Below are 72,089 nucleotides of genomic sequence, written 5' to 3'. Positions count from 1 at the left end.
TGACTCATTGTTTTTCTTCATCTTCCTCCCTCCAACACTTGTCGTCCTCATCTACGTTCTCTCCAAAACCAAGGATTTAGCCCAAAGATCATTCTCCCTTCACATCTCCACCTCAAATCACCTCTTGAGAAAGGAGCTTTTCGCATCTTTCTCCCTTGATTGAAGCGGTTGGAGCGTGCCCTAGCTTCCACCGTTCTTCTCTAGATCATCTTTCCTCTCAGCCAAAATCCCTTTCCACTCTCTAGTAACCTTCCTTCTCCTCACCCATTTGATCTTCCAAATCTCTCTGTCGGCTCTTGTGGTGAAGAATGGCCCCAAAGATGAAACTCCCTCAAAGAAGAAAATCAGTCCGTGCACTGGAAGAAGGCATCCGCAGAAAAAAGGCAAGCTTCTCAGAACTCCTCTGCTCCTGTTCCAGCTTCAGCGTCTGCACCAGCGTCTGCACCAGGTCTCTCTCAGTCTCCCCTTAGCCCTAGCAAAATCCCTCTCTCTGACAGAAAGGTAGAAACCGGTAAGAATGTGGATTTTAGATTCTTTGAAAAAGAAGGTTTCTCCTTTGGGACAAAGATCAAAAACCAAGGTTGGGGATTTTACTGTTCTCTCAAGGAAGTTACTTATGTAGACTTGGTTAGAGAGTTTTATCAAAATCTGCACTATGGCAATGGAACAGTAACTTCTACTGTTAAGGGAATTGAGATATGCTTAGATCCTATTATTTTGGGAGAGATTCTACATTTGCCCTGTGAGGGATATTCTTACATGGAACTCCCAATGAAAGAAGAGGGGATCAATGTAATTCTAGGAGGAACCTACTCGGGAAGTCTGAATAAATTAGAAGCCAAAATCTTGTCAATTGAAATGAGAATCCTACATCAATTAGTGACAAAGCTTTTCTTCTCGAGGAGTGGTAGGCATGACCTCCTTTCTGGCCGAGATATTTGTATAATATTTCATGTGATCACTCAAACCCCCTTAAACCTCCCTGCTTTAATGATTGAGGCCATGAGAGAAACACTGAACAGATCCAAGGCACATCTGCCTTTTGGTATGGCCCTCACACTGGTTTTCAGGAGATTTGGAGTCAGTTTTGAGGGGGAGGCATCTGCTAAGCTTTCTCACGCAGACACCATCAACCAACACACTCTACACCGCATGGGATTCACTAAGATTGATGGTGGTTGGATCAAGGGTACAGAAGAAAGAGCTGAGGAGAGAGCTGAGGACAGAGTTGAGGATAGAGCGGAGGGAGAAGGTCCCTCATCACCTCTCCATGACTTCAGGGCAGCATCTCCAGATATCCAGTTTGTTTCAGATTCAGATGCTGGCCCTTCAGAGTCCACCAGGAGGTACACACCAGTTCAGCAGTCAGATAGCAGAGGACCTCCTTCAGAGTTCAGATTGGCCGAGGATCAGATCGAGTAGATTTCTCAGCATATGGCTTCCTTGCTTTCTCGTCAGTGGAGCACTTCTGCATTTGCACCGGGATCCACATCATTGGATACATCTGATCAGACCTTGATTCCTCATATCTCCACTGTATTTCAGTTGATCTCAGATCAGTCTGTTCAGATTCAGCAGCTCGAGGATTGCATTTTGAGACTGACTGGGAGAGTTCTTGACTTGCAGGGGCAAGTCTTAGCTTTGGCCCATCCTCAGCCATAGGAGAGCACTATTGAGGTCACAGACCTTACTGCGGAGGCTGGCAGGCTCAGAGGTGCATTGGAGGGTGGTTATGAGTTCTTGAGGAGAGAGATCAGAGGCTCGAGTGAGCATGCATCTACACAGTTCACTGCTCTACTTCAGTCTGTTTCGAGAGCACTGAACGTTCTTGATTCCATCAGGCTCACTCTTACTGTCCAGTCTTTGGCCTCTGAACGTTCTCAGCCTTCATCATCTCGCCCACCTACTCGTGCCAGCACCTTCACTCGTGGCAGAGGCAGACGGGGTAGAGGACGAGCTCTTGGTCGTGATCTATCATCTCCCCACCCCATCTCTGATACATCTGATTCTGATCCTTAGAGTCTTGAGCTCTTCTAGATCCGTGTTGTTAGTCATGTCTGTTGTTCTTTTTAGGATCTGTCTCTTGGGCCATGTAATGATATTAACTAGTTGACTTTTATATTATGGATTATGTATTGAAACAACTATGGTTTTAATTATCTTTTAATTATATATCTACTCTTTACAATGGTATTAATCATCTTTTGCTTATATATCTTCTCTTTGTTGCTAATTCGTATCTATGGTACTCTATGGCATTTTTTGTTTTATGATTGCTGTATTCAGGGGGAGTAAACCTTAATGATTAGCACAAGAAGTTTGAAGACACTCTAAAGAGAAAATGTATTCAAAAAAAGGGAGGGAGAGTTAACAATGTTTGATGATGTCAAAAAGGGGGAGAAATTAAAGAAAAATTGCTAAGCAATGATTATTAAAAGACTTAAAAATAAAATGAGTGAATTGGGAGAAATTAAAATATCAAAAATAAGATTGCTAACAAAATGGATGAATTGCTAAGCACAAAGCAAATGAGCAACCTTTAAAATTACTTCTTAAGATATGCTCTAATATACTTTAAAATTAGACATACTCTGATATACTTTACAATAAATTCTTAGATATGCATTGATACACTTAATTGTTAAACTTGCTCTGATACTAAAACTAAATAATCAAATAAGAATGAGCAAATGTTCAAAATACAACTTGCTCTGATACTAAAAGTAAATAATCAAATGAGAATGAGAAAATTTTCAAGATGCTAAGGAATTTGAAAAACAAGCAAATGAGCAAATGAGATATTTTCAAACACGTATTTCTCAAATCATAAGGTAAATTTTTCTTTGCCCTGATAACAAAAATAAATTTTCTACTCTGATACCAAAATCACATAATCTAATGAGCAAATTTTCAAATCATTAAGCAATGGGCAAATTATTTATGCAAATGGGCACATGTATCACATGCCAAAAGAATCAATCTTCTTTTCAAGCAAATGCACTTATAAGTTGGTAGTAAATTTTCTATTTATCTTCAAAACCACCTATAATGCATTTCATTCCTTTGAAATTCATGATCATTGTTTCATATATATGCTTTTGTTCAAGTATTTTGTCATCATCAAAAAGGGAGAGATTGTTGCTCCTTAGATTGATTTTGATGATTACAAAGCATTTGAAGGGATACTAATAATTTTTGCTTGAAAAAGACTTATTGCTTTTCAAAGATAAAATCATAATTTTATCAAAACTTTGATTTGATAGTATCAAATGATAGAACAAAAGATTTGTGATCCAATGATAAAAATTTTATTATTTTTGGACTTGTATTTTGAAAGATATGCATGTTTGAAAATCATGAGTCGACTCATGAGTCGACTCATAGCACATGAGATGACTGGCACACTGAAAATCCTGACCGGCACTGTCTTGGCACTCCTTGTGAGTCGACTCAATGAGTCGACCCCCAAGGCATGAGTCGACTCATGAGTCGACCTCTGTGGGTCTTTTTGCCAGTTTTATAGAACCTCGGATCCTGCTCGATTCTGTGATGTTTTCCACAGAGGTCGACCCATGAGTCGACCCCCAGGCATGAGTCGACTCATGAGTCGACCCCTGTGACGGAATTCTTCTGCAACGGCTAGTTTTTTACCCATTTTAAATGCTCTTAATGCTCATTTAATGCAGTCTAACGGCTCTTTTTCAGTCTAGAATGATTTCCTCTATCTCTTAAAGCTATAAAAAGGAACAAAAAGGTGGGAATCAACAGTGCATCCAAGGAGAGAGATTTTGAAAAAGGGGTTTTTCAAGCCAACTTTTCTGCCCTAAGCAAGAGCTCATTCAAAGCTTTGAAGAAGCCTTTAATCCAAGCTCACCAACTCTTCAAGTGCACATTCAAGACTCCAACCACCTTGAGGAAATCCAAAAGGATCTTCTTCTCTTGAGTAAAGTATATTTAAAGTTATATTCGCTCATTGAGGGAGCTTTCTTTGTACTTATTTGTGCTATAAATTGTTATACTCAGTTTGTGTGATTGTTTTTGTTTTGGAGGGGTTCCAAAACAAGGGAAGGTTGATCCGAACCTAGAATCGGAGTGTATTGGGTTGGCTTGTACCCGTGAAATAAGTGATCTAGCTTGGGATAGCTAGAGTCGGAGTTTCCGACGTTTGTATTCGGTTGAATACAAGATTAGTGGATTGAAATTCTCAAGTAGGAGCTTGGAGAGTGGACGTAGGTGCAAGGTTGGCACCGAACCACTATAAATCTTTTTATTTGATGTGTGTCTAATTGCTCTTCTTTATCTCTTTATTATTCTCTTGTATCCTTGCTCTTGCTATTAGTCTTGAATTGATTCTTCTCACTCTATCTATTAAGCCTTGTCAAACTTTTCTCACAAGTCATAAGTTGAGCTTAAAATTTTTAGAAACCCAATTCACCCCCCCTCCTCTTGGGTTGCATAGTTGGGCAACACTACCACAGCTTTTTGGGGTTGCTGCAGAACTTTGAGAAGGATCACTAGCTCCATAAGGAGTCGGTGAATGTTGTGGGAGGGTCTTCTTCTGGTCGTCGATCCTTTAAGAAAGGGAAGAAGAAGAACAAGAAGAAGAAGAATAAGAAGGTGCAGCTGCATGCTGGGACGTCTGCACAGGGTCAGACCCAGAAGCGCAAGCCCGACCAGAGCCAGACGGAGTGCTTCTTTTGCAAGAAGCAGGGGCACTGGAAGAGGAACTGTCCTCTATACATTGCTTCCCTGGATCCGAACAAGCTGAAGAAGAAGCAAGGTACTTATATGATAACACCTTGCAACTTTTTCATTTGTGATACTACTGCCTGGGTATTGGATACCGAAAGCCCTTATCATATTTGCAATTCGATGCAGGGTCTACAGGTCAGTAGGAGATTTGATGAAGGTGAGAGATTCCTGAATGTTGGAGATGGAAGCAAAGTTTCAGTTCTAGCATTAGAAATCATGAACCTTGTAATCAATTCTCGAAATATAATTCTGAGTGAATGTCACTATTGTCCAAACTTTTTTATTAAATATTATTTCTGTAGGTCTTTTGGCCATGAACGGTTGTCAATTTTTAATAAAAGAAAATGTTTGTAATATCATTTTGAATGGTGTTATAATGTTTGTTGGATAACTTAATAATGGAATTTACTTTCTATCACAACCTGTTAATATGGTTCAAACCTCCGGTAACTGCCCTAGAATAGATAATGTGTTAGAAGTCTACCTTTGGCACTGTAGGCTAGGTCATATCAATAAGAACAGGATAAACAGGTTGGCTCAAGAAGGAATTCTTGAAGTAGGTGATTGTGAATCACTTCCAACCTGTGAGTCCTGTCTTTTTGGTAAAATGACCAAATCACCTTTTACTAAAAAAGGTGAGCGAGCTAGTGAACTCTTGGGTTTGGTACATTCTGATGTATGTGGACCCATGAGCTCAAGTGCAAGAGGTGGATATTTCTACTTCATAACCTTCACAGACGACCTATCGAGGTATGGGTATGTCTATTTAATGAAGCATAAATCGGAGTCGTTTGAAATGTTCAAACTATTCCAAAATGAGGTAGAAAAATAAACTAAAAAGTGTATTAAAACTCTTCGATCTGAACGAGGAGGTGAATACCTTTCTAATGATTTTCTGACATATCTTGGGGAGAATGGGATTCTCTCTCAGTGGACTCTTCCTGGAACACCACAACATAATGATGTATCTGAAAGGAGGAATCGGACCTTGTTGGACATGGTTCGATCCATAATGGGGTTTGCTGGTCTGCTGATCTCCCTCTGGGGATATGCACTCGAATCGACTTGTTACCTTCTAAATAGAGTTCCGAGTAAGTCTGTAACCAAAATGCCATATGAGATATGGATAGGACGTAAGCCAGTACTCTCGCACCTTAGGGTTTGGAGGTGTCCGGCTTATGTTAAATGTTTAATTACAGACAAGTTTGGACCTAGGTTTGACAAGTGTAATTTTATAGGGTACCTAAAAGAGATCGAAGGGTATTATTTCTACCTAGCTGATGAGCAAAAAGTGTTTGTCAGCCTTAAAGCAATCTTTTTGGAAAAGGAGTTCCTTGGTGAAGGGACTGTTGCCTCTAAGGTCGAACTTGACGAAGTTCGACAGGTGAAAAAACTGACACAAGTTGCTAAACCTGAACCGGATTTGGTTAGATCAAATTCGAAGCCCATTATTCAAGCACCCTTAAGGCGATCTGGTAGAGTACCATGTCAACCGAACAAATACTATAGTTTCTTGGTCCGAGATGGTGATCCTATCAAACTTGATGTAAACGATGAGGATCCGATCACCTACATGGATGCAATACAGAGATCCAACTCTAAGAAATGGCTGGAGGCCATGAAATCTGAAATGGAGTCCATGAAGGTCAACGATATGTGGACATTGGTTGACCCACCCGAAGGAGTAAAATCCATAGGGTGTAAGTGGGTCTTCAAGAGGAAGAGAGGCGTAGACGGAAAGGTGAAAACCTATAAAGCCCGTCTGGTTGCCAAGGGATATCGTCAACGTTATGGTATAGACTATGACGAGACATTTTCTCCTGTGGCAATGCTCAAATCCATTTGGATTATGCTTGCGATAGCTGCCCATCTGGACTATGAAATCTGGTAGATGGATGTGAAGACAGCTTTCCTAAATGGACAGCTGGATGAAGAGGTGTATATGATATAACCTGAAGGATTCACATCCACAGATGAGTCTAAGGTGTGCAGGCTACAGAGGTCCATTTATGGACTTAAGCAGGCATCACGGAGTTGGAACATACATTTTGATAAGACGATCAAGACGTATGACTTCGTTAAGAACGGAGAAGAGCCATGCATTTATAAGTGGGCTAATGGTCTAGTAGTAGTATTTCTTGTATTGTATGTGGATGACATTCTCTTAATCGAGAATGATGTCCCTGCATTACAGGGATAAAGATTTGGCTGTCGTCACAGTTCTCCATGAAGGATCTGGGAGAAGCTTCCTACATCCTAGGGATAAGGATCTATAAGGATAGATCTAAAAAGTTGCTTGGTTTATCTCAGTCCACGTACATTGATACTATGCTGAAGAGGTTCAGTATAGAGAATTTCAAGAAAGGCTATCTTCCGAAAGACCATGGAATTTCTCTCTCAAAGAGGGATTGTCCGTCAATACCTCAAGAGAAAGAGCGTATGGGTAAGATTTCATATGCTTCGGCAGTGGGATCTATCATGTACGCCAGGATATGTACATGACCAGATGTGGCATACTTACTAGGGGTAGTGAGTAGATACCAATCTGATCCAGGGGAGAATCACTGGAAAGGTTGTTAAAACCATCCTGAAGTATTTAAGAAATACTAAGGACCAGTGGCTTGTTTATGGTGAATCGGACTTGAGACTTATAGGGTTTACAGACTCTAGTTTCCAGTCTGATCACGATGATAGCAAAAGTATGTTGGGATTTATTTTTATCCTTAATGGTGGGGCTATCTGCTGGAAAAGTTCTAAGTAGCACACAGTGGCTGATTCAGTTCGCGAGGCAGAGTATGTCGCTGCATCAGATGCTGCTAAAGAAGCGGTGTGGCTGAGAAAATTCATCACTGAGCCCGGAGTAGCACCCTCCCTTGTTGGTCCAGTTCTGCTCTACTGTGACAGCTCAGAGCCATTGCTCAGGCGAAGGAACCAAAGGCACACCAGCGGACGAAGCATATTCTGTGCCGCTACCATATCATCCGAGAAATTATGGATCGAGATGACGTCGATCTTCAGAAGATCGATGGAAAGAAGAACCTGGCTGACCCATTCACTAAAGCCATTGCGGTGAAGGAGTTCGACAACTACAAGTCGAAAATGGGTATTAGATACTGTACCAATTGGCTTTAGGCCAAGTGGGAGATTGTTGGGAATAGTGTCCCAAAGTCAATCGTCAGTCTGTTGACGGTTGTGCTCATTTTTATATATGTACATAAATTATAAATTAATAAAAATTATTTTGGTATTTTTCATCACAAAATATTTCATCTTCTAATGAACTCCTATGTTGTGATGAAGTCCTTAGGACTATTTAGACTCGACAAAGGAGGATTTGTTGTTTAGTCCTTAAATCTGTTCACGACCAAATGATATGTTGTTACCAAGGATGACAATGTTTACTAAGCATAGGTTGTTGTGTGCCATATAGGTTGGTTGTCCTCTTAACCAATGAGTGTGAAAATACTAGTATGGCATACAGGTGAGATGTAAGGATACATCTGCACTGAACGTGACCGACTCTGGAGCTATTTCTGCTCTCAAGATTTGCTACCGATGGAATATGGGTATAAATATCCCTCCGATCTGAGACCGTCATGGTGACTTGCAAGCAACTCACTGCACTTAGGCACTGGACTATCTGAATTTTTAATTCAGTGATGGAAGGCTGCTGGGTGTAGTCAAGTACTTGACTTATCGGTGCGTGTGTCAAGATGGGATTGACCACTCCAGTTTAGGAGCTGTGTATAGCGTGTTTCAATTTAGCAAAATCTTGGCCAGGGTAGTCCTTGTGAAAAGTCACAGGACTGTTTTGAGTTGAGCATGATTCGGATGATCTGATCAGGGTTGACAATTTAACCCTGAGTCGTCCTAAACACAGGGGTCAAAAAGATGAATTATACAGTAACCATATTCATGTAAGTTCTGAGTATTGCGATTGCGACTCTTCGACCTATCCGGACGTCGGGTACCATTGCTAGATGGTCACTTCAATTAGTACAGAAATTGGTTCCTGTGCTACCGGCTTAGGTTCGAACCTGCGGGGTCACACACATTAGAGGTTCCTATCTGATCTGATGGCTGGTGTAGAATCCTACATGTTTGAAGCTCAGTGATCGAGAGTCAGAATTCTCTGATCACGAGTTCCACACATTATGGGTACCGGAGTCAAGAGTCCCACTGGTTGGGACTTTTCGATCGGGGTTACATATCGATGAATTCTGATGCCCGATTGCCCATCGGATTTGGACTCAGTATTTATGAGAGATTTAATTAGTGATTTGATCACTAATTAACTCAATTTGATTGAGTAATTATTTTTGGATCAAGTCCAATTGAATTAGATTCAGTTGGGTTTGACCCGATTAGGTTAAGAGTTGATCTAATCGTCGAGATGGTTTGGTCCCTGATTTGATCAGGGGTTGGGCTTAGTCAATCTCTGATTTGATTAGGATTTTATTGAGCCTAATTAAGCCTAATTAAGTTGGGTTTAAATTAGTCTAATTGGACCTAACTTATTTGGTTTAGGTTGGTTTAAATAATTAAACCACCTTGACCCAATCTCCATGCGCCACCTCACTTCCATTTCACCCATTTGAATTCATGAGAAGGAACTTCTCATAAATTTTTTTTTCATGCCAAGCCCTCTCCACGCCCCACTTTAATGTGCCAAATGAATGAATAAGGATGATTGGTTGGCAATTCAAATTTAAAATAAAGTTTAAATTTGAATGGGCAATCAATCTTTGCACCTTATCCCTTTTTTTACGCCCCATTTATTACATGAGAAAATATTTCTCATGAAATCACTCCATGCATAATTTAAGCCACGCCTCACGCCTTTAGTGGATAAGGGATGAGTTGGTGTCCATTTGAATTCAAAATTTGATTTGAATTCAAATGTGCAATTACTCATTTTTATCCTTTCTTTTGGATAAGATGTTTGACGTTGTTATAAAAAGAGGAGAAGAGTGGGGCATGTAAGAAGAGATTTTTGGAGAAAAATTCTGGGGCGTGAGAAGTCTTGTGCGTGAGAAGAAAGTCCATATCCTTCCAAGAGAAAAAGAAAGAAAAGAAAGAAAAGTGGGTGCAAGGTTTCCGGTGAGTTCCCTAGAGTTTTAGCTTGAGGTTCGGAAAGTGAGAAAGTGAGCTACGAGTGTCGTGAGCCCACAAAATCTCAAAAAGATCTTCAACATCTTCTCAAGCATGTCTGTTGATGATCCGGAGTATCTGAAGAATCGACAGACATCGATCAAAGGAGTTCGATCAGCATCGGCCGTCAAAAGGGCTCTACAACGAGCTAGCACTCTGAAGAGTCGATCAGATCGGGAGCTTCGTGTGGACTATCTGCAGAGGCCAGATATGCTGTGTGACTGCATCGTGATGATCAGACTCTCTCGACGGTGATCAGATTGCGGCGATCTACTACCCGCACAAAGGTATTGTGTTCTGAACACACTACAATAAAATATTTATTGTTCAAATTCGAATTTCAAATTTAAATGCATGTATGCTATATATCATATTTAGATCCTAGTGTAGGGTAAATTCATGTTAATTAATTAGATTAATTAATATTTTTTCGCTGTAAAATTATGATTTTGAAAAAATTTTAAAATTATCATTTTACCCCTGCACTGAATTTCCCCACATGACAGATGCCGACATTCGGCAGCGTGCGGTGAGGAAGAGACCGACGCCCGGGGTCGGACCTTCACAGCCCCCAAAGAGGCCTCAGACATCATCTCTGACCGACATTGCGACGGCGGCAGCGCAGCCTGACACCGAACGAGCGTCGGGCTTTGAACCGATCATCGCCCTGTCGGCGTTGGTGGTGCCACCCGAGGCACCGTCCGAGGAAGGGGCGGCAGAGGGGGCAGCCGAAGGAGCATCGGTGCCCCCGCATGTGGAAGAGGTTCGAGTCGAAGCACGTGGGCCCGAACGTCCTACGGTAGCTCCCGTCGCACCCTCAGGAGGAACTCAGTCGAGTTCAAGTTTTTCATCCTTCTCCGATCTTCGGGCCTGGGCGACTGATCGGGGGAAGGCTCCGATGGCGCCGGCGGACGACACAAGGTCGGTGGACCGCATCGCATCGTCCGACGTTCGTGTTCCCAAGGGAGAGTCAGCCCTGGCCAACCATAATTTGGCCAGGAGGTTGTGTCAGGCAACCATTCTCCCGATCGATCGAGAGCTCTTGAAGTGTCGGCCGGTGATCGAGATGCTCTCTTCCTTTTACCCGACCATGATCCAGGTGAGCTCTTCTTCTTTTTCTTTCTTCTTCATTATTATTTTCTTGACGATCGGCCTTCTACTTGCAGCTGATCTACAACATGTCCGAGCTGGAGGCCGGATACCGGAGGTTCGACGATGTCCGGGCGGCCTGGAGGAATAGGGTCGAAGTCGAGAAGGCGACACTGGTGGACCAGCTGAAGCTGTCGGTCGACTGCGAGGCCAGGCTCGAGGAGGAGATATTCCGACTCACCAACGGCCTAGCTACCTCGGAGGCCGAACTTCAGTCGGCCCGCGAGCAGGTCAAGCACAAGACCTGTTCCGTTCATCGACTGCGGTGTGAGCGGGACGACTGCATCAGAGAGTTCGAGGTTGAGCGTGAACAACTTCGGGTTAGCCTAGAGAATCTGGCTAAGGCCGAGGAGAACCTGTCCTCCGTCCAAGCCGACGTCGACATAGCGAAAGTCGAGGCAGAGTCGGCTAAAGAGGCATTGAGCCGGGCGGTGGAGGACTTCCATGGCTCGGACGAGTACCGGAAGGAGCTTCTCGAGAGCGGCTTCTCCTCCTACCAGATGGGGTACGAGGATGCCCGAGATACGATTCAGAGTCTGCACCCGGAGCTCGACCTGAGCAGCGTCGTCCCTTCGGGATCGGAGGATCAAGCCGCAGAGGGGGATGCCGACCCAATGTCGGAGGATCCGACGGCTGCGGAGGAGGCCGACCCTGGGCCGGTGGAACGAGCTGCCGAAGGTGAGGTGGCCCCAACCTTCGCTCCCACTCTGACCTGAGCGGGTACATCGATTGCCTCCAAACTATTCCCGATGCAGGAAGTCGATTCCAACGAATAGTCGAAGTGTCTGCTCCGTTGTTTTTGTATTCTTTTGTTTGTTTGTTTATTTTTTTTTTTTGCCTTTGATACTTGTAATCGGGCTTTGGCCCAATTTTGTAAGTCTAATTTCAACTAAATGAAATCAAAGACTTTTCAAACTTTTTTCCGCATGCGGTTCAAAGTGTATGTCTTGCCGAGCCATCCCCGAGAGTATAGGTCGTAGCTCCGACATACCTCGTTAGGATGTTCGGTAGCATCCAACGTAGTCGATCAAAGTAGTCAATAGCGTGCGCCATGCTAAGGGCAGAGAAAACCCTGATCGCAGGTCGACGTCCCAACTGTCATACAGATAGCATAGGATCCGATGGTCGAGAGCCATCCCGACTGTAGTTCGAGCATCCGTCACCCGGACCTTGGTCAGGCGTGCACGTTGGGCCGAGTATCGGCCAATCTCTGAATGTAGCTCATTGATATGATCATTTCATAGAATCTGATAGTCGAGTGGTGTCTGACATATTCGGTTAGGATAACAATGACAAGTCAAATATCCATTGTCCGGTCCTTGGTCGGGCGTATACGTCGTGATGTATGATAGACGGTGGCAAGCCGAATATTCTTCGATCGATCATGATCGAGTCGAGTCTGATAGTCGAGTGGTGTCCGACGTATCTGGTTAGGATAACGATGATAAGTCGAATATCCATTATCCGACCCTTGGTCGGGCATATACGTCGTGATGTATGATAGACGGTGGCAAACCGAATATCCTTCGACCGATCGTGACCAAGTCGGGTCTAATAGTCAAGTGGTGTCTGACATTCGATTAGGATAACGATGGCAAGTCGAATATTCATTGTCCGGTCCTTGGTCGAACGTATACGTCGCGATGTATGATAGACGGTGGCAAGCTGAATATCCTTCGACTGATCGTGATCAAGTCGGTATGTCACGAGTGCAACTGCGGTCATCTTGGCATTTTGTTCTTCTTAGCCGAAGCTAAGTCGACAAGTTAGCCAGCCACGTTAATCGAGAGTCGACTGTGGAAGGAGCGCGGCTTCAACTTAGAGAGGTTTCATCGCCAGCGCTGGCCTTCCGTTAGAGTAGACAGAACGGTTCTCGTAAGAGTCCGATATGCCATCGATGATCGAGCTGTAGATTCGGTGATCGAGCCGTAGATTCGACGATCGAGCCATAGATTCGACGATCGAGATGTAGATTCGACGATCGAGCTGTAGGTTCCCAATGAGACGTTGGGTCCAAGTCAAGGCGTCGAGGCTCGTACTTCTGACAAGGGCTGACCCACGGTGGAGAGCCAAACTTTGTAGACTTTGGGGTTTTGAAATTGAGTTGTATTCCGAACAAGGGCATACAGAATTTATTGATGGTACAATTTTAGGTTGTCGGCATTCCAAGTCTGGGGAATGGCCGTCCCTTCCAGGGTCTCAAGTCGGTAGGCGCCCGACCTGCAGGTGTCTGCTATCTTGTAGGGTCTTTTCCAGTTCGGAGATAGTTTCCCTTGATCCTGAGGCTTCGAGACTTCTGCCTTCCTTAAAACCAGGTCTCCAGGTCTGAAAGACTTTTGCTTAACTCTAGCATTGTAGTATCGGGCCACTCTTTGTCGGTAGCAAGCCATGCGGAGTTGAGCCTCGCGTCGGAGCTTGAGTAGGAGGTCCAAGTCAGCTCTCCAACACTCGGAGTTGCCCGGTTCACAGTATTGCTCAACTCTAGTGGATGGCAGTCCGATTTCGAGTGGGACATTGCCTCCATCCCATAGGTCAAACTGAAAGAAGATTCTTCGGTCGGAACATGGGGTGTCGTTCGGTACGTCCACAAGACTGAGTGCAACTCCTCGACCCAGAGGCCTCTGGCTTCGTTCAGTCGAGTCTTCAACCCATGCAGAATGGTCCGGTTGGTTACTTCGACTTTTCCGTTGGACTGTGGATGTCCGACCGAGGTCAACTTGTGTGTGATATGAAATCTCGCACAGAACTCTCTGAAGTCATGGTTGTCGAACTGTCGCCCATTATCGGTGATGATAGTGTGTGGCAGCCCGAATCTGAAGATGATGGACTTATGGATAAAGTCTTCCATCTTATGCTTGGTGATTTGCGTCATGAGTTCGACCTCCACCCACTTGGTGAAGTAGTCGATCACGACGACTATGAACTTTCTTTGTTCAGACGTCGGAGGGAAAGGATCGAGTATGTCGATTCTCCATTGGGTGAAGGGCCACGGGGCGACAATGAAAGTCAGCTGGTTGGTGGACTGGTGTTATAAGTTGGTGTACTTTTGACATGGCTCACACCTCTGAACCAAGTCAGCCACATCTTTCTTCATGGTGGGTTAGTAGTAACCCTGCCGTAGGACTTTGTAGGCCAAAGATTTGCCCCCCAGGTGACTTCTACAGATCTCTTCATGCACCTCTCTGAGTGCGTAGTCCGCATCCATCGGTCTGAGGTACTTTAGCAAGGGAAGAGAGAACGACCTTTTGTAGAGTCGTCCGTCCATCATTACATATTGGGAGACCATCCATCGGAGTCGCTTGGCTTCTGTGGGGTCTTCAGGGCTGATTCCGTCAGTCAGATACTGAACAATCGGGTCCATCCAGCTTGGCTCGATCATCAGTTGTAGCACCTCCTCAGCCCTGTCGATGTTCGATTGCTCGAGACTCTCCATGAGTGTCCGACCCAAAGCATCGTAGGTGGATGTCGCGAGCCTGGAGAGTGCGTCGGCCCAAGCATTTTTCATTCCGGAAATGTGGGAGATCTCAAAATACTTGAGGTGTGCTATGAGATCTCTCACCTTCTAGAAATATTTTGTCATGGTCAGATCCCGCACTTCGAATTCGCCTTTGACTTGCCCCACAATCAGCTGGGAGTCGGAGAAGACTCTGAGGCTGTCGATCTCGAGCTCCTTCACCACTTCAAACCAGCGAGAAGCGCTTCATACTTGACTTGATTATTGGAAGCTTTGAAGTTGAATCGGAGGGCGTACTCGGTAACTACTCCCTTCGAGTTGGTGAGCAGGAACCCGGCCCCGCTCCCTTGAGCATTGGAAGCTCCGTCTATGTGTAACACCCAGGTTGACCCAGGGTTATATTCAGAGGTCGCAGCTTCTTTGGAGCTCCTGTCTTCTGATATTTGGTCGGCTGTCGGGCATTCCGCAATGAAGTCGGCCAGGACCTGGGTTTTCAAAGCAGATCGCGGTCGGTACTGGATGTCGAACTCGCTCAGCTTCACCGCCCATTTCGCCAGTCGTCCTAATGTGTCAGGACGATGGAGGATCGCCCTCAGAGGCTGGTCGGTGAGGACCACGATGGCGTGTGCTTAAAAATACGGATGGAATCGTTGCACTGATATGACCAAGGCAAATATCATCTTCTCTGCCCTTGAGTATCGGATTTTGGCTTCATGGAGTACTTTGCTAGTATAATATATGGGCTGGTGAGTTTGGCTCTCATTCTCCCGGACAAGTACCGAACTAACCGCCTCTGGGGTGGTAGCCAAGTAAAGGCACAATGTTTCTCTGACCTCTGGCTTTACAAGCAGGGGTGGAGAAGTCAGGTACTTTTTCAAATCTTCGAAGGCTTGCCGGCACTCATTCGGCCAAGAGAAGTCCTTTGTTTGCCTCAGGGTTTTAAAGAACGGGAGGCATCTCTCAGCCAACCAAAAAATGAATCGGCTGAGTGCGATGATCCTTCCATTGAGCTGCTGCACTTTCTTTTTGGTGTTCGGATGCTGCATGTCGATGATCGCCTTTATCTTCTTGGGGTTGGCCTCAATTCCACACTGAGAAATGAGGAACCCGAGGAACTTCTCCAAAGTTATCCCGAAGGTGCACTTAGTCGGATTTAGCTTCATCCGATGTTGTCGAAGAGTGCGAAAGGTTTCTTCCAAGTCTTGGACATGATCTGAAGCCTGTGCGCTCTTCACCAGCATGTCATCCATGTACATCTCCATGTTACGCCCGATTTGAGCTTTGAAGATCTTATTGACGAGGCGTTGGTAGGTGGCTCCGGCATTCTTCAGACCGAAGGGCATCACTCTGTAGCAGTAAAGGCTCTTGACGATCATGAAGGCCGTATTCTCTTTGTCCTCGGATGCCATCCGGATCTGATTGTATCTGACGAAGGCATCCATGAAGCTGAACAGTCAATGACCGGACGTCGCATCCACCAGTTGATCGATCTTCGACAGTGGGAAGCTGTCTTTCGGGCAGGCTCGATTCAGGTCAGTGTAGTCGATACAGATCTTCCATTTTTCGTTGGCTTTCTTCACCATGACTACTTTGGCGAGCCAGTCGGGATATGTGGTTTCTCTGATGAAGCCCGCCTCGAGTAGCTTGTCTACTTCCTCGTTGATGGCCCTTTGTCTTTCGGGGGTGAAAGACCATTTCTTCTGTCTCACCGGCTTCATGCCAGGGGCGATGTTGAGTCGGTGAGTCATTATTTTCGGAGGTATGTCGGACATATCCACTGCCGACCAAGCGAATATGTCGGCGTTGGCTTTCAACAGCTCTATCAGCTGCTGTCGCTTCGGGTAGGACAACTGCGGCCCGACCCAGACGACCTGCTCAGGATTCTTTGTCATCGGGATGGAAATCAGCTGTTCAGCCGGTTCACCCCGCTCCTCCTCTTCCTGTTGGTCCAGCTTGTCGATCGGTAGGGAGTCCTTTGATTTATTATTTTGAGTAGAGATTTGGAAGCATCGCCGAGCGAGCTGTTGATCCCTGCGCATTTCTCCAGTTCCATTTTTAGTTAGAAACCAGACCAGCAAGTGATATGTCGAGACTATCGCTTTGAGGGCATTTAGTCCGGGTCTTTCAAGTATGACATTGTAGGCCGAAGGTACTTGGACGACCATGAAGGTCATGTAGACGGTGCTTTGTCGTGGTTTGGCCTTAGCTATCACGAAAAGAGTAATTTCTTCTTTCATTGCGATGGCCTCCCTGATGAAACCCACTAGGGGCGTAGAGACTCTCCTGAGTCGGTCGGTCGACAGTCACATTCGGGAGAAAGTTGAGTAAAACAAAATGTTAGTCGAGCTTTCATTATCAACAAGAATCTTTTTTACATCATAATTCACTATTGTCGTCGAGACAACAATAGCGTCATCATGGGGAGTTTGGATTCTCCGAGTATCTTCATCTGAAAAAATGATTACATCATCCTGATGCGGCCTCTTCGTCGACTCCCCTTCAGTAGTCGTTCCTCGATCTAGTCGTCTAGAGATTATGTTGATGACTCCAGCAGTAGGCTGATTGTTCGCTGCCTCTTCTGTCGGTTGGGATCGTTGGTCGAGAAGGGATCGAGCCGGCGGGTCCCTTCGATACCTTTCGAGATACCCTCATCGTATGAGGACCTCTATTTCATCCTTGAGTTGGATGCATTGCTCGGTGTTGTGACCGTGGCTCCGATGGAATTGGCAGTATTTTTTTCGATCGAGGCCCTTTGCCTTTAGAGGCGGAGGCCGTTGCAGATATTTCGCCCCTTCGATCTCCATCAGGATCTGTGCACGAGGAGCAGAGAGAGGGGTGTAGGAGTCATACCTGCGATGCGTTGGTCTCGGACTCCGCCGTCAGGGCGATCTCAGACTCTGTCATCGGGGTGAGACCCGTTTATCAGTCGGGGGTCTGCTGGGTTCAGCAAGAGCCTAATTTTTCTTCCATTTCTCCTTCTGGCTCTTGCCCTCGATCAGAAGCCGATCGGAAGCTCCTTCATCTGCATGCATGTATTTGTATGCGCACTCCAGCAATTCGGCATACGTCCGGAGGAGGGTCTTGTCCAAGAAATATATGAATCGGGATCCCCTTAGCCCTCTTTTCATGGCCGAGATAGCCATGTCTTCGTTGAGGTCCCGGACCTCGAGAGTGGCCGCGTTGAATCGGGCCACAAAGTATCGGAGTGTCTCATTTTCTCTCTGCTTGAGGAAGAAAAGACTGTCCGAGGTTCGTGACAGTTTCCGGCTGGTGCTGAAATGGGCCACAAAAGAATGCTCGAGCTGCCTGAAGGAGTGGATATTCCCTGAGCGGAGGTCGGAGTATCAAGCCCTGGCAGCTTTACGAAGTGTGGCGGGGAAGCCAATATAGAGGAGGGCATCGGTTGTCCCTTGAATTGTCATGAGAGCTTTGTAGCTCTCCAGATGGTCAACTGGATCGGTGGAGCCGTCATAAGGCTCCACATGAGGCATCTTGAATCGACTAGGGATCGGTTCGTCGAAGATAAATCGGGAGAGAGATTGGGTGGTCCGGAAGTCGACGTCATTCGAAGATTTCTGACCATTTGTCTGGAGCTGGGCAAGCCGACGATCGATTTCTTCGAACTTACGTTCGTAGTCGTCCAACCGTCGGTGTTGAGAAATCCCAGGGGTCGAACCTCCCGATGAATTTGAGAGTGAGACGGATGGTGTCTGCAGCCGCTTCTCCTTCCTCGCTCGCTCCAGCTGGGAAGGAGAGGGACGCCGAGACCGGTGGGTGTCGCACCATGGCCGCCCCCCTTCTCCGTGGGAGTGCTGAAACGGCTGCTCTTGAGGAGGAGATGAAAGTTGACGCGGGCATCGACGGCTGCTTCTGGACGGCATAGGGTGCGCCGTCGGTTGTTCCGTTGGTGGTTGCAGCAACTGAGTTGGTTGTTGCTGGAGGTTTTTGACCACGTCCATCAGAACGGTCATTTATCGCACGATTGCCGCGATCTGTGCCTCCATGGTCACCACCGGGTGTGGAGAGCTGGGTTCCACCATGGAGGGTAAAGGAGGGGCCTCTTCCCGATGGGAAGAGTGCCTCGCCGATCCGGTAGCTCTCGATTGCTGAGCTCTGGTTTTCGTCATCTCAAGAGATTTTTCAAGCTCTATGGAGCTCGCTGTCTTATCTCCGTCGAATGCCCCTTCCTGACGTGCCAAATCTGTTGTGGCCAATCTTCTCGTCGTCCGATCGTCGGGGTCGCACACCTGCAAGAAAAGTCCTCACTGACCGAAGATGCCTCCGACGGAAACCCTCCGACGGTCAAGGTAGAGAGGAGACTAGGCAACAGTGAAAAATCAGGGGCTCAGCGGGGGAGAGAGAGCTTGAGAGCTTTTCCAGAACTTTTTTTGAGAGCTTACCAAAACTGTTGCCTTACCCCATTTTATAGTAGAATGCGGTATGGTCCCACCATTAATGGTGCAGACAACTGGGGAGTTGTCAAATCGCGGAGGCTGTCAAATCGTCGTGGGTTGTCAAGTCACTGGAATTAATCCATGTCCTTGGCAAGACAATGCCCCAGGACGGCCGTACCACATGTCCTCGACAGGACAACAGTCCATAGTGGTTGTACGGCGTTTGGGCGGGTTGGCCGACTATATATCGGTATTCGGCTGTCGGGACATCGGGCGATGACTCGAAAATACCGTCGGCTGATCTGGTGCCTCGTGGGAGTCGGACGTTGGCTGCCACCCCCGACAGTAGGTCGATGATATGGGTTCGGTTGTTCGGTCATTCGACCGGTTGGAAACAGTATTGATCTGTTTGGTCGGCATATCTTTGGCCAGATATTATCGGCAGTCATTGTCGGAGTCGTCTATCTGTCCGGTGGATAGAGTCGAACGTCGGTCGGACCGTTTCGAGGATAAGTCGACGTATAGGAGTCAGTCGGTATATCTTAATAATATTTTAAAAAAATATTGATATTATCATAACATGTCTAATCCATGTCGTTGTATATATAATATAGATAATTACTTTAATAATTCAAGTATCCAAAGAGTATTGCTTTGGATCATCCACCGGATCACTACTCAGTTCACATAGCTAATGTGGTACTCAAAAATTGGTGTGGTACATGTGGAGGTCACTTGTATTAGTCGAGCCTTATCGCTTTGCCAATCACCGATTTCCATGTCGGACCGATTGTCCAATCGGTCATCTAGCAGGTGATCATTAACATTTTCCATATTCAAATAATGTACATATTTACATTCCAATCGTCAATTAATGGTGGATATGAGCTCCACTTCCAATTTCCAGATGATATCCTGCCCACTAGAAGTGGATATATGATTATTTTTAACCGAAGCCGAAGCTAGGCCCGGCACTTGATCCCCAGATTGTATTATCCAAGGTATGGTATGGTGAACATTTGAGAGCTCCAGAGAAGCGCGCACCGCTCACTCTGGAAAGTGCTCGTATCCCATCTCCTCTATTCTTCCAATGGATCTCTCTGCCCTGTCGTACCAAAAATTCGTGCACATCGCGCTGGAAGAGACCCAACGCCGCACCATTCTCACTCCCCTCCCTTCCCAGGTCTCCTCCCCCCTCACCAACTCCTAAACCCTTCTCTCTATTCTTTATTAATTATTATTATTTTTTTCATTTGTTCTTCCTCCTGTGAACTTTAGTGTAGCTCTTTGTGATTGTAGTTTCGTTTCTGGTGGTTATTGCTTCGTATGGTTGCTACAAAGTGTCGAGTATTATCCTGTTTGGTGCCATTCTCTTTTTTTTTTTAAAAAAAAAAAATATACCACGAGAATTTGGGTCAGGGACAGGATTGTATCTTTCACGCGAAAAAATAGGCTTGTCACTAGGGGCTAAATTAGGGCTTTTCTTTTTTGTTCTGGGATTTCTAATTTTGGAATTCTGTTGGGCATTTTGTTGTCCAGTTTAGATGGAAACGGTGGCTCTGATTTCTTTACCATTCTTTTTGTTGTGTTCTGGCCGATAATTTTTGTTTTTTTCTTCTCTCTTGCTTGCTTGTTTGGCTGGTATTTCATGGCAACATACAGTGTTAACAAACCTTTGAAAATCAAAAGCTGTTTTGTGCATCGATTTGCAGATTTTTGCAGCTGCTATGACGCTTTTTCTTTCTTCCCACGCAAATATAATTTGCAGACAGTTTTCCAATACAGAACTTTGACAATTTGTAGAAGTAGGATTTCCAGTTTCAAATAGAGGATCTTTGAAGTGAATATGTGGTTAGGCTAAGAGATTAAATTGTTTGCCAGTGTCATCCATAATATTGACATACATTTTATCAAACTATAACTCCGGAGTGTGCATTTGTTTGTCTCTGTGCTTCGACCTCTCTGCTTCTGTCTATCCTGCTGCTTACTGTGCTTCATCTAATGACCATCCATCTAATACATTGGTTTGATATCACACGATAATTCTCTCTCTCTCTCTCTCTCTCTCTCTCTATGCTTTAGTGCAACATGTATTTTTTTTCTTTTGTTTGATTTTGAACAACATTTGATGTAGATTCTTTTTTTAAACTTTTTCTCCATCATATGGCTCCATGTATCTCTATTTGCTGATTTCGAATATAAAATAGTTGCAATGAGGAGGGGCACCCTCGAATTCAGATTGAAAGTTAAGTGATGACATAATGCGATGGAAGGTAGAAGAATGAATAGGAGGTAGTTAACTTATCAGAGACAGAGAATCGGCTTTAGATAAAACAAATTAGATGCATCAAGTTGCTATTGAGATTCATTGCCAAGTCCTAATTCAATTAGGATTTCCATTTTAGTTGGTCATTAATTTTGATGATTTTAGGATTCTATTCTTAGTATTACTCTATTTAATTATTTTCTTCTAAAAATTGATAGAGTTTGTGTATTAGTGTGTTTTCAATTTTTGAGTTAAGGTAGGAATCAAACTCCCACGTGGTGCTCTATTTAAAGGAACCTTTGGTGTCTCCTTTATATATGAAAAACCATGTGTAAGATGGTGTAAAATCATGTGGAAGATTGTGGTGGGAAAAGAAAGAGAGGAGAGAATATTTATACATGTGAAGACTCTTTCACGAGGCATCTTTGTAAAATTTTGGTCTTTATTCTTCTTTGAATAAATTTGTTTTTCTCTTCCAATTATTTCTTCCACAATTATTTTTTTCTCTCATGATTCTCTATAAATATTTTTTTTTGATTTTTATTTTGGATCTTGGACTGACATGGTCGATCTACTCCATATAGCTTGCCATTTTACATGGTATCAAAGCTAAAATTTTGATATTGGTGGTCCATGTATCTGTGGCTCTACATGGTATCAGAGTGAAGGTTTTGATATTTACGGCTCTAAGTCATATAGAGCCATAAGCTTAGAGAGTGGTTGAGCGGTTTGCGGCTTGCGGCCTCGATCAGATTTATTCAGAGCATGATTTTTTTAGAGTGGCAACTTGATTATTGGTGGTTCCTGTGTTTATAGCTCGGCATGGTTGAAGAGTTTCTAGTACTTCGTTGTGCAACAGTGCAAGCATATGGATGAATCATCATTGTCGATGCTATTACTGTCTTTATGAATGGGTTTAATTATGAGATGCTTGATCTTACCAACATCAATAAGATATTTTTTTTTTTTACTACCACCACTTCTCTTCGTAAGTTGAACAACACCTATCATGCATATTGGAAGGCTCCTATGAGGTCATATTTTAAAGACAAGATTTATGAGATATTTTGGATGAGTTAAAGACTATGCTAACAGGTGAGATTACGAGAATAAAAAATCTGAAATCCAAAAAGATAATGTAGATTCTTTAAAATTTAGTTGATAAAAAAATTTATCTTCGTATTCAAGATGTAAAGGAGTCAAAGGATGCATGGAATATTCTTGCGGTTGTCTATTCAAATTCTGATATTGTGAGAAATCACAAACAAAAATTATCTTAAGAGTGGATTTCGATTTCAGACTTTTCCAAAGATCTAAAAGGAGAACAAAATTGGTTTAAAGATAAATATTTGAAACATGGAGAGCTTGATTGGCTAGAATTGGATTAACTTCAGAAAACTCAGAGTATAGCAAGATTGATCAACTTGAGGATCAATCAAGTTCAGAAGGAAATCTGGAGCAAGAGGAGTTTGATCAAGTAGATATTGCATCAAGTTCAAAAAAAATCATAATTGAAGGATCAATTGATTCTAAAATTGCTTAGAAAAAGTCAAAGGATGCTGTAGTTGATCCAGTTATGGAGATTTGTATTGAGGAGTCAAATCATGTGGAGTATTATGTTGAAGCTATCCAAGATATAAATGGTTCATGTACAGATTTGGTCAGCCATAAGGATGAAAAGCTGACTAATTTTGCCGTAGGTTTAGAGATCAAACAACATGAAGATATATTTGCTGGAGATGATTCTTATTGTTCTTTAGTGGTTAACGAGGTTCTTGGTACATTAATTAATCTTGAAGCTACTCCAAAATTTACATTGCTAGAAGTCTCCATGCATGAAGATTTGATTCCATATGTAGAAGCCAATTGTGTGCAGATACTTGAAATTCCTCAAGTGAAGATACATGGATATAATCAAATTTTTATTTTTGATTTTACTTATGTGTATGTATTGGCTGATGTTCAAAGTTATTGCAACCGGTAACTTAATATTCGTTGGCAAAAGTCGGATGTTTGAAGGAATCTCGATATCGTAATCGTAGAGTTAGTGCTAAAAGAAAGTGCTACACGATATCATTATCTTCGACACATGCATTGAAGAGGATGAGCCCATAAAAGAATTATTGTTCGAGCCAATAAAGGATTCTATTATTCAATTACTGGTTTATCAAGTTGTTATATATTATTATTACTACGGCGATGATGCCGATGGCTACCATGACGTTTCAAGACATTGACAAAATCAGCATTGTCGGTATGGACTTTACAATGAGGGAGAGTATTGAGATTCATTGTCAAGTTCCAATCCAATTAGGATTCAATTTGTAGTTGGTCATTAGTTTTGATGACTTTAGAATTTTATTCCTAGTGCTATTCTTTTTAATTGTTTCCTTCAAAAGGTTGGTAGAGTTTGTATTTTAGTGAATTTTCGGTTTTTGAGTTAAAATAGGAGTCAAACTCCCACTTATGTGGTGCTCTATTTAAAGAAATCTTTGGTGTCTCCTTTATACATGGAAAACCATGTAGAAGATAGTGTGAAACTGTGTGGAAGATTGTGGTGATAAGAAAGAGAGAGAAGATATTATCTGTGCATGAGGAGACTTTTTCGTGAGGCATCTTTGTAATGTTTTGATTTTTATTCTCCTTTGAATAAATTTATTTTTCTCTCTCAATTTTTTCTTCCACAATTATTTTTTGCTCTTGCAATTCTCTGCAAATTTTTTTTGTTTGGTGTTTGTTTTAGATTTTGGGCTGGCATGGTTGATCTACTCCGTGCAGCATGCCATTCTACAATTGCATTTAAAAATGTATAATGATTGTGCATGATCCTTGTCACTACCTATGATAAACATCACTTTCTTGACCTTCTTTTATCCTCCTTTATTTAGCTGCGTGTTTTTGAAAATTTTGATACAGCAAGTTTAATTTTCATTTAATGGTATCAGGAGAAATTGAGATCCATCAAGACCAAGGATGACACGACCATGCTTCATGGACTTTCATTTTCTGCCCCCAAAATTAGGCTTCTTCGTAGTTTGACTGTTGAAGGAAGTCAGGCAATGAAGGTATACTGATTTTAAATTTCTTTTTTTTTTACTTGCTTGCATGGTTTGTTTTCAGTAAACTCCAATGTCATTATTATTCTTCCAGTTCAAGCAAAATCACATATTCCATTCGATTATTCTGGCAATGTTTTTTAAATGTTTGATTCAGCAATCAAAATGATAGCTTGGGCCTTTAGATCTCCACAGTAAGATTGTAATAGAGTGATATGTATGCTATATATCTAGCTTATATACAATGTAAATCTTTACGAACAACTTACAAAATGAAGATTTCGGGAAAAAAAGATATGATTGCAAAGTCAACCAACTTCTGTGGGAGTATTAGACATTTATATATACTTGTCCTGGGATAACAGGAAATGATATATCCTATTTTACACTTTTCCAAGGGATGGGGAAATCTTTGAGGATGGCCATGGATTAGTAGCAGTAGGCTCATCCAACTTGGTTAGCATCAGCTTAGATCAGGCTTTATGTTTGTTGGGTATAAAATACTCCCCGGCCGAAGTTTGTGACAGGAGTGACCCTCCGGGGATTTTACCGACTTCCGACCTTCGGCGATATCTCTCCGAACCTCTCTGGAGGCCGAGCCTCCGCAACACCCCCAAGTTTTGCCGACGGATAAACCCCCTCCAGCGTCGACCAGATTCTTCACGACGGACGGACTCCTACGGGAGCCGAATTCCGTCCCTGACTCCGTCTGCGGGAAGACTTCGTTCGGACTCCTACGGGAGCCGGACTTCGTCCCCGACTTTAATTGCATGTAGACTTCGTCCGGACTCCTACGGGAGCCGGACTCCGTCCCCGACTCCGTCTGCAGGAAGACTCGTCCGGACTCCTATGGGAGCCGGACTTCGTCCCCGACTTCAATTGCAGGTAGACTTCGTCCGGACTCCTACGGGAGCCGGACTCCGTCCCCAACTCCGTCTGCAGGAAGACTTCGTCCAGACTCCTACGGGAGCCGGACTTCGTCCCCGACTTCAATTGCAGGTAGACTTCGTCCGGACTCCTACGGGAGCCGGACTCCGTCCCCAACTCCGTCTGCAGGAAGACTTCGTCCGGACTCCTACGGGAGTCGGACTCCGTCCCCGACTTCGTCTGCAGGAAGACTTCGTCCGGACTCCTACGGGAGCCGGACTTCGTCCCTGACTTCAATTGCAGGTAGACTTCGTCCGGACTCCTACGGGAGCCGGACTTCGTCCCCGACTCCGTCTGCAGGAAGACTTCGTCCGGACTTCTACGGGAGCCGGACTTCGTCCCCGATTTCAATTGCAGGTAGACTTCGTCCGGACTCCTATGGAAGCCGGACTTCGTCCCCGACTTCGACTGCAGGAAGACTTCGTTCGGACTCCTACGGGAGCCGGACTTCGTCCCCGACTTCGACTGCAGGAAGACTTCGTCCGGACTCCTACGGGAGCCGGACTCCATCCCCGACTTCGTCTGCAGGAAGACTTCGTCCGGACTCCTACGGGAGCCAGACTCCATCCCCGACTCCGTCTGCAGGAAGACTTCGTCCGGACTCCTACGGAAGCCGGACTTCGTCCCCGACTTCAATTGCAGGTAGACTTCGTCCGGACTCCGTCTCCGACTCCGTCTGCAGGAAGACTTCGTCCGGACTCCTACGGGAGCCGGACTTCGTCTCCGACTTCAATTGCAGGTAGACTTCGTCCGGACTCCTACGGAAGCCGGACTTCGTCCCCGATTTCGACTGGTAGATTTCGTCTGGACTCCTGCGGGAGCTGGACTTCGTCCCCGACTTCAATTGCAGGTAGACTTTGTTCGGACTCCTACGGGAGCCGGACTTCGTCCCCGACTTCGACTGCAGGAAGACTTCGTTCGGACTCCTACGGGAGTCGGGCTTCGTCCCCGACCTCGACTACAGGAAGACTTTGTCCGGACTCCTACGGGAGCTGGACTTCGTCTCCGACTTCGGCTGCAGGAAGCCTTCGTCCGGACTCCTACGGAAATCGAACTTCGTCTACAGAAAGCCTCTGACCGGGCTCCTACAGCAAATGGCCCTCGCCTATAGTACTAACGCTCAAGGCACCCAACGGTAGACGGCCCGCCAGCAACATCCGAGCTCCTTTCAGATGGATAGCCGCCTCTCTCCGTCAGGCGCTTCAATCGAGCTTCGGCCAACAGGCCTGGACTCCCTGACAGGCCACAGTAATGGCCACGACTCTGCTCCACCTCCTGCGACGGATTCTGCGCGGCTCCACCACTCCCCGTAACAGGCTCCACGCGGCAGGCCGCAGTAATGGCCACGATTCTGTTCCACTTCCTGCGACGGATTCTGTGCGGCTCCACCACTCCCTGACGAGTCGCGACAACGGACGCCGCCCCACTCTCCGCAATAGATTCCACGTAGCGAGCCATGGTGACAGCCACGACTCCCCCCATTACTCTTCATAATAAACTCTTCCTGACCCCGAGCGGCCCACTACTAGGCGGTTACAAACGTCGCTATCAACCCGTTGCTCCCTCTGCCTATAAAAAGGGGGCCCCAGATACGTTATTCTCTAAGCTCTAATTTCTATCCCAAAATTCTGCTAAAATTTTCGTTCGAGCACTTCATTCTTGTTGAAGCAGAGAACTGACTTGAGCGTCGGAGGGTCTTGCCGGAGCAACCCCAACTCCGGTTTAGACTTCTTTTGCAGGTCCCGGCGGCGATCACGACTCCCTCGACTCCAGCTTCTCCGACGCAGGCGGATTTTTGCACCAACAGGATTGGCGCTAGAGGAAGGGTAGTGTCTTCGCAGTACCCTTGTTCTTAAAGGAGCGCTCAATGGGACCGCCTCCGGTCATCTTCTCCGATATCTTCTCCTCCAGTTTTCTGCCTGGCCTCCACCTGATGCCTCCCCGAAGGGCATCCTCCAGGCGGTCAACGGTCTCCGCGGCCAGGTCTCAGCGAGCTTCGCAAGCCCCGGCCCCATCTCCGGTCTCCCAGGCTCCTCCTCCGGCAACAGCAGTCGGCCTGGAGCATTCCGATGATCGACCTCCGACGGATTTCGCCAACACCATCTCGGGAGAATCCCGGCAGGGAACAACCGATGTATTGGTCGGATCTCTTAAGCGACAAAGAATTGAGGAATCCATAACCTTTACTGAAGAAGATGCTCGGAGAGTTCAATTTCCTCATAACGACGCCGTTGTAGTTTCTTTAAATATAGCTAATTACGATGTCCACCGCATTCTTGTCGACAATGGAAGTTCGGCCGATATTTTGTTCTACGACGCCTTCTCGAAAATGTCCATCCTTGACGGTCATTTGAGGCCGATCAGCTCCCCCTTGGTAGGGTTTACCGGTGATGCTGTCCCGGTGGAGGGGGTAATAACTTTGACTGTGGCTGCTGGTCGATATCCAAGACAATCCAGGGCTTTGGTGAATTTTCTGGTGGTGAAGGCGTCGTCAGTCTACAACGCTATCCTCGGCCGACCTGGCCTCAACGCTCTCCGGGCCGTGGTGTCAACCTATCATTTGAAATTGAAATTCCCTACTAACCAGGGAGTCGGAGAAGTCAGGAGAGACCAGGCCCTGGCCAGACACTGCTACAACATAGCCTTGCAAAGAAGTGACCAATCTGATCCCTGTCCGGTTGATGGATTGGACGCCCGCGACGATCTCGCTGAGGAAAGGGGCGGCCCAATCGAAGACCTAGTTTCGATCCCTTTGAACAATGGGAATACGGAACATGTGGTGAAGATCAGCTCCAACCTAGGGGAAGAGGTGCGGACGCAGCTCATTGATTTTCTACGGAAGAATGTGGATGTTTTCGCTTGGGTTCCAGCAGACATGCCAGGGATTGATGCAGAAGTCATGGAACACCGTCTGGCCGTCGATCCGAAGCATCGACCGACGAAGGAAAAAATCCGAGGTCATGCACCGAAGAGGCAGAAAGCGATAGTCGAGGAAGTGGACAAACTCCTGAAAGCCGGATTCATTAGAGAAGTCAATTATCCTGACTGGATTTCCAACGTCGTCCTAGTCAAAAAGGCAAACGGCAAGTTGAGGATGTGTATAGATTTCAAAAAGCTGAATAAAGCCTGCCCGAAGGACAGCTATCCTCTGCCCAGAATTGATCAACTGGTGGATGCAACCTCGGGCTATGAGCTTCTCACCTTTATGGACGCATTCTCCGACTATAATCAAATCAGGATGGCGCCAGAAGACGAAGAAAAGACTGCTTTCATTACTAACCGTGGTCTTTACTGTTACAGGGTCATGCTTTTCGGCCTAAAAAATGCAGGTGCGATCTATCAGCGGCTGGTGAACAAAATCTTCAAGGAGCAGATCGGCCGCAACATGGAGGTCTACGTGGACGACATGCTCGTGAAAAGCAAATCTTCCATCAACCACGTCGCCAACCTCGAGGAGACCTTCGGTGCCCTCCGAAAATATAAGATGAAGCTGAACCCGACTAAGTGTGCTTTCGGGGTGACCTCGGAGAAATTCCTGGGCTTCATGGTATCAGAGCGCGGGATCGAAGCCAATCCAGAGAAAATTCGTGCCATCCAGGAGATGGTCGTCCCGAAGTCGATAAAAGAGGTTCAACGCCTTACAGGGAGGGTGGCAGCCCTGAATCGCTTCGTTGCGAGGTCGGCCGAACGATGCTTGCCCTTCTTCCAAACCCTCAAGCGGTCGAAGGACTTCTGTTGGACCACTGAGTGCCAACAGGCGTTCGAAGAACTAAGGAGCTACCTTGGCTCACCTCCGCTGTTAGCGAAGCCCAAGCCTGGAGAGGAGCTGTTCTTATACCTGGCGGTTTCCCCTATGGCTCTCGTAGCGGTTCTCGTCAAGGAAGAAGCAAAAATTCAACGGCCGATCTACTACATCAGTCGCGCATTGAGAGATGCCGAAACCAGGTATACTAAATTAGAGAAGCTAACTTATGTCCTATTGATTGCAGCCCGGAGGCTCCGACCCTACTTTCAAGGGCACACCGTAACGTTGCTCACCGACCAGCCAATCCAGGCAATTCTCCACCGAGCAGATGCCTCCGGGAGAATAGCGAAATGGACGATTGAGCTCACAGAATTCGATATCAACTATCGACCCAGACCGGCGGTGAAAGCTCAGATATTGGCAGATTTTATAGTAGAATGCACTATCTCAGAGGAGGCCGAACCTGAACAGGATGAAATTGACGGCCTGGAGCCCTGACCGAACTCCTCCGAAGAAAAAGCAGACCCCCCTGATTGCTTTTGGGCCCTCTACGTGGACGGATCCTCCAACATGTCGGGTGCAGGCGCGGGCCTGATCTTGATCAGTCCGGAGAGAATCGTCGCGGAGTATGTTCTGCACTTCGAATTCCCCGCAACAAACAATGGAGCGGAATACAAAGCTCTGATCGCAGGATTGAGGATCGCCAAAGAATTGGGAGCAGATCGGCTCCAAGTTCACAGCGACTCCCAATTGGTGGGACAAGTCAGCGGAAACTACGAAGCACGGGAGGACAGCATGGCTAAGTATCTTGAAAAGGTAAAGGAGCTCATCCCCGCCTTTAGTAGCTTCAACATCAGGCAGGTCCAAGAATGGAAAACACCAGGGCCGATCTTCTCTCCAAGCTGGCTACGTTGGCTCCAACTAAATTGCCCAAGGGTGTTCTCTTTGAAGTTCTGAAGTGTCCAAGTATGGAAGAATCGTGGCCCGTGATGGAAATTGACCATGAGCCCAGTTGGATCGACCCACTGGTGGCATATCTCAGGGACGGGGTTCTCCCTCATGATGCAAAAGAAGCTCGAAAGCTCAGAAATCAAGCCTCCCGGTACATCCTTTATGATGACAAGCTGTACAAGAGATCATACTCTTTGCCCCTTTTAAAATGCCTCCGGCCTTCGGAAGCTGACTACGCCTTATGGGAGGTGCATGAGGGAATCTGCGGAAGCCATCTGGGGGCTAGATCCTTATCCCATAAGTTGCTCTGCCAAGGGTATTACTGGCCGACAATGTACCGTGACTCCATTGAATACGTCAGGAAATGTGACCGATGTCAGAGGTATGCCAACATCCAGAGACAGCCCGCCACCAAGCTTACACCCTTGAGTGTCCCATGGCCATTTGCGCAATAAGGAATGGATATCCTTGGACCCTTTTCCGTGGCGTCAGGGCAGAGGAAGTTCCTCCTGGTAGCAATTGACTATTTCACCAAGTGGGTCGAAGCCGAACTGCTGGCGAAAATCACGGAAGTTAAAGTGCAAGACTTCGTCTGGAAGTCAATCGTTTGCAGGTTTGGCCTACCGAGAATCCTAATTACTGATAACGGGCGGCAATTCGCGGGAGCGAGATTCATCGAATTTTGTGAAGACCTAAACATCTCCCACAACTTCACATCGGTAGCCCATCCTCAGGCGAACGGCGAAGTCGAAGTGACCAACAGAACTCTGCTGCAAGGGATCAAGACAAGGCTCGAAAAGGCGAAGGGAATTTGGGCAGATGAACTTTACCATGTGTTGTGGGCGTACCGAACTACCCAAAGACTACCCACGGGGGAGACCCCCTTCGCTCTAGCCTTCGGCACGGAGGCTGTTATCCCAATTGAGCTCAAGCTCCCATCGGCACGAGTCGTGGCATTCAACGAACATCACAATTCGCAAGGTCTTAAAGCCAATCTCGACTTACTGGAAGAAAAGCAGGAGGTAGCTCAAATTCGGATGGCAGCCTACAGACAGAAAGTCGTCCGTTATTATGATTCCGGGTCAAAAATAAAGTCTTTAGAGCAGGAGACTTAGTACTTCGATGAGCCGCTGTCTCGCAACCTCAGGATCGAGGGAAGCTCGCCCCAAATTGGGAAGGCCCATACGAAGTCAAGGAAGTAGTCCGGTTCGGAACTTATTACCTCAAGGAGCTCGGAGGAGCAGACCTCCCGCGATCATGGAGCTCGAAAAATTTACGAATGTATTACCGATAACTTTATTTTAAATAAAAGTCTTACATTTACATGTCTTCTCTCTTGGCACGAGCCTATATCAACAGGACGATCGAAACAAACCGTATCGGGAACAGGAGGAGAACTTCGCCTCGACAAAGTTGAAGTTCCGGTTACATTTAGACCGGATGGGGGGAGAGGCCCTGCAACGCCCATATGTGCCCCCACAGCCATGTTAGGAACAGGAGGAGAACCTCGTCCTAACATGAGCAAAGTCGAAGGCCCGGTTACATTTAGACCGGATGGGGGGAGAGGCCCTGCAACGCCCATATGTGCCCCCACAGTCATGTTAGGAACAGGAGGAGAACCTCGTCCTAACATGAGCAAAGTCAAAGGCCCGGTTACATTTAGACCGGATGGGGGGAGAGGTCCTGCAATGCCCATATGTGCCTCCACAGCCATGTTAGGAACAGGAGGAGAACCTCGTCCTAACATGAGCAAAGTCGAAGGCCCGGTTACATTTAGATCGGATGGGGGGAGAGGCCCTGCAACGCCCATATGTGCCCCCATAGCCATGTTAGGAACAGGAGGAGAACCTCGTCCTAATATGAGCAAAGTCGAAGGCCCGGTTACATTTAGACCGAATGGGGGGAGAGGCCCTGCAACGTCCATATGTGCCCCCACAACCATGCTAGGAACAGGAGGAGAACCTCGTCCTAACATGAGCAAAGTCGAAGGCCCGGTTACATTTAGACCGGATGGGGGGAGAGGCCCTACAACGCCCATATGTGCCCCTACAGCCACGTTAGGGACAGGAGGGAACCTCGTCCTAACTTGAGCAAAGTAGAAGGTCCGGTTACACTTAGACTGGATGGGGGGAGAGGCCCTGCAACGTCCATATGTGCCTCCATAGCCCTGTTAGAGACAAGAGGAGAACCTCATCCTAACCAGAGCTGAAATCGATTACGTCAGAAATAGGGGAAGAACCTCGTCCTGACACCAATTAAGGTCTGGTCATTCAAGACCGGATGGAGAAAAAGGGAACCTTTCCAGCAACCCCTCCGCGCTCCCACGACCCCACTAAGAGCAGGGGGAAAACCCCCACTCGAGAAAAGAAAAAAAAAAAGAGAGAAAGGGGAGGGGTTAAAAAGGAAAGCGACGAACTACATCAGCGACAACTGGAAAACAATTTACAAACACAGGGAACCTTGTCTCGGCGAGGATGGGGGTTCTCACCAAAATTCCCGGCCTCCAAAAGGGCTCTCGACACGGGTCAAGGATAAGACGGCTTCCTCGGGGCGACGAGAAGCTTAGACCTTCGGGCTCGAACTCTGAAAGGAGACGTCAAACTCGAGCGGTCCCGAACAAATCAGCGACCACAGATAGAGAGACGGGTCAATGCGACGGTGATCGGGTACCTCCGAATAGCATCGATACCGAGCAAGGCAAAAGCCGAAGGAAGATCGGCAAACGACAATTCAACACGTGAGTAAAAGAGGTAGCTGAAAATCCCCTTCTCATGTTATTTACTAAATATGCATTACAGAGCCCTTAAGCTGAAGAAGAAAAGAGAAAGAGGAGGGGAATACAACAATAACAATAGCAAGTGAAAGAAGCTCGGCAGGCGACGATTTGACGCAAAGTGCGGACAAGGTAACAAAATCTCCTTCTCATTCTCGATTAACAAAATTACGTTACAAGACCCTGAGGGCCGAGAAACACAAAAAAAAAAATGACAACATTACTACAAGACTCGGAAGGAACACATTAGGGACCACTTCAAGCTTTCGACTTCTCCTCCCGGTTCCGTCCTTCTCGACAGCATTTTTCAGTGCGTGTGATAAATCCCTCGGCTCTCACCCCCCGCCTCGTTCCGTTCCATCACCGAAACCCCAACCCTAGGGGGAAAAGGGAGGGATAGAATTCAAGGGGCAGCGACGGCGACGGCAGCAGCGACGACGACCTGCATCGGAAAGAACCGGAAGTACCTCGGAGGCCGCGATGACGCCGGAGGCATGCACCACCACCGTGTGCTCCACGGCAACCACCGTCCTAGGTACTTCGGCAAGGTCGGCATGCGCTACTTCCACCATCCCCGCAACAAGTTCTACTGTCCCACTGTCAGCGCCGACCGCTTCTGGTCCCTCGGCCCTGACGACGTCAAGAAACTCGCCACCGCCTGTGACGACAACTCTGCCCCCTTGACCGGTGTCACTCCGTTCAACTACGAAATTCTCGGGCGGAACGCGCTCACCGGTTGCTTCCGTTATTAAATCCCTGTTGTTGAAGGAATTCTCCTTCGAGCCCCCTTTAAGGCGGTGGGAACCCTCAGTGACAGTTCGACAGCCGGAGGATTCGCAGGCCGCTGTTTTCCCCCTCCTACTCCTCTTGATCCGTGGCATCCTCTCGAAGTTAGCCACCGGGGCAGAAGCCCCGGCGGGAGAACCCCTCGAAGGGGCTCGGAAGACTGAAGGCGGCGGAGAGCCGGTGGAGATGGCTAAGACTGGTGCGAAGAGTGCTTAGAGTCGAAAAGGGCGCCGATGGAGTGACTAAACTCTCAGGCAGAAGAAATGTGTCAACTCTCAGGCGAAGTGAAGCCTCTGGAGAGAAGGAGGGGGCTTAAATAAGCGACGGGGCCTGGCGCAGTTATGGTGGCGGATGTCCCTAAGTCCACCTGCGCCCGCCACGTGTCCCACTCACCGTGACGTAGGGCTAGCTGCCAGCGGGACCATTATGGTGTGGCGCTTAGGACTACGCTCCGGGGGGAATTCCAAAAGGACTCTTCGGATTGCCCTAATTGGAAAAAGACTCCAGCACGCGCGCATTGAATGCCAAGATTTTCGAGGGCGGTCGTGTGCAGAATTCAAGGAAACGACTTCGGCTGTGAAAATTTCTCTGTACTTCATTCGAAACTCGAACTCGAAAGTAGGGAGACTGGTGTTGGGTATAAAATACTCCCCGGCCGAAGTTCGTGACAGGAGTGACCCTCCGGGGATTTTACCGACTTTCGGCCTTCGGCGACATCTCTCCGAACCTCTCTGGCGGCCGAGCCTCCGCAACACCCCCAAGTTTTGCCGACGGATAAACCCCATCCAGCGTCGACCAGATTCTTCACGACGGACGGACGGACTCCTACGGGAGCCGGACTCCGTCCCCGACTCCGTCTGTAGGAAGACTTCGTCCGGACTCCTACGGGAGCCGGACTTCGTCCCCGACTTCAATTGCAGGTAGACTTCGTCCGGACTCCTACGGGAGCCGGACTCCGTCTCCGACTTCAATTGCAGGTAGACTTCGTCCGGACTCCTATGGGAGCCGAACTTCGTCCCCGACTCCGTCTGCAGGTAGACTTCGTCCGGACTCCTATGGGAGCCAGACTCCGTCCCCGACTCCGTCTGCAGGAAGACTTCGTCCGGACTCCTACGGGAGTCGGACTTCGTTTCCGACTTCAATTGCAGGTAGACTTCGTCCGGACTCCTACGGGAGCCGGACTCCGTCTGCAGGAAGACTTCATCCGGACTCCTACGGGAGCCAGACTTCGTCCCCGACTTCAATTGCAGGTAGACTTCGTCCGGACTCCTACGGGAGTCGGACTTCGTCCCCGACTTCGACTGCAGGAAGACTTCGTCCGGACTCCTACGGGAGCCGGACTTCGTCCCCGACTCCGTCTGCAGGAAGACTTCGTCCGGACTCCTACGGGAGCCGGACTCCGTCCCCGACTCCGTCTGCAGGAAGACTTCGTCCGGACTCCTACGGGAGCCGGACTTCGTCCCCGACTTCAATTGCAGGTAGACTTCGTCCGGACTCCTACGGGAGCTGGACTCCGTCCCCGACTCCGTCTGCAGGAAGACTTCGTCCGGACTCCTACGGGAGCCGGACTTCGTCCCCGACTTCAATTGCAGGTAGACTTCGTCCGGACTCCTACGGGAGCCGGACTTCGTCCCCGACTTCAATTGTAGATAGACTTCGTTCGGACTCCTGCGGGAGCTGGACTTCGTCCCCGACTTCAATTGCAGGTAGACTTCGTCCGGACTCCTGCGGGAGCCGGACTTTGTCCCCGACTTTGACTGCAGGAAGACTTCGTTCGGACTCCTACGGGAGTCGGGCTTCGTCCCCGACCTCGACTACAGGAAGACTTCGTCCGGACTCCTACGGGAGCCGGACTTCGCCCCCGACTCCGGCTGCAGGAAGCCTTCGTCCGGACTCCTACAGAAATCGAACTTCGTCTACAGAAAGCCTCTGACCGGGCTCCTACAGCAAATGGCCCTCGCCTATAGTACTAACGCTCAAGGCACCCAACGGTAGACGGTCCGCCAGCAACATCCGAGCTCCTTTTAGATGGATAGCCGCCTCTCTCCGCCAGGCGCTTCAACCGAGCTTCAGCCGACAGGCCTGGACTCCCTGACAGGCCACAGTAACGGCCACGACTCTGTTCCACCTCCTGCGACGGATTCTGAGCGGCTCCACCACTCCCCGTAACAGGCTCCACGCGGCAGGCCGCAGTAATGGCCACGATTCTGCTCCACTTCCTGCGACGGATTCTGCACGGCTCCACCACTCCCTGACGAGTCGTGACAACGGACGCCGCCCCACTCTCCGCAACAGATTCCACGTGGCGAGCCATTGTGACAGCCACGACTCCCCCCATTACTCTTCATAATAAACTCTTCCTGGCCTCGAGCGGCCCACTACTAGGCGGTTACAAACGTCGCTATCAACCCGTTGCTCTCTCTGCCTATAAAAGGGGGGCCCCAGATGCGTTATTCTCTAAGCTCTAATTTCTATCCCAAAACTCTGCTAAAATTTTCGTTCGAGCACTCCATTCTTGTTGAGGCAGAAAACTGACTTGAGTGTCGGAGGGTCTTGTCGGAGCAACCCCAACTCCGGTTTAGACTTCTTTTGTAGGTCCCGGCGGCGACCGCGACTCCTTCGACTCCAGCTTCTCCGACGCAGGCGGATTTTTGCACCAATAATGTTGATGCAAGATAGGAATGTATAAATGATGGTTCCTTGGAGGTATCAAAAAGTACATAATATATGGTAAACAAGTTGTGGAGCTTTAATGGACTTATCACACGCATTACACCATTCGACGGCAACATGAAAAATGGTATCACAGACAAAGCTACTTGTGAAATTACTATGGAGTGAACCAAAAGTCTTTCAGTAATGAACCTTCTAGTTGATCTTCATCAAGTTATGAGAAATTTGAGTATTAAGCAGACAAGCATATCAATCAGATCAGAGGCATACTATTGTTATGGCAAGTAGCAGCCTTGATAAGAGAGCGAAATCTCAAGTCCCAGGGAACAAAGGGGTCCAAGTTCTTTGAGCTTAAATTACAATTAGAGATGCTGCTTCAGGTGGCTGATGGAAGTGTCATTACAGATGATCAAACTATTACACATAGAGTTGAAAAAAAATGCAACGGTGGAAGGAAAGTGCATATTGAAGAATACAATTACATTGGAATATCAAGATAGTGGCAGTAAGGTTTGCTGTCTCGATATCGAACCTCATAGTGGTACCATCCTATCATAGTGTTGGTATGCCCAGTATGATATTGGTTTGGCATACCGAGTGTTGGTATGCCTCCGATACCTTATACCGGTTTGGTAGTGGTACAGTATGGTCGATGTGTGCTAGTATTGGCTGGTATGGAAATCTTCATTATTCTAATTCATCAAAGTTTGTGATGCTATGGGAGCTCGCTGATCATGAAAATTATTTGCTGAATTGTTCTCTTCTCTGTGATTCTATATCAAACTTCCGTTGTCATGCAAATCAATCAAAGCCTTGATGCTCTTCCATTGCTCTGATACTTCAACTCTGTGATCTGTTATTGTTTCAAAAATATTTGGTACCCTTCTTAATTGCTTGAACCCCAAGGAAAGCAGCTAGAAGAGAATGTTATAAGAAAGAACAGATATAATAGAATTACCGGCATTCTCCTTCGATGAGAAACTGTAATATGCTTCATGACTTTTAGGTCCCTGTTGCCACTTCCAGTACTTCAAACATTCATCTTGCTCCAGACAGGTTTGCTTGAAAGGCTATCTGAGTTTTGATATCATGTTGGATTGCTAAATATGGACAAACAAATGCAGCATTTGATAGAGCAACTGTCTTAAGATAAATCCGACAGTACACTATAAGTGCTGTACAACTTGATAATCGTACAACCTGTCATACATGTGTAAAAGTAATCTTAGGAAGTATAGAATTATGTACTCAATTTACTACTTTATTGATTTTACTCATTGTGCATTCTGTCTAGGTTTGCTGATTGTATGCTGCCTAATAAGAATCCAGGACCAGCATTGCATTGTTAGATAGATCTGCAGTTGATGCTTATTTTTGCAGTCTATCATTCAAAAGTTTTATTGCAAGTCATCTGTTACTGGCATATATTATAGGGATACAATTATATTGGGATATGCTAAGATGTATTTGCTTCTATTTTAATTCAAAAGATTTCTTTCAGACATCAGATGTCTCATTGTTTAGCCTTATAACCCTTCTTTTGTAAGTTATCCTATAAATTAAAAGTAATTTTCTTGTAATTGATCCATGCATTAATTTTCAGTATCTTTCCCTTGCAGGTACTCGATTTTGCTGCATTCTCGAAACCAGAATTTGATCTGCCTATATTTTGTGCCAACTTTTTCTTGAATGCTAACCTGAGCATTGTTGTCTTGTAAGTTGCAATGAACTCAGTTTGTTCTTTTCAGGCATGATGATGCTGACATATTGACCCCAGTATATTGACCACTCATTTTGATTACCTGGCATGAAATTACTAATTTTATCTCAGTAAGATGCTAGTAAACTAAGCCTGATTGGTCAACCTGAAAAGGTTGATTATTTTCTTGAGAGTATAATGACATTTCATGGATAAAAAGAAGAGTGGATTCAAGTTAAGGGAATTTATTGGACAAATGGAGGACACCATCCACCTGTGTTTGGATCCCATGCCAAAATGTGTCCCCTTTTTTTGCTAGTTCATTTTGCATCACCCTGGCAGTACAGTTTATGTTAATCACAAAATTTGACTGGCTGATAAGAATGCAGACCGGAAATGATAATCCTCCATTTAATTGGGGGAACAGATGGAGAGACGTGATGGTAGTGATAATTGGTGCCTCTAGCATATCCAACGAAGTTATAGATAATGATGATATCTCCTGCCTCTTGTTGTTTCCATAGCATGGATGACCTCAAATATGGTTCTATAATTGATGTCCCGTTGGGGGGAGGTCTAATAAAGATGGTAAGTATGGATAGTTGATTAACCCTCTTGCACTGTAATAACATGAGACAAATAATTGCCATGGTTTCTCTATTCTTTTGTGGGCATAACAGGCCTCGTGGTCAGTAATGTCTCTTTTAGAATGGGGATTTCTGTTAAATCAATATATCATATATAAAGAATTTCACCTCCTTACTCCAGTAGAACTTTCATATTGCAACAATTCTGGTCAAAAAGTGACTCTTGTTTCAACTATATTATGAAAGGATTAGTTTTTCAGGTTTGAATCAGCCAACTAACAGCAAAATCCAGCTAACCCTGCCTTTTATTTGAGCTGACAGATTTAATTGAATTCAACCTAATGGACATTTTGGCATTCTTTTCTGGACTTCTTTAACATGCGAGAGTGCTTCAAATAATTACTAATTATGTTGCCAATGGATCTTGTAACATCCCTTGAGCCCTTAATATCTTGAAGATGGAGTTCTAACCACACGAGCAAGTGTAAGAAATTGTATAGGATAACATATATCATTGCATTTCTTATCAATATTTTCTTTCTCATTGTTCTATATATAATTGATTACTTTTCTCACTTATTTGTTTTTTCTTTTCATGATTCTGTATATATCAGGAACTTATACTTTATATTCAGTTTAGCTGTCTTCATCAGGTCTTTTTAAAGTGAATCTTATGCATCATTACTGGAGAGTCACAATGACATACTTCTTAAGTTTATTACCCGAGCCATTCTTCTTTTCCACCCTAGGGCGCCTAACCCGAAGTACCTGATATACTGTTTTTTGATTACCTTATGACATTCGTACCCTAATTTGTTTGTTTGGATCTTCGAACTAAAGGTTAGAAAGTTTATAAGCATAAGTGAACTTAAATCTTTGTTTTGTATCATATTACCTTTGTGAAGAATTTATAGAAAATTTCAGGAAACCATTATGTGTACTGACTCTGCCATTGGGCATAGCTTAGGCTGCATTTTCTGTTTTGTTCCACAATTTTTGGGAAGGTTAGATGCTCTTTGCCTGGATTTTTGGTTACTGGACTTTTGAAGGAAAACAAGGAGTAAAGAGAAAAAGAGTATAATTGATAATTTCAGTTATCTGGTGCATGTGATTTCTCACCTTCCAGAATTTTATAGAGCTTTTGAAATTCCTCTTAACTGAACCTCAATTGATTTGTAGGGACCTTAACCCTTTATATGATGTCACCATCCAAAGGGATTACAAAGAGAAGTACTACATGAAGTTAATGCCTCTTGGCCAGAAATATGCTGAGGTATCAAAAATTTTGAAACTTAAAAAAGCTACCAATTCCACTGCTAACTTGTTTAAATTATACTTGCCAAATTTGTAGCTTCACATTTTTATCTAAGACTATACAGCTTCTGCCCTGGGGAGGCAAGATTACAAGTGAATCTTTGAGATTTTTCTCACCAATTGTGATTTGGAGTATGCTCAATTCAAGCAAATACAAGCACGATGTTCTATTTTCTGCATTCATGGATTACTTTCAGGTATAAAATTTTTGGTTGCTTAGTTTTAGAGTAAGTTAAACATAGCTTAATGATTTAAATATACACTTTAATAACTGTTGAGAACTGGATTGTCAAAGAAGCCTCTGAATATTGTGCTTTCAATGGTTATGCAAATGAGTTTAGAAATTCTTGGAGGAGGGTACCAAATGCACTGGGATTAAAGAATATACAAATAACTTATTGAGCTATATCATATGAAACAATAGTCTTCAGAAGACTGCCATGCGGTCTCTAGAAGTATAAAAGCCTTGATCACATTCACCCCAAAGGTTAAAATCCTTTCTTCCATTGTTAGTGTTACAAAAAGACATACAACTATATTACTAGGGTATCTGTCCATTTAAAAATTTGAGGGAATGTGCTATACGACTTAGTTAATTTTGTGGCATCAATTATTTAAGGATTAAATAATAAATTCTAACTGAATTCTAAGAACTTCGTAACAAAGTTTCAAATCCTATGGGGCAAGGCATTTCAGTTTTTCCATCCCATCTTGACACTTAGGATAGGAGATGTCCCAAGATGTGCTGTCAAATCCTGAGGGGCAAGATGTTTCAGTTTTTCCATCCCATCCTGGCACTTAGGACAGGGGATGTCCCAAGATGTGCTGATTGGGATGCGGGCAATGGTTTGATGATCCTATCTTGACACTTGGGATGGTACCTCATCTTAGTGTCTTGCGAGATGTCCCGTCGAGACTTGAATCCTTGCTTTGTAATAAGTAATTTGGTTGTTTGATTAGTTTAGTTGCTTGCTTGGGCATTTAGATAAAATAAGAAATATGGACCTGCATGACATTTTGAAAAAAATACAGAATGTAGGGCCTTGCCAAAATTGGCTTCCAAATTCTGCCTCCTTTTTTTCCTTGTGGAGGTCATATGTTGTTCCATGAACTACTTGGGCGTACAACAATCCTCAAATAACCAGCTCACCTTTCATCTGATTATGGTGCAGGGTGATAATTAGGATCTGAAGGCAGATTAGAGTTTATGCTAGGTAGATCAAGATTTTGTTATGTGAGCAAATCATGAATGTTCAGAATATCCTAATATTAACTGGTGAAATAAAGTAATATGGTATGTCTATGTCATTCTTGGATTTTAATGAATTGTTGATATGCCCCTTATGAGATTTTGCAGATCTACTTCTTTGTACTACAATTTGTCAAAATCCCATAATGGTCTTTGGGTAGATAACTAATTGCCCTATAATTTACTACCATGTTTAATGATGATTATTAGATTCATGGATATGATTAGGGCACTAAAAAATTCTCTTCTAAAGAAAATAGGTCAATAATAATCTTTCTGCCAAGGCTTTTGGTCTTGGTAATGCTATCGTATCTGATCCATTTAAGTGTTCAACAAGGATTACATGTTGACAATCTATTGCCACTCAACTGCACTATTACATAATTATTATATTATTGGCCTCCAATTCAGACCTTATAATTTGTATCAAAAATATGTATTAAAGAATATAGTTTGCTGATCAAATAGTGGCTTATCCAACCTAATGTGTTGTACTGACCTTCACCGCTAGTGAAGAGTCTATGATGTCGAAAACAGTCTATAGAAGGGAGTCTATAAAGATTTAGGATGGAACGTGTTAGAAATTAGGGGTTGATTGATATGCACAGCGGAAGGATAAAATAAAATTTTCAATTAATCATGTAGCAAAAATATAAAATTAATTTCAGATTAATTATGATGTGAGATCTCATCTTGAATCAACCCTGGATCCCTCGTAGTTATTATCATTAAGAAGATCAGATTTTTACTTTTGCATGGGTATTTCTTCATCACAATCTGATGATCGTGGATATCTTTATGATTCTTTGAAGCTGCACAAGCGTCCGGCTCACACAGGAAAGGTCAAGGATTCTTCCTAATTTGTTTTGATTTTCTTCATAAGAAATCAGCACACAACCTTCTCTTCGTAGCTTTTGATCGTGCTTTAACTTTTAGTCGCTAGATGTCAGAAGGAAGAGAGGAAAAAATTTCCCAAGTCCCCTAACCTTTGGGCGTCCCACCTATGGGCGTGAAAGAGAGAGAGGAAGAGTGTGAGGCGTGGAGAGGGATCTGAATTTTGCTTTCTTTCTTACTTCCACATGCCACATGTTGAAGGCCATATAAATAGGCATGGACTCCACGCCTTGGACTCCTATCTGAAATCTAAGAGTTTTAACCAATTAAAACTCTGATTACATCAGGAGATGGGGTGCAAGATGGACTCCCCTTGGACATGAACTCCTGCCAAACGTGGACAAGGGTGTGCGTGAAGATAGATGGACGGCAATAGCTTTGTTACGTGATGAGTTAAGGGTGCTAAGAGTCTTTTTGTAGATGGAACTCCTTGGCGCCTCCTCCCTTTCCATGTTAAGCTCTTTTAGGCTTGATGATATGGCACGGATAGGAGGGTGTGATGACTCATGGTGCAAAAGGAAGGCTTTGATATGAGATCCAATCTCATACCAATAAAGAGTCCCAATCCCAGAGGCTTTGACCAAATCAAACTTTTGATTTAGTCCAACCCTTTTAATTCCTCAAATCCTTATTTAAGGATTTGAGCTCATGGTGCCCTCTCTCGCTCTCGGCATAATTAATAATTGGGTGCATGCTTAAATCAAGATCAAAATCAAAATCCTTATCGCATAAGGATTCCTAATGGCATGGGGAATCTAGGGTTTAACTGTGCTAGCATGGAAATCTAAAATCCTTTAGGATTTCACAAATCCTAATTCGATTAGGACTTCTCAAGTTCAATCTTAAATTCTTGATCTATCTCCTTTTGTGTGTGATTCCATAGGTTCTATTTTATCTGGTAGTGAGACATATTGTGATCTCCATTACCAGTATCATTTAAATTCTTTTCAATGGATTGGAACCATTTCAACTCAATGAGAATTGTTGATCATCAAAATAATTCTCATGAGTCTCATAATCCATTAGTGATGTCTAGCAGCATGTAGTGGCATTCCAGCAGAATGGAATAGATGAACCTCTAGGTGCAGTTATCGTGTGATACAGTCTTATCGCAAGTCCCGACAAGACGGACGTTATGAAATTTTTTTGTCAAATCTCATCGTTTGTCATATGTCAAATTTATTCGACTAGCCTTTAAGTTTTCACAAATCCTAATTCAATTAGGACTTTTTAAGTCTAATCTTAAATCCTTGACCTATCTCTTTTTGTGTGTAATCTCATAGGTTCTATTCTGTTTGGTAGTGAGGTATATTATGATCTCCATCATCAATATCATTAAAATTTCTTTCAATAGATTGGAACAATTTCAACTCAATGAGAATTATTGATCATCAAAATAATTTTCATGAATCTCACAATTCATTAGTGATGCCAGCAGCATGTAGTGGCATTCCAGCAGAATTGAATAGGTGAATCTTTAGGTGCAGTTACCGTGTGATACAATCCTTTTATCACGAGTCCTGACAAGATGGAGGTTATGGAATTTCTCATCAAATTCCATCATATGTCATATATCAAATTTATTCGACTCGAGTTTTTGATATGAAAATTATGAAAATTCTTTTCATTATTCATACTGTCCTGATCAAAGTCTTCTGAACTCGATCTCATAAATCACATAGAACTATCTTCTTTATCTACTAAGGTCGATGGATTCCATATAAGCATACATCCTAATCCTACAATGAACCTACTGCAGCCAACATGCACCGCAAGGATCCATATGGTTAGGAGATCAAGTATATATGCAGTCAAACTACAGCAACTTCATTGTGAATAGTCGAGGCACCGTAGATCAAAAGATTAGTCACACTACTGCAGCATTGAGTAAGTCACTGACGAGTGAGTAGACATCCAAGTGACTTCTTGTATTGGTCATATTCGGTATCTTTATTCTCTAACAACCAACTACATTTTCACTTTAGTATCTCCATACTGTAGACTCAAGGCTCATCTATCCTAAAAGGGAAGTGATTTGTACACTAATCTATCCGGATCAATCACCGTTTTCGTGATGATCCATCGATTAGAAGTATTTAGGAATTAATCACTAATGACACATGTCTCAAATTCTTAATTCTTGAGAATGTGTTATCATATTATTAAATCCTTAGATAATTCATGGACACATAAATAACATAAATAAAAATAAATAATCCAATATTATAGATATCAAATATAAAATTATGTCCTAGCATAAATATATGTCAGTCTGATTGGCTTCTTGGATATATATCTAACAATCTTCCACTTGTACTAAAGCCAATCAGTCATATACCTGAGCCTTATCTTTTCAAGATGTGCTTCAGTCTTCAGCTGGCTAAGTGGTTTAGTCAGTGGGTCTGTTGTGTTATCTGCGGAGTCTATTCTTTGTACCTTGATATATTTCTTTTTGAGATAGTCACGAATAATGTGAAATCGTTATTCTGTGTGCTTGAATTTCTAGTGAGATCTAGGATCGTTAGCTAGAGCTATGGCGTCATTGTTGTCGCAGTACAGTATCACGACATCTGATGATATTATATCGAGTTTTGCAATAAACTTCTGGAATTAAAAGGCTTTTTTTACAGTCTCAGAAGCAGCGATGTACTCGACTTCTATAATGAAATTTGTATGATCGATTGTTTGGAACTCTTCTAATTCATCGAACCTCCATTGCATAATAAAACACATTCTGATGTAGACTCTCCATCATCAACATCAGACAAGTCTAAATCTGTAAATCCTTATATCCTTAACTCTGATCTTTTAAAGACCAAAAATATACCCTAAGTTTTTTCGAGTACTTAAGAATGTTCTTCACAGCTATCCAGTGCTCTTCATCTGAATTCAACTAATATCTGTTCATGACACTCATAGCAAAGGCTATATCAGATCATGTATATAGCATGGTATACATGAGGCTCCCTATAGCTGAAGCATGAGGGATCTAGCTCATGTACTGAATCTCTTCAGATGTGTTGGGACATCTTTTGGAGAGATGTATTCCATGCTAAGGGTAGCAATCCCCTCTTGGAGTTTTCTATGTTGAATTTTTTCAGCACCTCCTCTATGTACACCTTCTGCGAGATGGCAAGCATCCTCTTAGATTTATTTCTATAGATTTTTATTCTCAAAATATAGGATGCTTTTTCAAGATCTTTTATAGAGAATTCTTTAGACAACTATATCCTAATCGCAGTTAGCATGAGAACATCATTCCCAATCAGAAGGATATCATCCATGTATAATACGAGAAATGTGACAGCATTCTCATTAATCTTATAAACATGACTCATCATTTTTGATGAAATCAAATAATTTGATCACATTGTTGAAACAAGTATTCTAACTTCGAGATACTTGCTTCAGTTCATATATAGACCTTTGCAGCTTGCATACCTTGTGACTTTGGTCACTGAAAGTGAAATCCAAAGACTGCTCTATATAGATATCTTTCTTAATATATTCATTCAGAAAAGTAGTTTTCACATCTATTTATCAGATTCATAATCATGATATGCCGTAATAGCAAGCGGTGTCTGGATGGACTTTAGTATAGCCATAGGCGAAAAAATCTCCTGATAGTCAATGCCTTCGCGTTGATTATAATCTTTCGCTACTAGCTTTATCTTGTAGATCTCCATTTTTTCATCCAAATCTATCTTTCTTTTGTACATCCATTTGTATCCAATATGTACTATACCTTCTGGTGGATCCATTAAGGTCCAGACTTGATTGGAATGCATCGAGTCAACTTTTGACTTCATGACTTTCAATTACTTCTCGAAGTTGATGTCTGACATCGTCTGTTATAGGTTTTGGGATCATTTTCATATTCTCTATCTCACATGAGGAACATTTTTTCTATTTTCTTTGTCAGAATATCTAAGTATCTTTTCGAAGGAGGAAAATCCTATTCGATCTATGAGGTGAAAGAGGAAGTGCATGTATTGGCTCAACTTGAATAGGCTCTGTAGGTTTTATGACTCGTTGCTCTTCAGAGATTTTCTCTTCGAGCTCAATTTTTTTTACTACCTTTATTTTAGATAAATTATTTTTTCAAGAAGATAGCATGTCGGTTCACAACTATATTGTGGTCCTCTGAGAAGTAAAAGTAGTATCCAATATACTCTTTAAAATATCCAATGAAACGAGTCCTATAGGACTTAGCCTCTAACTTGTGCGTCTGTAGTCGCTTGATATGGACTGGACATTCTCAAATTTGATATGATCAAGACTTGATTTCTTACCATACCATATCTCATATGGTGTAGTAGGAATTGATTTAGAGAAAATTCTGTTCAATAGGTAAATAGAAGTTAGCAAAATATATCCCTAAAGGAAGATTCGTGAAGCTCATCATAGATCGAACCATATCTAATAGGATTCGATTCCTCCGCTCCGACATCTCGTTTCATTAAGGTGTTCTTGAAAGAGTTCATAGTGAGATTATGCCATTTATCTTGAGATAGTTTAGAAACTCTTATTAAGATATTCACCTTCTCTATCTGATCGAAGAATCTTGAGAGATTTTTCAGTTGTTTTTTTATCTCATATCTAAACTTTTTAAACTTTTCAAAGGCTTCAGATTTGTATCTCACACATCCGATACCGTGAATAATCATCAGTAAAAATAATGAAATAAAGATAACCACTCTTGACCTGCACATTGAATGAGCTGTACACATCAATGTGCATTAAGGCAAGTATCTTAGTGGTCCTCTCCATTTGTCCTACCAAAGATTGTTTAGTTAATTTTTCTTGAATACAGGATTCACAAATTGGATAGGATATTAGCCAAGAAGCCCATCTTTCTTCGATCTGTTTATCCTATTCTCTTCAATATGACTAATCTTGAGGTGCCATATATATTTTAGGTTCATCTTATTTATGGATCTCTTAGATCCTACGACACTCATTACTTGCTCAGAAACATTTACAGATGCATCCATATGCAAGTGATATGTTTCACATGCAGGTCTGATGCATTTTCCAAAGGTGTCCTTCTTCAGGAACTCTAAGTATATGGGACAATTTCTTTTCCAATGGCCATCGATATTGCAGTGGAAACACTTTTTCTTGCCAGCAATCTTCTTTTTAGGAACTTTCATTCTTGGCTTGCTCTTGTTCTTGTGCTTCTTCACGGTCTTCTTCTTCCAATTAGACTTTCTATTGGTAGAAGTAGTCTGCTCCACAATGAGAACCATATCCCTTGAACTCTTCAAGGCCCCTTCAATAGTTACCAACATGTTTAACAATTTGGCTAAGATGTAGTTGATCTTATTTATATGATAATTTACTATAAACTGTTCATACGAATAAGGAAGGGATTGTAGGATCAAATCTATTTGTAATTTTTTATGCATCTCATGCTGAACTTCTCAAGCTTCTTTAAGTCCTTGATCATTGTCAAATAATGATCATGGACAGACTACCCTTTGATCAACCGTCGGATGGTTTGATAGTATGGGGATATCTTGGTCGAGAGCTTAGTTTAATTTCTTGAAACTTAAACTTATTTTAGGTTCCTGAGCTAGTCTCTATAATTAGGTCCGGTTAGACTATTGGTTTCAAGAATGTGAGCGAGAGGGTTAGAAGTTGATTTTTTGTTCTTACAGAGAGTAAAGATTCTAGTTAGATTTTTGTGTTTTGAAACATTTATTTTAAGATTATTTTTAAAAACAAACGTGGCTCCCACTATTTTTTCGAATCTCGTACACATTGGATAGAGAAATGGAAGCCCTTCGCAATTAGGATTTTCAGTGGATATTGCAGTCTCACCAATTTCGGTACCACCTCACCTAACAATTATTGTGATACACAAATCAATGAGTGGACAACTCTTGTCCAATGCTTCTCCAGCAAGTTGCAGCCATCTTCAATCTTTAAGTCATTAGGTCTCATCTGACAGTTATTGATCTCATTCCTTAGTTAAGTCAGATCCACGGTTCAACGTATGGGCACAGTCGTCATTGGGTCCCTTATCTGATAATTTTTGGGCCCAACCTCATTTTTATCCTACAGCATCTCATGCTAATAGAGTGATTGCGTCTTTCCGATGCAACTGAATCACTGTGATCAGTCGAGAACAATTAATATCAGTAGGATGTCCGTACATCTACAACGGTGGAAGACTACTTGACTTAATATAGTTTGAGGAGTTTTAATTCAAGTCTCAAATCATGGTTATTTACATTTAATGCAAATAAAAGTCCGCAAAACATAAACAATAAGATTGGTGATGATCATGGATCCAAGGGATTTGGACTTGAGCCAAATCGGAGTCTATGGGTCAAAGGTACAAGCACATGCACGTCAATTGATTTGATCATCTTCAATTTCTTGAATCGATTCGAAGCACATCCTCAATCTCATCACGATCAACACCTTGATCTAGCCTCAACCAATTGCTCGACTCGATCTGTGCTTGTTGTGTGCTTTAGGCTTGCAATCGATTAACCATTGACGTGCAATTAATCACATAATACAACCCATAAGATATATACCACAAAAATTAATTACAACCCTTGATCATATGAGACTCGCAAGTCTCCAAATTACATAGATATATTGATGCTCGCAGGCACTCAAAAATAAAAGCCTTTTGCATGTACACGAGATCCACAAACATGATACATCATAGAGATTATGAAAGGGTCGCAATCCTATGATCATCATCACATGTATCTCATACATGAAAAATAGAAAATTTCAGATTTGGGTATTAGGCTGATCGTTTAACATGGATTCGAATAGATATTATGTGATCTTATCATTACAACTTTCTGATCTTATCGACTATCGATATTGGCTTATCAAATCAGCCAACAAGATTAGATTTCACCTTTTCCAAATCTCGTTAAATGATCCATAAATCGTCATGTTCATGATCTTGTCTCCTTGTGATCAATCACAAAAAGATTTCATGAAAACAGCAATGAAATATGATCTACAATACCTAAGTCAGCAATCTAATCTTAAAACATATGAGGATGGCTTTGATATCACTGTTAAAAATTAGAGGTTGATTGATATCCACAGTGAAAGGATAAAATAAAATTTTTAATTAATCATGCAGTGAAAAAATAAAATTAGTTTCAGATAATTATGATGTGAGATCCCATTTCGAATCAACCTCGGATCCATCATAGTTATTAAGATTAAGAAGAAGATCAGATCTTCACCTTTGTGAGGGTTCTTCACCGCAATTTGATGATCGTGGATGTCTCCATGATTTTTTGAAGCCACACAAGCATTTGACCTCTATAGGTATCCATATAGGAAAGGTCAAGGATTCTTTTCAATTTGTTTTGATTTTCTTCACAAGGAAATCAGCACATAGCCTTCTCTTCGCAGTCTTAGATCGTGCTCCAACTTTTGGTCGCTAGATGCCGAAAGGAAGAGAGAAAAATTTTCCAAGTCACCCAACCTTTGGGCATCCCACCTATGGGCATGAGAGAGAGAGAGAGAGGAAGAGCATGAGGCATGGAGAGGGATCTGGATTTTGCTTTCTTTCTTACTTCCACATGCCATATGTTGAAGCCCATATAAATAGGTATGGACTCCATGCCTTGGATTCCTACATGAAATCTAAGAGGTTTAACCAATTAAAACTCTGATTACATCAGGAGATGGGGTGCAAGATGGACTCCCCTTGGGTGTGAACTCCTGCCAAATGTGGACAAGGGCGTCGTGAAGATAGATGGGTGGCAATAGCTTTGTTACGTGATGAGTCAAGGGTGCTAAGAGTCCTTCTGTAGATGGAACTCCTTGGTGCCTCCGCCTTTTCCACGTTAAGCTCTTTTAGGCGTGATGACATGGCATGGATAGGAGGGTGATGACTCATGGTGCAAAAGGAAAACTTTGATATGAGATCCAATCTCATACCAATAAGGAGTCCCAGTTCCACAAGGTTTTGACCAAATTAAATCTTTTGATTTAGTCCAACCCTTTTAATTTCTCAAATCTTTATTTGAGGACTCAAGCTCATGATGCCCTTTCTCTCTCTCTTGGCATAATTAATAATTGGGTGCGTGCTCAAATCAAGATCACAATCAAAATTCTTATCGCATAAGAATTTCTAATGGTACGGAGAATCTAGGGTTTAATCATGTGCTAGCATGAAAATCCAAAATCCTTTAGGATTTCATAAATTCTAATTCAATTAGGACTTCTCAAGCCAAATCTTAAATTCTTGACCTATTCTCTTTTATGTGTGATCTATAGGTTTTATTCTATCTAGTGGTGAGACATGTTGTGATCTCCATCACCAATATCATTGAAATTTTTTTCAATGGATTGGAACAATTCTAACTCAATGAGAATTATTGATTATCGAAATAATTCTCATGAGTCTCACAATCCACCAGTGACGCTTAGTAGCATGTAGTAGCATTCCAGCAAAATAGAATAGGTGAATCTCTAGATGCAGTTATCGTGTGATACAGTTCTATCGCGAGTCCTGACAAGATGGAGATTATGAAATTTTTCGTCAAATCTCATTGTCTGTTATTTGTCAAATTTATTTGATTCGAGTTTCTGATATGAAAATTATGGAAACTCTTTCCACTATTCACATTGCCCTGATCAAGATTTTCTGAACTCGGTCTTATAAATCACATAGAACTATCTCTCTTATCTATTAAGGCCGATGGATTCCATATAAGTGTACATCCTAATCCTACAATGAACTTATTGCAGCCAACATGCACCGCAAAGATCCATATGGCTAGAAGATCAAGTATATGTGTAGTCAAACTATAGCAACTTTATTATAAATAGTCGAGGTGCCGTAGGTTAAAGGATTAGTTACGCTACTGCAGCATCGAGCAAGTCACTGACGAGTAAATAGACGTCCAAGTGACTTCTCGTATTGGTCACGCACGGTATCATTGTTCTTTAACAATCATCTGTACTCTCGCTCCAGTGTCTCTATACTGTAAACTCAAGACTCGTCTACTCTAAAAGAAAAATGATCCGTGCACCAATCTATCCGGATCAATCACCGTCCTCGTAATGATCCATCGATCGGGAGAATTTAGAAATTAATCATCAATGACACATGCTTCAAATTCTCAACTCTTGAGAATATGTGTTATTATCTTATTAATTCTTTAGACAATCATGAACACATAAGTAACATGAATGGAATAATTAACTCAATATCATAGATATCAAATATAAAATTATGTCATAGAATAAATATATGTGTCAGTTTGATTGGCTTCTAGGCATACATTTAACAGTACGTGACGTATAGGTTGCTGGAAAATTTAAGTCAGACCTAAGTTTTATAAAAATTGAAACACAAGAATAATAATGGATGTCCCGGTGAATATAAAGAATATGAAACTAGGGTTGAATCAAGGAATTGAAGGGTTTGGTGTGCTAATTAAATTTAATTCCTTGCTGTCCATCCTGGTTTAAGTCTTTTTCTTTAATTCAAGGTGAACTCTATAGGAAACAGAAAGTGATTGCCTAGAATCTGGCCTAAGGTTTTGGGGTTTAGGTTTCAATGGGTCGACTGAGATGTAAAATAAAAGAAACAAATGATTCAAAGAGGCTACTGCACAGATGATTTTTTTTGCAACGAGGATTAAAGCTTAATGGGGGCTGGTTTGGAATTAATATATTTAAGTTACAGGTTTAATATTCGAAGGAGAACAGGGAAAAATAAATGAGATTTAGAAGAAAATGGAGAATTACAAAATTAAAATAGAGGACCTAAGGAAGGAAAAGGAGGAGACCTTGTTGGGACCCAGGGACCACACTAGGCATACAAACTATAGGCAGAATCACACCAAAAGAACTATTGAACTTCTCAAAAAATCCAAGGCCAAGCTGTATTTATGAATACAGAGTTGGTGGTTACATGATACCAGTTAACTAGGAAAGAAGATACAAAAAATAGAACTAATCTAGTCTCCTCATCACTTGAGGTGATGAGTTGCTAGGATTTATGTTATTAGGAGGTTGGCTTCTTGTGGGTTCCATTGAGTGGCATCAAAGGCATGCATGGATTGGAGAATTCTTTCTTGCTTTTGTTTTTTTAAGAATCCAAAGAGGAGACGGTAAGCTGTGTTCACGATCCTCTTTGATCCCGTCTATTTTATCTATTGTAAGAACAGACCCTTACTTGGACATCTTTTGCAAATGAGAGCTCTCATATTTGGTCACTTCTTGTCATAGAGTCCTTTAAATTCCATGGCACAGTAAACTCTTTACGTGGCTAATACTGTAGCATCAGGTTCGCACTACCATGCTTTGAACAGCACCTCTTTTCTTTTCTTCTTCCATCTTTATTTCTTACTCTTGCTTCTTCAACTAATTATGTAGGCTGATTGTTAATTATTTGATAAATCAAAATGGAAGCTGCTCTTACATCACTTTGTGTAGATGAAAAGTAAAATCATCAGTCGACACCATACAGGTGAGCACTGTACTCTCAACCACAATCATGATGCTAATAGAAACAAACATCTGGTTTTCAATTTTTCTTATTTTGACCAAAAGTCAAAACACCTAGCACCTTACATGACTTGTTTGAATCCTCTTGAATAGAACAACTCAACTGTAAAAAACCAAGCATATAATAGGTATATATACATTATTCAAATTTATATAGAAGTCTAAGAAGGATGACTAAAGCTGGCTCTTTAAGGCACCACCTCTTATTATTACTGAATATACAAACTTGCTCTAGTTGTGTAAAAGAGCTTGCAAAGCTTAGTAATGGTTTCTCAGAGATTTAGAGTCTACGTGCAGCAGCGCACAAACAAACATCTAGGCCTTCAGATTGACTAAAGCAATTTTGGGTTGAGAGACTTTTAGACACATGAGAGCATTTTAGCATCTCATTAGTAATCTATAGCTTGATTTTCAGATTATTTATAGTTTGTGAACTGATAAGTATAGCTTTTGTTATTCTGAACCTTTTTGTGGGAGTTGAATGTTTCTTTTGCCATTAGACTAAAGAATTCTGGCCTTTTCTTTTTAAAGATGTAGAGACCTGGGCCTATATAAACATCTGCCCACTCTTTAGGATTTTATGTTGATAAACTGCATTTTCTCATGAATGGATATAACTCTTCATTCCTTACTGTGCATGTGAGGCGTGAGAGTGGATGTGAGGCCTAGGACTGTCTTGGTAGCACCTATTCATCCATATCTTCTGCTTCTTTACTTCTTTCTGTTATTTTTCTCAATCCCTTCCCTCTATGCTTTGCCATATAGGGATTGATACCTTACTTCTAATAGAGATAACCAAATACTTGATGAATCTCTAAGTTCTATATGAGTCAAGCACTGATTCGGTCCTGAATCTCTAAATAAGCTTCCATAGGTTCTTTTTCTGGTTCCAACTCAAAACCCAGTTGAAACGTATTAGAGTTGTATTTTTTTTTGGTACATATTGACCTAATTTGTTTAAATGGATTCTGGTTCAACAATTAATTATCAGTGACTCTTGGTTGAAACAATCTGATATGCATTGCCATTGTGACAGCTATTGTAAATTATGAAGTCAATTCTGCATGTTGTATGCTATTAGTTTGAGTTTATGCTAATTTATTGGTTGATTGATGCATTATTTAAGCTTGATGCACTACACTAATTAAATCTATTCTTGTATAGGAAATAAAATTTGACCTCATATCAGTTGCTAATTTTCTACCAGATTCTCATGTTTGGAGGAGACCTTTTTGTTTGTTCCCTTAACTAATCTCTTTAACAATAGCTAGCTATATGTGGAGATTATTTGGTGCTGCAACTGATTTTATACACATAACAGACATGGCTTGAGTTGATGGATCAAGCAGTGGAAGAGACGGATGCGCTGAAGATCCTTCGTAATTGCGAAGCACAGCATAAATATCTTACATGGAGAGCAGAAAAGGTATTTTGGTTTCTTAATGCTTAACTCTTCAAAAACATGTGCCATGTCAAATAGCTAAAGATGAAAAAAAAAAGAATCACTTTTCTTTGGACTCCTGCTTTTTGAATCCCTTAAGCAGGAAATAGATTACAACTTGCTTCAAACCAGGAATTGTTTGTTGGGCACTGGAAGGAAACTACTATTGACCTAGAAGCTTTTTTAGAATTTTTTTTTCTTCCGGCCCCGCGCATGAGCCAATCACCGCAGGCGGTGCGCGCAGTTGTGCACCACCCGAGGTGCACCAAGAATTTCACAAGCTTTTTTGTTAAAGATTTTGAAGACCACAAGTTACAAGCACCTTATCGCTGTTTTTTTGTGCATTTTCATCTTCTCAGAATTTACCTCCAACTTTTTGTGTTGCACCTCATCTGATTGTTCTTGAAAAATGGATCAGTATCTGCTAATTTAATAATGAGTTTGGCTAACATATGATCATATGTCAGGATCCTGGGCATCCAATTTTGAAGAGGCTGATTGGAGAGAAACTTGCTAGGGTACCTTTCTAAAATTAAATTCAAGTGTTCAGAGCCTTTCAAGTATTTTAAAGCATGGTTTTCATTCAGCTTTTTCTCATCCTTTGTGGCGCTCAGGATTTGCTGAGGCACTTTCTCTTTGAGGGAGTTGATACACTGGGAACCAGGACATTCTTGGATTACTTCCCTGAGTATAGATGTAAGGATGGGTCAATAAATCAGAAACGCAGTATCATTGGGAAGTCTTATGAAACTCGCCCCTGGGATGCAAGAGGGGAATTTATTGGTAATGAGGCTGGATAACATTTTCATTCTTACATGTACATTATTTGCCCTTTTTATTTACTAGCAGAAAAAAAATCAGTGTAGATCTCTCTCTCTCTCTCGTGGTATCTAATACATTTGCAGCAGAAATTTAGTCACAGTTTTCTAGATAAGAATTTTTCAGGCGTTATCACTTTGTTTAGTTTCTGAATCGGCTCCATACTTGCCCATTGTAAGGCAGATCGTGATTACTCATTTTCTTTCTCTAGCTCAATTGAAACAAAAAGTCATGGTTAACTTAGGCCTAACTGTAGGAGTTGAAATTTGCAGACACTAGACCTTGCTCTCACTGTGGCTCTATGCTCAAAATTTTTGGTGGCCTGAAATTTGTGAAATGTCTTGCGATGTGTTAACGCGATTGCTCATGATATACCCTGTAGAATCTGTAACAAGAACATGGTATTATGTTTTTGACATGTACTTCGAATGGCTGTGAATAGGAAGATTTCCAAGCATTTTAGGAGTGGCGGACATATTAAGTGTATTGTTAGGATATACCGACCGACGACCCTGACGGATGATCCCGACGGACGACTCCGACGGACGATCCCGACCAACCCCGCTCACGCCGATCCATCATCGGGCCTATATGACCGACGCCCGACTTTGCCGACCGATCAACGGCTGTCGATTGACCAATCAACGGTTGCCGACTGACTGATGATACGTCGGTCGGACGGGTCTTTTCTTCTCTCCCGATCGGCTGCACTATGGAGATCGATGTCCGACTCCTGCGACGTGTCCGACTGACTGTCGGAGGGGCTCCAAATTTTCATCCGACGCCCCTCAACTGGCCACCGACCTATGGTCGGTCGGCTCCTCCAAACGCCGTACGATTGTCAGAAACTATCGGCACTGCTGTCTAGGGGTATTATCCCACCTAAGGCATGGGTCAACTCTAGCGATTTGACAGTCCCACGGTGATTTGACACCCTTACGGCGACTCTGACAGTCTTCAGTGAGTTGACAATTCTTCAATTGTCCGCGTCATTAATGACGGCGCCATACCACGCTCCATTATATATATCGGGGAAGGCAACAGTGCTAGAGGTCTCCTCCAAGAAAAATGCTCAGGCTCTCCCTCTCTCTCTCTCCTTCTCTCTGTAGAGCTCCTTGTCTCCTTTTTACTGTTGCCTAGTCTCCTCTCTGACTTGACCGTCGGAGGGTCCCCATCGGAGCCGCCTTCGGTCAGCGTAGACTTTCTTTTGCAGGCGCTCGTTCCCGGCGACCAGACGACGAGGGGATTGGCCGCAACAGATTGGCGCGCCAGGTAGGGGGTACACGTACAGGACGCTACAGGTTCTCGTACGGTACACTATCCCCACGAAATTTGATCGAGGGTCACTGGATCGGCGAGGCGCTCTTCCCATCGGAAAGAGGCCTCCCCTCCACCCTCTATGGCGGAGCCCAGCTCTCCGCGTCCCGCGGTGATCGCGGAGGCACAGATCGCGGCAATAGTTCGGCAGATGATCGTGCTGACAGATGCGGTCAAAAGCCTTCAGCAACAACCGATCCGGCTCCCGCCTTCATCGGGCAAGCAATCGGCGGCACGTCCGATACCCTCCAGGAGCAGCCGCCGACGCCCGCACTGATCGCCGTCGCCTTCTCCGGAGCCTCTGTCACGCAGCTCCCACCGGAAGGAGGAGCGCCCACGGTGTGACGTCCGTCGGTCTCGACGGCCCTCCCCTTCCCAACTGGAACGAGCAAGGAAGGAGAAGCGACCGCGAACGCCGTCCGCCTCTCTCTCGGACTCCTCTGGAGACTCTACTCCTGGGGTCTCCCAGCACTGACGGATCGACGACTACGAACGCAAGTTCGATGAGATCGACCGTCGGCTTGCCCAGTTGCAGGTGGATGGGCAAAAGTCCTCGAACGACGTTGACTTCCAGACCGTCCAATCTCTCTCCTGACTCATCCTTGACGAGCCGATCCTCAGTCGGTTCAAAATGCCACACGTGGAGCCTTACGACGGCTCCACCGACCCGATCGACCACCTGGAGAGCTACAGAGCTCTCATGACGATCCAGGGGGCAACCGATGCTCTCCTTTGCATCGGCTTCCCCGCCACGCTACGCAAAGCTGCCAGGGTCTGGTACTCCGATCTTCGATCGGGAAGTATCCACTCCTTCGGGCAGCTTGAGCACTCCTTCATAGCCCACTTCAGCACCAGCTGAAAGCCGCCCCGAACATCGGACAGCCTTTTCTCTCTTAAACAAGGAAAAAATGAGATGCTCCGACACTTCGTGGCGCGATTCAACGCGGCCACGCTCGAGGTTCGGGACCTCAATGGGGACATGGCCGTCTCGGCCATGAAGCATGGGCTGAGGGCATCCCGGTTCACCTACTCCCTGGACAAAACCCTCCCCCGAACGTACGCTGAGCTGCTGGAGTGCACATACAAGTACATGCGTGCGGACGAGGGAGCTTCCGACCGGCGTCTGGCCGAGCCCAAAGGCCCGAAGGAGAAGCGGAGGAAGGGTCGGGACCTTGCTGTGCCTAGCAGGCCCCCGACCGACGGTCGGGTCTCACCCCCACGATGGGACCAGAGGTCGCCCCGACGTCGGAGCCCGAGGCCGACATGCCCCAGGTACGATTCCTACACCCCTCTCCCCGCTCCTCGTGTGCAGATCCTGATAGAGATCGAAGGAGCGAAGAATCTACGACGACCTCGGCCTCTGAAGGCAAAAGGCCCCGACCAACACGGTCGATCGTCGATCGTCGAATCAACAGCTCGATCATCGATCGTCGAAACCGACGGCCTCGACCTCTGAATGCAAAAGGCTCCGACCAACACGGTCGATCGTCGATCGTTGAATCAACGGCTCGATCATCGATCGCCGAACCGATGGCCTCGACCTCTGAAGGCAAAAGGCCCCGACCAACATGGCCGATAATCGGTCGTCGAATCAACGGCTCGATCACCGATCGCCGAAACCGACGGCCTCGATCTCTGAAGGCAAAAGGCCCCAACCAACATGGCTCGATCATCGATTGCCGAATCAACGGCTCGATCACCGATCGTCGAAACTGACGGCCTCGACCTCTGAAGGCAAAAGGCCCCGACCAACACAGCCGATCGTCGATCGCCGAATCAATGGCTCGATCACCGATCGTCGAACCGACGGCCTCGGCCTCTAAAGGCAAAAGATCCCAACCAACATGGTCGATCGTCGATCATCGAATCAACGGCTCGATCACCGATCGTCGAAACCGACGGCCTCGACCTCTGAAGGCAAAAGGCCCCAACCAACATGGCTCGATCGTCGATCGCCGAATCAACGGCTCGATCACCGATCGCCGAAACCGACGGCCTCGGCCTCTGAAGGCAAAAGGCCCCGACCAACATGGCTCGATCATCGATCACCGAATCAACGGCTCGATCACCGATCGCCGAAACCAACGGCCTCGGCCTCTGAAGGCAAAAGGCCCCGACCAACATGGCTGATCGTCGATCGTCGAATCAACGGCTCGATCATCGATCGCCGAACCGACGGCCTCGGCCTCTGAAGGCAAAAGGCCCCGACCAACATGGCCGATCATCAATCACCGAATCAACGGCTCGATCATCGATCGCCGAAACCGACGGCCTCGACCTCTGAAGGCAAAAGGCCCCAACCAACATGGCTCGATCATCGATCGCTGAATCAACGGCTCGATCACCGATCGTCGAAACTGACGGCCTCGGCCTCTGAAGGCAAAAGGCCCCGACCAACATGGCTCGATTGTCGATCGTCGAATCTACGACTCCGTCGTCGGCCTGATCGACGAATCGCAGAACCAACGGTTCAATCTACGATCGTCGAGGACACATCGGATTCTACGATGGAGATCGAAGGGGCGGAATATCTACGACGGCCCCCACCTCTGAAGGCAAAGGGCTTCGACTAATGCGGCTGGCTAACTTGTCGACTTAGCTTCGACTAAGAAGGGCAAAACGCCAAGACGATCGCAGTCGCATTCGCGACATACCGATCTGGTCACGACCGGTCGAAGGATATTCGGCTTGCCACCATTTATCATACATCCCGACGCATACGTCCGACCAAGGGCCGGACTATGGATATTCGACTTGCCATCGTTATCCTATCTGAACACGTCGGACGCTACTCGACTATCAGATTCTGCAGAATGATCATGTCGACGAGCAACGTTCGGAGGTTGGCCGACCTCCGACCCGACATGCATGCTCGACCTACAGTCGGGACGACCGATATTGGATCGTTCGTTGATGTGATCGCCAGAGTCGGGGCAAGACAAGACGGAAAACCACTCCTTTCGTCCGAAGCTGTCGCCCACGTGTTCACGCGAGCCAACACGACATCGGACTCAAGAGTGGGGAGGGCAACTGTTGGGATATACCGACCGACGACCCCGACGGACGACCCCGACCGACGATAGATGGATGACTCCGACGGACCGATCCCGACGGACGACTCCGACGGACGACCCCGACCGACCCCGCTCACGCCGACCCATCATCGGGCCTACATGACCGACGCCCGACTTTGCCGACTGATCAACGGCTGCCGACCGACCAATCAACGGCTGCCGACCGACCGATGATATGTCGGTCGGGCAGACCTTTTCTTCTCTCCCGACCGACTGCACTATGGAGTCCGATGTCCGACTCCTGCGACGTACCCGACTGACTGTCGGAGGGGCCCCAAATTTTCACCCGACGCTCCTCAACTGGCCGCCGACCTATGGTCGGTCGGCTCCTCCAAACGCCGTACGACTGCCAGAAACTGTCAGTCCTGACAACGGTATGCGGCACTGCCGCCTAGGGGCATTATCCCACCTAAGGCATGGGTCAACCCTAGCGATTTGACAGCCCCACGGTGATTTGACACCCTTACGGCGACTCTGACAGTCTTCAGTGAGTTGACAATTCTTCAATTGTCCGCGCCATTAATGACGGCGCCATACCACGCTCCACTATATATATCGAGGAAGGCAACAGTGCTAGAGGTCTCCTCCAAGAAAAATGCTCAGGCTCTCCCTCTCTCTCTCTCCCTCTCCCCATAGAGCTCCTTGTCTCCTTTTTACTGTTGCCTAGTCTCCTCTCTGACTTGACCGTCGGAGGGTCCCCACCGGAGCCGCCTCCGGTCAGCGTGGACTTTCTTTTGCAGGCGCTCGTTCCCGGCGACCAGGCGACGAGGGGATTGGCCGCAACATGTATGATCTGAGTTTTGTTTATATGCTTAATCTTGACTTAAAGCAGTTAATTAAGAAAGCAATTAAAGAACAGTAAATAGATTTTTTTTGATTTTTTTATAAATTTTTATAAACTCAAAGCAACTAAAACATAAGTTTTGATGACGATGTCAAAATTTGATCATTGTTGTAGGCATCAAAAATAATTATTTAACTCATAACTATATGAATAGGGTGAATCGAGATCGTATTTACAAGGATCGTATTAATTATGGTTGAATCATTTTATTTTTAGATTAAGAGTAAAATAGAGAGCAATTAAGAAACTAGCAATTAATTTAGAAAGTAAGTAAATATCAGCTAATTAGAGGTTGTGTTTCAAATATAGAGATGAATTTTTAGGTTCTTAACTGTTCCTTGTTAGACAGTTAGTGTCTTTCTTTCATCTATTTTTATTTGGATATCTAAATAATAAAGATATAGTCTATTTTAGAAAGTATGGTCTGTATTCGTTGATCACGAATCGTTCTAAGAGTATAGATTATTTTAGATTGAAACTATAGGCAAACAAAATCAAGATGTATAGATATAAATCAAAAAATTCAAATTTTTATTGTATAATGAAAGAGAAATACAAGAGATGTTGCTAAAGAAAATAAACTATCAAAACGGTACACAGCGATCTTTCGAGAATTGGATGTTTAGTTGGTCATAGGGAAGCTCTTCACTACAATCTACATTCTGGATTTTGGGGATTTTTTGCCACGGATTTGGAGAAGATCTTCAGCAGTAGAAGGAGATTTGGTACAGAATAGGCTAAAAAAAGTGAGTTTTAGAAGGTGAAAAAAGAAAGAGTAGGTTGCTGATATTTGATGGAAAAGGAAAAAAAAGGGTTGAAGTTGTAAAGGTTTGGATGTGGGGTTTTCTAAGGCTTTTGGATGTGAGATTTTAAGGGCTTAGAGAGGGATGGATCAAGGCTTGAACGGCCGTGTTTAGAGGTAAAAAGATCTAGGGTTGGGAAGAAGAGGAGGCGCAAGGGAGGAAGTTTGTGGTAGCTAGGGTTAGGAAGTGGAGGGGTTTTGAGGCTATGGACGTGGGAACTACTTCTCCCCCCTTAGGGTTGGCCAAAGAGGTGTTTAAATAGGTGAGAGGCTAGGACTTTGAGGGTGAAGGGTGCAAGGAATAATAGCTTTAGGATTTTGGGCAAAAGATCTCCTCTATTGATTCCTTCCTTAATTACTTTTCATGTTTGCTTCACTAATGATTTTCCTTCTTTGCTCAATCTGATTTCTTCTCCAATTTTTCATCAAATCTTCCATAAAAGATTTTCTTTTGGCACCTCCAATAAGAGCCCTTGGATGCTTGCTTGGTTGGTTTTTTCTCCATTGATTAATTAGTTGTGTTCATATCATGATCCATGAGAAATATGATCTTTTAATCTTGATCCTTGATGTTTAAGCTATATTGATATCTTTTTTCTTCATTAATACCTTCCCTTTTGGCTCCATGATTGTGGACCCTTGGATCTAGAGCTTCATCATATATCTTGTGGAGGAAATTTGATTAGATCCAAGATGGCTTTATGCTAAATTTGCAATAGGATCCATGCTGAATTTCTTCCATCTTTGTTTCTTATGAAAAATCTTCCACACTTGCTTCATGGTTGGGGCCTAATATCTCACCCATTGGATGTGGGGCTTCAATGAAAACCTCTAGATCTTTATTATGGCTCTTGGGTGTATTTGGGTTCAAGTCAGATTAGATCTAATTGAGCTTAATTGAACTCAATCTTCTAATTACCTGCAAAATAAATTAGAAAACATCAAATTCAAACTAATACATATTAATTAACGATGTTTTGAGTGTTCTAATATATTAATTCAAATATTGATCACTAGGTCTATGAGAGCTCATTTCGTAGGATATCCAAAAGAGTTTTTTGGATACTATTTTTATCTTTCAGAGGATCATAATGCGATTGTGAGCTGGTATGCTATTTTTTTGAAAAAATAGTTTATTCATAATAAAAATAGTGGAAGACAAATAGGGCTTGAAAAGAGTCTCCGATGGGCAACAACGAGTCAAGAACCTAATGAATCTATTCTAGATGAGCCAGTTTATAGAGTACCTCCTTCACCTCGTAGATCTAGTAGGATCTCTCGTCCTTTTGAAAAATACATAGATATGCCTACAGAGGATGTAGAGAAAATATTCCTTATAGAAGATAAGGAATATGGAGATTATCTCGAAAATTATTATGAGACGATGTCAGACATCGACTCTGAGAAGTGGCCAGAAGCAATAAAGTCAGAGATTGACTTCATACATACTAACCAAGTCTGGATCTTAGTAGATCTACCTGAAAGTATAGTATCTATTGGGTGTAAATGGATCTATAAGAGAAAGATCGGTTCGGATGGAAAGGTGGAGACTTTTAAGATAAGACTTGTGGCTAAGGGGTATAGTCAATGTGAAGGCATTGACTATCAGGATACTTTTTCGTCAGTGGCTATACTGAAATCCATTCGGATATTTCTTAGTATTGCATCTCATGATTACGATATTTGGCTGATGGATGTAAAAATTACTTTTCTAAATGTATATCTTGAGGAAGATATCTATATGGAACAGCCTCTTGGTTTCATTTTTAGTGATGGTGATTACAAGATTAGCAAACTGCAAAGGTCTATTTATGGACTCAAGCAAGCATCTCGAAGTTAGAATATTCGTTTCAATGATGCGATCAAATCGTTTGATTTCATCAAGAACGAAGAGAAATTATGTATTTTTAAGAAGGTCAGTAGCAGTGCTGTGATATTTCTCGTATTATACGTGGATAATATCCTTCTGATTGAAAATGATATTCCCATGATGACCTCGATTAAGGTCTGATTGTCAAAAGAATTCTCCATGAAAGATCTTGAAAAAGCATCCTATATTCTGGGAATAAAAGTCTATAGAGATAGATTTAAGAGGGTGCTTGGTTTCTCATAAAAGCTGTACATAGAGAAAGTACTGAAAAGGTTCAGTATAGAGAACTCCAAAAGGGGATTGTTATCTCTTAGGCATGGAGTTCATCTCTCCAAGAAGATGTGCCCTAGCATACCTGAGGAATTGAGTGAATGAGCAAGATCCCTTATGCTTCTGCTATAGGGAGCCTCATGTACGTGGTGTTATATACTCGATCTGATATATCTTTTGCTATGAGTGTCATGAGCAAATATGAGTCAAATCCAGACGAAGAGTACTGGATAGCTGTAAAGAATATCCTCAAGTAATTGAGAAGAACTAAGGATATGTTCTTGATCTTTGGAGGAGAAGAGTTATGGTTATAGGGATACATAGACTCAGACTTTATATCTGATATCGATGATAGAAAGTCTACATCAGGATATATATTCTTTTGTAATGATGATGTGGTAAATTGAAAGAGTTTCAAATAATCGATCATTACAGATTTCACCATGGAGACAGTATATCACCGCTTCTGAGGCTGCTAAGGAAGCTTTCTGGTTCAAAAAATTTATTGCGGAGCTAGGAGTGATGATATCAGATGCCATGCCCTCTATTGTGACAACAATAGTGCCATAGCCCTCGCTAAGAAATTAAGGTCGCATCAGAAATCCAAGTACATAAGCGATGATTCTATCTCATTTACGAATACCTCAAGAAGTTCATTGAGGTGTAGAGAGTTGACTCCATAGACAACATGGTAGATCTGCTAACAAAGTCACTGAGTCAGTAGAAGACCAAAGCTCACCTTGAGAAGATGAGGCTTAGGTTAGTGGCCAATTAGTTTTAGTGCAAGTGGGAGATTGTTAGATGTATGCTCTAGAAGTCAATTGTTGGCCAACACATGTAATTTTTCTTGTGACATAATTTTATAATTAAATTTTTTAAATTAATAGAATTAGATTTATTTTTATTTATGTTGTGTTATGTGTCCATAAATCGTCCAAGAAATTAATAAGATGATGACATATATTCTCAAGAGTTGAGAATTTGAGATATGTGTCATTGGTGATCAATTTCTAAATACTCCCGATCGATGGATCATCATAAGGACGGTGATTGTTCTGATGAGATTGGTGCACAGATCACTTTTTTTAGGATAGATGAGTCTCGAGTCTATAGTATGGAGATATTGGAGCGAGAGTGTAGATGATTATTAAAGAACAATAGTATCAAGCGTGAGTACATGAGTAGTTACTTCGATGTCTATCCATTCATCAGTGACATACACGATGCTATGGTAGTATAATTAGTTCTTTGATCTGCGGTCCCTCAACTACTCACAGTAAGATTGCTTTGGTTTGACTATGTATACACCTGATCCCTAATCATATGGACCCTGCGGTGCATGTTGGTTGCAGTAGGTTCATTATAAGAGTAGGTTGTACCTAGATGAAATTTATCGATCATGATAGATATGGAGAAGTCTTATGTAATTTATGAAACTGAGTTCAAAAATCCATGGTCATGGCAGAGTGAATGGTGGAAAGAAGTTTTCATAAGGTTTCACTTGTAAACTCGAGTGGATTGAATTTTACATACGACTGATGTAGAGTTTGACGAGTTATCCATGACCTCTATCATGTCGGAACTCACGATAGAAGGATCGAATCACATGGTAACTACATTTAGAGGTTCATTATTCAGTTCTGCTGGATTACCACTACATATTGCTAGGTAGTACTGGTGAAATATGGGATCAATGAGAACTATTGAATTGGAAGAAGTTTCAATTCATTGAAAGAAGTTTCAATGATATTATTAATGGAGATCACAATATATCTCACTATTAGATAGAATTGAACCTATAGTATCACATATAAAGAAAATTGGTCTAGGATGGTTCAATTGGGCTCATAAAATTTCAATTGAGTTAAGATTTGGTGAAATCCTATTGGGTTTAAGGGATACTATACTAGCACATGGTTAAATCTAATTTTTCATATGATTTGGATTTGTATTCCTTATTGGATAAGGACTTGATCAAGTCAAAGCAAGCTAGTGGGCACCAAGAGTTGGAAACCCAAACTCCAATTTGGATTTGGAATTCTTATTGGATAAGGATCTAATTAAAAGCAACCAATTAAAATTGAATCTCTTTGTAAGACTTGGATTTGATCCAAGTTGTGGCCAAGTTGGTGCCACCCATGTGGATAAGGATGAGAGGGGCCATGCCCCACTTTGATTGGGTCAAAGGGACTCAAGTCCAAATTGGATTTTGTTTAGAGTCCAATAGAGGCAAAGAAATGGTCAGAAGAGAAGTCCTAGTGTAAGTGGACTTTGACAGGATCAAAGTCCAAAAGTCCTAGGATTCATGCCTATTTAAAGATTTTCTTATAGGATTTGGTGTGGTACTCTTAAGTCTTGGGAGGCTACAGGAGGAGTCAGGGTGTTGGCTCTGGAAGATTAGGACAGGTATGGTTCTAAGGCTAGAATAGGAGTGGTCCTAGGGTGGAGACGGTGTGCAGTTCTCCACGAGCTTGAGGTCTAGATATTGAGGATCTTGAGGGGCTTGGTTGGTGCTCCAGAGATTTGGAGACACAAGATGGAGCAAGAAATCAGAGATAAGGATGAAAACTACAGGGAAGAAGCAGTTTATAGGTCTTAATTAGCTCAGACTGAGATTGGATCGACTAAGTCTCAGAAAAAATGACCAAACAAAAAGATAGATTTCAGAAATCTGTGGCTGGCACGTAGGTGAGTCGACTCAATTTAGACTGAGTCAACTCAGTCACAGTAACTGGGTCAGCTCAGTTTCACAGGTAGAATTGTGTAGGTTTTCTATTTGGGGCTAGGGTCGGGTTTGATCCTAGGAGTCTTAAGGTCTAATTTGAGAGGTCTTAAGGGGACTAACCAAGGGTTTAGACTAAGATTAAGTCCAAGGGATGAGAGCATGCAAGTCTTGGGCTTGGGTGAGTGCTTTCATGTATGAGTTAGTCTAGAAAGTTTTTTGAGCTCGGGTTATTTAATCCATTGTAATTGGTATATATATAGATCATTGTAATACCAAGAAAAGGAATGAAACAGAGTTTTTTGTCCTGAAATCCTAGCCACCTCTCTCTCTCTCATGTTCTTGTCTCCACCTAAGGTTTCACGTCAAGAAAATCTGCCATCCAATCCAGGCTTCCGCGTTCTCCTTGTTCTCTTCTTCAGATTTTTTGGATTAACACCTAGATTCTACGCAAGATATTGGTCCACAGCTGGTATCGTAGCGGTACCAGATTCTAACAATTGGTATCAGAGCAATATCAGGTTCTCTTTCACCCTTCACTAAGGGGTCAGGGCATCTCAAGTTCCACACCCCATAGCCTCTTCTAAGATCCCTCTCTCTCTCCTCTTCCACATCCTCCCTCTCTCCCTAGAGTTTCCATGCCCAAGGGTTGGGTGTCCAACTTTTTTTCATGCCCAAGGAGTTGGATGCTGCTTTTCAGGCTTCAAGGGTTGAATCCTGAGTTTCTACATGAAGGAAGAAGACCAAGAGAGATCCAAATTGAGATCAAAGCTTGCTGGTCCATCTTGAAGAAGAAGGATCAAGTTCGTGAGGAAGCATCCTAAAGATTTTTTGTGGATACCTATAGAAATTTGGACATGTGTGTGGCTCTTCAAGCAACCTTAAATCTATGATCATCAAACTGTGGTGTATATCTACCTGCACAAAGGTGAAGATGAGATCTTCATACTTATGTTTGTTAATTTTATTTGCTGCTTATAGGTCTTAAGAACATGATAGGGATGATCTCATGAGATGAGATCTAGAAGATGTATGTTAGAATAAATCGTTTTCGCTGCATGTATAAAATTTTTATTATTCTAGTGTGCATGCTGCCTTAGTTTTTTCTTCATGGCTAACCTTCAACCTTGAGTCAGCTAAGTAAAACTCTGAGATGCCTTAGTAGTAGATGCTAAAAATTTAATATTCTGTCTTGTTTAGTTTGCTTAAGATTGGGTTGACTTAGATTCTATCTTGGTCTACTAACTTGAATGCTTAGTCGACTGGTTAATTTTTTGGGTCAGCTCAAAAGACTTGTTGATTTATTTGACTTTCTATTTTCTTTTATCTCTGAGATTGAGTTGGCTATCCTTCTTCTTGAGTCGATTAAGTTTTAGACTTAATCGGCTATCTTGATCATAAGATCAGCTTAGGAAAATGCTTTAAATCTTTAACTTTCTATCTTATCTTGAGTCTAAGACTTGGTCAGCTATCCAAAAGTTTGAGTCGGATAAGATCCAGTTTTGGTCAGCTTAGATGAAAATCTGGTTTGGCTAAGAGATTTGTTCTAAATTTTCATGATTTTTGTCTTTTTCTCAAACTGATATTGGATCAGTTAAGCTTCATGCTGGGTGAACTCAGCTCCATACCAAGTGTGTCAAAAGATGTTTTGATAGCTTTTCTTGACCGACTTTGTTCTAGGCAAGACTTGTCTTCTCAAACTAAATTTGTACATATGTGGGTTTGTTGAGAGATACTTCTGGACTAAATTTTTTAAAAAAATTTTTGGGTTCTTTGCTTCCAACTAAAGGTCTTAGATTTGGAAACTTGAATTTTCTTGAGAAGATAACCTTTTTGAGTAAAACCACATATTGACGAGTCCTACAGTCACTCTCAAACACATCATTAGTAAGCATAATTTATATCCAAACACCTTTGACGTTATCAAAATTAATTTTAGGGCTAACATGAAGACTTATCATTAATCACTAGAAAATTTGGAGACTTTTTGAAGATGGAGAAGATGAAGAAGAAGAAAGAAAGGAAGAAATAGATAAGAGAAAAGAAAGTTTTGGCTAAATGGGAGCCAAGAAAGAAAAGGAAGAAGAATAAAATCGATAGCGATGATGAAGATTTAAGCATAAAGCAAGAAAAGGTAAACAAGTTGTGCTTTATGGTACAAAAAGATGAGGTATGTCTTGAAAATCAAATAAAATTTATTTTTAAAGAATTATAAAATATATTTTATGAATTAATCAATGATTTTAAAATGCTAGGATATAGAAATAAAGAACTTAGAAAGAATAATCAACTTCTTGCTAAAGAAAAGAAAAGATTTCAAAATGAAAAGAATGATTTAATAAGAGAAAATATTAAGCTAAAAGAGGAAGTTGAAAAATTTAAATCTATAGTCCATAAATTCACTTGAGTTCTGAAAAATTATAAATGATTTTAGATAATCAAAAAGTTATTTTCAATAAAGCTAGACTTAGATTTAATCTCTTAAAAAAATAAAAAATTTTGAAAAATATGTTTTTCAAAGCTTCTTCTGAAAATTTAAAAAAAATTTATTTCAAATGTAATGGATTAGGCCATAAAGATTATGATTATAATACAAAGAAAATAGGTCATACCATAATTAAAAAGATTTAGGTTTTTAAAGAAATCATGTCCACTAATTCCAAAGGATCCAAGAAGGTTTGGATATCAAAATGGGAAAAATGATTGTTTTGCAGGTATGTCTAACATCCCATGCATTAAAGAAAAGATGGTATTTAAAAAATAGATGTTTGAGGCACATAATGGGAAGATGAATCTAAATTCATTATTATTGAAGCTAAAGATGGAGAGATGATAGCATTTAACGACAATGGTTAATGAAAAGTTATTGGTATTGGTAATATAAGAATTATTCCTTCTATATTTATTGAAAATATTATGCTTGTAAATAGTTTGAAATATAATTCAATCAAAATTAAAACAAAAAAAATTCTTAAAAATGAATAAATTGGTAAATTGAAAGTACTTAATGCTCTTATATATTGCAATGGATTAATTTTGATAAATTTCTTTTTGATACTCTATGTGCTCTTCATGCTCAATGTTTTGATACATGATGTAATGATATGATACTTATTGAAATTTATCAAGATTGTCCTTATATCAGATTTCAACTTTATTTTTATAAAATTTTTGATATCTTTTGAAATAAATATGCTCTTATACTTTGAAATATATATTTTTATAATTTACTACTTTAGTATATCATGACTTGATTTGCAATAAAGAATGAGATAAACAGTAAGGAGGAGAAATAATTTAAAAAGAAAATACATAAGTGGTACATATAAAGCAGAGCATTAATTGTAACAATAAAAGAGAGTAACTGAAAATTTATTGATATATAATTGATACTTTCATAAATCAAGTCATATCTAAATTGAAATTTACTCTGATATATTTACAAAATTTGAAGCTTGCTATTTGCTTAATATATTATGCATTTCAATGCTTGTCAATAGTTATTATTGTTAGGTTATGGTGGCACAACGAAATACCTAGGTGTTTAAAATTTTTATTCAAAATACCTAAATACACCAAAATCCTAATGCCCAGGACACTTTGATTATAGCAATCAAAACATAATCTAATAAGAAGTAATAAGAAGCATATCTATTAAATTTTGATTTGGTAATGATCAATTTCAACAAAATATCCAACTATTCATCCTCCAACGGTAATCCATACAGGAATTGGTTCAAAGACATACTCCTTCCGAACCCGAACGTTGGATCCAAGTTCATCCTGACTCGATTTGATCGAACCACTTTCCAAACCTAACTCAAACCTTTTCTTGACTTCTTGGCTACTTGACTAGTCCTTTTAAGACCCTCTAGAGCTTTGTCCTAAACCTAATTAAACTTGTATTAAGCTAGGAAGGCTTGTTCTAAAAGGCTAAGAATGTAGGAAGAGAGGGAGAGGAGTTTTGTCTTAACAAGACAATATTGGCTAATTTCTTTGGATGACTTTCTCTCATTTGCCACTCTCTTTCTATAGTTGAAGAGGGGTTACCAGAAGCAACCCTACACTCATCCCAACTGCTCCACAAATAGGCGTATCTGGAAATTAAGAGACTTATAAGATAAGGTCTCTTTGGGATGAAACGTAGGTTCACAGTCTTTCCCACACGCATGCCATCGGGGAGATGCATTTGGCATCCCAACTTAAATCAGACATTTCTCAAATTTTGCCATGTGGTAGGGAAGCCTTATCTGATTTAAATCAATGCCTGAGACCCCTTGATAAGGATTTCTTTTTTTCTTAAAGCAGAAGGACACTTATCGCACCTCTTTGCATAAGAAATAGAACTCCCATGCGTGTGCTGATTTTATCTCCTCTTCCACGCCATATCAAGCCACCTCATGCCTTAAAACTTATGCTAGATTGATAGAGGGCTGGATTAGCTTCCACATGGGTCTTAAACCCAATCTAGAAGGACTCTGCAAGTCTCTCCATACCAAGATAAAACTGCACCCAACAAATTGTGTGCCAATCCTAAGATAGAGTGTATTGCCCCTTGGACTCTGTCATACCAATGTCAAAAGGGGCCATGTGGCACCATCTAATGACTGTCCACATCAAAAATTAACCCAAATTAATATTCAATTAATTTGGTTTATAATTTAAATTAGGTTCGAAACAAATTTGATCCAAAAGTAGGAGCTAGGGTTAGCCACATGTGCTAGCATGCTTACTAGCTAACCAATTGGATCAATTGGTCCAATTAACCTTATTAAATCAACTCTTTGATCAATTTTTGTATGTGTGTGACCCATTGGACTCTACATCTAGCCAGCAGTAGGTTCAGATGCATCTTGACCTAATTCAATTAGATCCATTCTCAATCGATTAAGGTCCAATTCATGTTGATCCGAATTCAGCAATTAGAAAACCTTCTAATTGAAGAATGAATTAAAACCATTAATTCATTTAAATCTACAAGTCAAAATTGATGTCTAGTAACGTATCATGACTGTCCAAAAAATATAAAATTTGATGAAAATATTAAATATACCCTTCAGTGGTAAGTTTCCATGCAATTCAATTCTTCGATCATCCTGCATCTCAAATATATTTATGAGTATGGATTTATGTTAAACTCAAACATATATTCTTGTCGATTCTTCATTAATCAGTGATAACTCTAATGAAGTATTAGAAATCCTATCTAATCTTCATTCTGCTTTGGTCAAAATCTTCTCGAGTTATCTAGAGATGAGAATACATAGGATGTCATTTTCTCTTACTAGAAGTGATCGATTCCTTATTGATCTACTCACAACCTCCATACACACTCTACCATATCTAGAATACCCCATTCATAATTTAATGTTATGATTGAGTATGAATCAAAATATATATTCATGTGCATAAGATTCCATGGTAGTCTTAGGTCTAAAGATCACTTATATAACTCTCACTTAGACAATCATTTTTTAACATATATGTAAGGCTCCATAAGATATTCTCTGTCAGCAAGTCAATTCAGTGAACTCATTCCTTAATGAGCATCCACATTCTTGTATTAGTATCTCCACACAAGTGGCTAGTGAGATTAGTCATCCTCTCTATTGAGCATATATAGGATATGCCAGTCTATCCGGAATATTAATCTACGATTCAATTCTTTTATGATTAGGAATGTTGAAGATTAGAATTTTAGAATTTTAGGTTTCATAGGCTTGACCCATTCATGCCCCCTAAAATCATCGTCTTAATCTTTGGGATTCATCATAATCTTTAACATAGAAAGATGCAATTGAAATGATGAATCATAATGCTTCATTATATTAGTATCAGAACAAATATCATTACATGAGTCGGAAGAAGATATAGAAAAATTTCATCACATCATCTTTGTGATTGGCTTATAGGGCACTTATGCTTTCAATCTTCCATTTGTACTAAAGCCAATCGCTTTTACATCTCAAACCCATACAATTGAGATAGCGATCAAAATGTTGTTATGGTAAGACCTTAGTGAATGGGCCTGCTATATTGTTCTTAGTTTCAACTATTCTAATACAACATCTTATCTTTCGACAATCTCTCAAATGAGGTGAAACTGTTTGAGGATGTGCTTTGATCTATGGTGAGACCTTGATTTCTTAGCTTGGATGAATGTACCAGTGTTATCACAATAAAATTGCACTGATCATTCTATCTTAGGAACCACATCCAAATCAGTGATTAATTTTTTTATCTAGATAGCTTTCTTGGCAGCATCACTAGCAGTAATGTATTCTGCCTCTGTGGTTGAGCTGCTACAGTATGTTATTTTGAATTTTTTTAACTCACTGCTCTATGTTTAAGGTGAACACATATCCTGATATTGACTTGCTATCATCTGGATCTGATTGAAAACTAGAATCAATATAACTTTCTAGTTTAAACTCTAATCCTCCATATATTAGAAAAATATCTTTAGTTCTTTTCAGATATTTAAGAATATTTTTTACAACTTTTCAATGATCCTCTCCTACATCAGCCTGAAACCTGCTGACTATGCCTAATGCATAGGCCACATCAGGCCTGGTATATAGTATGGCATACTTAATAGATC

At 42.7% G+C, this 72,089-nt stretch overlaps 1 protein-coding gene across 4 annotated transcripts; it reads left to right on the top strand.

Moving 5' to 3' along the window:
• Positions 1-19,808: 19,808 nt before the first annotated feature.
• Positions 19,809-54,691, top strand: LOC105047124 (phytochromobilin:ferredoxin oxidoreductase, chloroplastic). Of its 4 annotated transcripts, none has more exons than XM_010925935.3 (8): positions 19,817-20,083; positions 24,112-24,231; positions 37,697-37,791; positions 39,543-39,636; positions 39,734-39,874; positions 53,651-53,755; positions 54,238-54,288; positions 54,385-54,691. In XM_010925935.3, exons 1-8 carry the CDS (start codon positions 19,991-19,993, stop codon positions 54,568-54,570), a joined length of 885 nt encoding a protein of 294 aa, XP_010924237.1. In that variant the 5' UTR covers positions 19,817-19,990; the 3' UTR covers positions 54,571-54,691. The 4 variants fall into 4 exon arrangements, with proteins under 4 accessions (XP_073114014.1, XP_010924239.1, XP_010924237.1 ...); XM_010925936.4 differs by having other exon boundaries at positions 19,819-20,083; positions 39,743-39,874; XM_073257913.1 differs by lacking the exon at positions 24,112-24,231 and having other exon boundaries at positions 19,809-20,083.
• The last annotated feature ends 17,398 nt before the right edge of the window (positions 54,692-72,089 follow it).

The sequence above is a fragment of the Elaeis guineensis genome, chromosome 5, assembly GCF_000442705.2.
Source record: "Elaeis guineensis isolate ETL-2024a chromosome 5, EG11, whole genome shotgun sequence".
In the NCBI taxonomy this organism is placed as follows: domain Eukaryota; kingdom Viridiplantae; phylum Streptophyta; class Magnoliopsida; order Arecales; family Arecaceae; genus Elaeis; species Elaeis guineensis.
This window is presented reverse-complemented; position numbering and strand designations above follow the sequence as displayed.

Excerpts from the sequence above, each read along its gene's own strand:
- LOC105047124 (XM_010925935.3), top strand. The coding sequence starts at position 19,991 with ATGGATCTCTCTGCCCTGTCGTACCAAAAATTCGTGCACATCGCGCTG. Across the intron at positions 37,792-39,542 it reads AACCTGAGCATTGTTGTCTT|GGACCTTAACCCTTTATATG; the intron begins GTAAGTTGCAAT and ends ATTGATTTGTAG. Across the intron at positions 54,289-54,384 it reads TTGGAGAGAAACTTGCTAGG|GATTTGCTGAGGCACTTTCT; the intron begins GTACCTTTCTAA and ends TGTGGCGCTCAG.